We start from the raw sequence: 72,089 nt of genomic DNA, 5'->3' as shown, positions 1-72,089 counted from the left end.
TCTATTCATCCTATTATTCCCCCACAGTATCTAAAGAACTCCCAGAGTAGGGGGCTTGCGTACGTCTCGAGAGACAGATCTTAGGTGACCATAAAAACTCACTCACCTATTTCGGGTGAGCTTAGAGGCGTTTAGGAATGTGCATGTAATGGATGGGTTCACACAGAATAACTCTGAGTCCAAATAACCGAACCAACTCAGGAAGATGGCAAAGTACTGTTTTATTAACAATTATCTAAAACATGGAGTTATAACGAACATCAACGGAAGTATGCTCGATTTCTCTCAGTGATCTTTTCATAAAAACATGGTTATATACCCAAAATACATCAGAGGGGATGTCATACTACGTGGCAAATAATGAAAAACCTACTAGGGATCGGGATAGGATTAAGGGGAACATCTAAGTATACTATCTGTAGGAATTAGGATTGCAATTAGCTGTCCACTGTCAGGTGGACTACACATGCCTACCTTTAAAACATCTTCAAAAACATTAAGTACACAGTTTCCTATTGGTTTCTCACACTATAAGGTCCTTTGTTATATGGACCTCTACAATTGGTTGGTACGGTTCTACCATGTCCGTAACTTTCGGTTCACCTAGAAGCACGTAAGCCCAGACCCAGGTGCAAGGAGGTGGGCCTGACTTTACCTCCCCACCCAAGTAGCCCAGCATCTCTCATCAGTAGCCCAGTAGCTGCACTATTCAACTTATTCTTGCCGTGACATAAATATTCTCTTCCCTCTTCATGGCTCCTGGCTTACTAAAATTCATGATACCGATGTCCAGATTCTATACAACGGCGGCTTTGCCTGCATTCTATTCTCTACATTTAGCCAGCTTCTATAATGACTTAGTCTACTTGCGTTTCAGCTTCTGTACAATTATTGAACGGTTAATTCTCTGCAGCACTTTCTGCACGTGTAATCTTCTTTTTCATATTTAAAAGTTCTCTTGATTCTTTACTTCATCTTTAGTTTCTGTAGGATCCATACGTCCTCTTGAACCAGTATCCTGAGACGCTGTTCATACTCTGTTATGACATCACAGGCTTCCTTCCTTGCTCTGTTTTCATATTCCTACAGGGATTTCCTCCCTCAAATTATCGTCCCTTCGGGGATAAATTCGATAGTATTGTCTCAATGGGTACCTTTTTTCAAACTGTCATGCGCCCGGGTTGGTGGCGCCTATGGTACCAATGTAGGGTGCACCACCATTAAACTGTTCCAACACGTTTCTCCCCGCTCTCTAATTTAGCGGTCTAGATGTCCTCCAACATGGCTGCCGCTGTGAGGTTCTTAAATCCTCCTCTCCCGACGCGTTGCAACCTCAGTGTTTTTTCCCTTGTGCTGTGGTACTCAACGCTAGTTTTTCAATTTTGTTCCACACCGGAACGCCCTGTCCTTTCTCTCTGGCTTTTTGTTTAGCGGCTTCTCTGCACCTCCTGGTGCGGTGCTCTCTCTCTCTCTCTCCTCTCTCGCTCCTCACTGATCCTCCGAGCACTCTGCTCTCCTCCGTTCGACTTCTCTCTCTCTTTATCTTCGCGTCTCATGTGCAGGCGCGGTTTTCTCCCTGGCAGCTCACATGCCTTTTCTCTGGCCCCTGGCTTCCCTCCTGGAACTCTGTACTCCTAACCTACCTCATTCTCTGAGTCCCGTCTCCATTCTGTCCTTCCGACTCCATTTGGGATCACTCTGCCCTCGCGTAGAATCAGTTCTGGTCCGATTTCCTCGGAGCGGAGCTGAGCCTACCTTCCTGTTGGGATACTTTGTTCAGCTACGGACTGCTTTTTGGAGCCCATTGAGGACAGATCTACACAAGAACTGCTCACATCCTGCAAAAACATGACCAAGGTAGGCCCTTCATTATGGAAACAGATGCTTCGGCTGCTGCTGTGGGTGCGGTCTTGCCACAGGAACATGATAAGAAGGAACACCCTATAGCCTATCTGTACTGAACCCTCACAGCCAGTCAATGCAACTATTCTGTTATAGAAAAGGAGCTCCTGGCCATGAACCTGGCCTGCGATGAGTGGCGTCACCACCTCCAAGGGGGTTTATACCCGTTCCTGATTCGAACTGATCACAAGAATCGGCAAGTTCTTCAGTCCATGGAGTGTGTCAATTCACGTCAGGCAAGGTGGGCACATTTTCAGATTACATATCTACTCGGCAGTCAGAACACCCTGGCGGATGCCCTCTCTCATAAATTCCGTTCTGATCACTCGGCATCTCACCAACCCGAAAGGTATTTCCCCAGAAACCGGATAGTAGCACAAGTGTCATCATTCTTACAGAGAGTCAAAGAAGCCACAATCATGGAATAGTCTTCCATCCCATGGGAATCAGCCGCGCTCCTGGAAAACAAAGAGGGTCTGTTGTTTTGTAATCAACAGCTATTCATTCCCACGGTTCCTCTTCACCAGGCAGTCCTTGCCTGGTGCCATGACAACAAGACAGCAGGACACTGCGGTCAGTCTGGGACTCTAGATCTTGTTTGATGCTCTTTCTATTGGCCCAACATGAAGAACGACGTGGAATAATACACGCGGTCATGTCCCACCTGTGCCTGAAGCAAACACACTACCACCAAACCCATCAGCCTGCTACAACGAGAGACCCTGCCGTCTCAACCCTGGAGTCACGTCATGACCAACTTCATAGTGGACCTCCTGGAGTCACAGTCCTGTACTTGCAGTATGGTCACAGTCGACTCGCTGTCCAAGTTGGCACACTTTTCCCCACTACCCGGTATTCCATCTGTGGCAGAAATGGCTGGGATATTCATCAGGGATGTATTTCGCCTGCATGGTTTACCAGACAAGATCATATTGGATAGAGGAAGCCAAGATACCTCAAAGTTTGGTAAAGCCCTGTGTGCACAGTTAGGAATTGAGAGGGCTCTCTCGACTGGCTTCCATCCCCAAACCAAAGGCCAGATGCAGAATCACAACAGCACCCTAAAGCAGTTTCTAAGATGTTATATCAATCAGCAACAAGATAACTGGGTGTCACTGCTACCCACTGCTGAATTTGCATATAACAACTCTTGTCAGTCTGCCACAGGAATCCCCCCATTCTACTGTACCTATGGGCAACATCCCCTCAGCATTTTTCCAACATCCACTAGTCCATCAAACTTACCAGCCATTGAATCAACCCTTTCCAGGATTGTGGAGGCTCACAAGACCGCTAGACTCAGCTTAGAAGAAAGCCAAAAGACATACAAGACTCAAGCTGATCGGCATCATAGCGAGTGTGCTGACTGGAAGGTGGGCTCTCGGTTCTGGCTGTCCACTAAGTTCTTACCCCCCTGGGTTTGTCCCTCTAAATTGTCTCCTCACTACCTAGTTCCCTACTCCATCTTGGCCAAGATCACCCCCGTTGCCTACCGGCTTAAGCTGCCCCCAAGTCTCAATCGTATAGACCCTGTCTTCCATTCTTCCATTAAACCTGCTATTCCAGACTTGACCAACCATCCAATCCCTCGACAAACTCTTGCCAATAGAGGTCCTTCAGCGAAATATGAGGTATCACAAATATGTGATTCCCACTACTGCTGAGGTCGCCTTGAGTATCTGGTTAGTTGGAAAGGCTACCCCCGCTCTGAGGACTCATGGGAACTAGTTTGTTTTGTTCATGTCCGACCTTAGTCAGTAAATTCAGCCGGGCCCATTCCAGGAAACCCGATAGATGCCGGGGTAAGAGGGTGTATACTGTCATGCACCCGGGGCAGTGGCACCTATGCTACCAATGGAGGCTGGGCCGCCATTAAACTGGTCCACCACGTTTCTCCCCCGCTCTCTGATTTAGCGGTATAGATGTCCTCCAACATGGCCGCTGGCGGGAGGTTCTTAATTCCTCCTATCCCGGCCGCCGGCGCATTGCAACCTCCATTTTTTCACCTTATGCTGTTGTACTCAATGCTAGTTTTTTCACCTTTGTTCCACACCGCAACGCCCTATCCTTTTCTCTCTGGATTTTCGTTTATTGGCTTCTCCGTAGCTCCTGGTGCGGTGCTCTCTCTCTCTCTCTCCTCTCTCGCTCTTCGCTGTTCCTCCTAGCACTCTGCTCTTCTCCGTTCAGCTTCTCTTCTCTCTCTCTCTTTCTCTTTGCTTCCCCTGTGCATGCACTGTGTTCTCCCTGGCACCCCGCACTCCCTATCTCTGGCCCCCGGCTTACCTCCTGGCACTCCATACTCCTTACCTACCTTATTCCCGGAGTCTCGTCTCCATTCTGTCCTTCCAGCTCCATTTGGGTTTACTCTGCCCTCGTACAGAATCAGTTCTGGTCCGATTTCCTTGGAGTGGATCTGAGCCTACCTTCCTGTTGGGATACTTTGTTCAGCTATGGTCCTTTGTTTCGAGCCCGTTGAAGACTACGCTACACAATCAGTCCTCTTACTAACTGGGTTTTTATGCCTCTGTGAAGATTTTTCCCCACTTTGCCGATCCCGGGAGAAGGGGCCACAGGTCTGCTATTTAAACAGACAGTCACTGTGGCTTCCTCTCTGGGTAGGCCCTACCTCCATAAAAAAAGAAAGACTATTGATCCAGATGACGCTTGGTGAGGAACAGCTTTGACGCCAGTACTTTAGGTGAGGAGGAAGAGCAGGTCTAGGATTCCGGGGAGGATTCTAAGGGGACTGACATGAACATACTTGTGGTATTGGAACAACTGCTGGTGTCAAACACAGCACAATCTCAGTATTCCAACATATGTGAGGTAGGGGATGGGGTTTTCCTACAGAGGCATGCAGCTGCTCCTCTACATTCCTCGACCACCTACTCAATTGTTTACACATCCTGATATTTTCTTTTGAAAACATTTTTCTTCGGTATCCATATCTTCATCACCCCCCTCAGGATGCCGGATGATTTGACATGTTCATCTTCACTCCAGGTCATGTAGTTACATTGTCCATTCGGGGTACAATAAACCCATCATCCCATGTACTTCTTATGATTCTTTGGATACAAAAACGTTGTTCCTTCAGGTGCTACAATGATGGCCTCTATGTATTTCCTGACAGTTTTATCAGTCAGCTCCTTGACGTTAGGTTCATGGTTTTTTACATCGATCATGATCTTCATTCCTACCACTTTCTTTGCTGTTTTCATAAATTGGGCAATCACTATCCAAACACCACCAGGACCACTATTACTCAAGGAATTTTGAATATATTTGCCAATCACTGTGGGATCCTTCAGCACAGGGAGGCACAACAACTGTCATCTTCAATGTCATCCGTCTCGTCTTCCATCTCGTTATGCAGGTCTGCCACTGTTTGGATCCCAGGCATGAATATTGTTGTCAGTGCGCAAGTAGCATCAGGGTTTGCACACGGAGCTGCTTCGATCCACCTAGAGAAGCGGCACACCACCACTAAAAGATATCTCTATCCATTACATGTCTGCAGCATATCAACATAATCAATATATAAATGCTGAAACGTAACATTCGGTCAAGGTATTACTTCTTTAATCGTTCTCAATTTATGCCCAGCAGTAAACCTTTGAAACACGATTCAATGCACCATAAACAGTGCAACGTGTTCCAACAAATTAGGAATTAACCTGCCTTCTGCAATATTGGCAGCAAGACTTTCTCTAGTTACATGCAGTTGTTCAAGAGCGACTTTCAATAAAGTTATTGGCATCACTGGCTTTCCAGTGCTTTCCTGTCACCATAAAGCTTCTGAGGGGATAAAGAACACCCTCTTCGCTAAGACAGCTCTTGATCTTCCTGTCGTGCTCTTGCATGAATCTCAATTAATTGTGTTATCAACAGCATATTAAACCTCTCCTGTACTAATATGGTTGTAATCAGATTTTCTTTAATATCCTCAGTATTAAAACTCGAAATTTCTGGAGAGTATGCATCCCTTTTGGCTTCTATGTCGGCGGCTTTGTTCCAGCAAGAAATAAAGGGGCTGATTCATGGAATTTGGGCGCTGAAAAACTGGGATTTGTGCGCCATCCTGCCTGCAAATCCCCATTTGTTAAACAGGGATTTGCAGGCAGAATGGCACGCAAATCCCTGTTTTTTGGCGCACAAATTCCATGAATCAGCACCAAAGTCTGTTTGTTTAGTATGCACTGTGCATTTTTTGGAAACAAGCCGACGTGGAGCAAGACAGGTTCGATCCCCGGGTCTGTGCTTAGAAACCTTTTGGGTATAAAGCGCGTTATAAATTGAACTTCGCAATTTCAAACGCGGCAGCCACCAAAGACTGTTTGTAAGGGAAGTGTCTTCTCTAGTAACTGGGTCTAAAATCCCACTGTAATATGCCAAAGGTTTATACCCTAATGTGGTTCTTTGTGTATGCCCCATTTGTTTGTGAGAACAAATAAAATCCCTCGCCATAATTGGGAATCCCTAAAACAGGGGATGTACAAATTGCTTTTTTCAACTCCTCAAATCCTTCCTCCATTTCTTTGGTCCATTCTATTTTTGCATTACCAACTTGTGCTTTCTTTAATGTTTGCAGAGGTGGCTTTGTGTATGTGCTTTAATCAAACACCCAGGCTCCAATATAATTGCACAAACCCAGAAACTGCTGCATTTGTCTCACTGTGTTCAGTTTTGGTGTTTTCATAATTGCCTCACCCCTTTCAGGTGTCACTTTCTTTCCTTCATGTAAAATGAACTGACCTATGTACAACACTTCCTCCTGACAATACGATAATTTCCCCTTGAACACTTTATATCCTTTGCCTGCTAAAATAGTCAACAATTGGACAGAATCTTGTCTACACTCATCCTCTGTTCTACTGCAAATCAATAGGTCATATATGTACTGTATCACCGTACTCTTAAGATTGATATTGCCTAAATCCATCTAAAGATCAATGGGGACTCACAATACCCATGAGGTAAACAAGTGTGTTTTAGTCTTTTTTGGCAAAACGTAAATGAAGTCAAGTCTTGTGAATCCTTGTGCGACGGGATTGAGAAAAGCAAATTTTTTAAATTGTTCCTAAATCTCCGCATTTTTTAAATCCTGCCTAAATCTCCATGACTCCCTCTTTAGATTTTTCAATCGGATACACCACAGTATTCCACGATGGTTCTGATGGCACCAGGATCCCCTGATTCATCATTGTTGAAATAGTCTGAAATACACCTTCATCAGCTTCTCAAGACATGCGGTAGTGTTTTTCTCGGGGTAAAATTGCTCCTGGCTTATGCTTTATTTTAACCTCCGCTATCCCTTTCAAAAAACCTATTTCCTATGGGCCTTTGGTCCATAGGGCACTCAGCACTTTTTCAAGATCCTCCTGAAAAAATGCTGGTGGTTGCTGCATTATGGCCATTCTTTGTGGGACTTCCCTTTTTCTATCCTTATCCAGTATGTAATGTTGATGAAGAACACCACTTCGTCATTGCTTCGGTCTTCCCTAAACATATCATCATCGGTTACTGTTCACCTTGGTCTACCTCATCGTCTGTCCCTTTGAGCATTGCCATCTCTCTTCGTACTATAGCTGCTTCGAACGCTATATGAACAGTCTGTCCACCTTACTCATACATAGGTATTTGTGGTCTAAATAAAAACTCATCAGGCATCCTCACAATTCTTCCTACCAGACCAGGTAGCCATGTCAGCAAAATGCTTACACCATATGGAGAAATCTCTGATATACCGGAACGCCCGCAGAGCCACTTGCCCTTTGAATGCCAGTATGAACTCTCCTACATTTAAATAGTGTATTCCTGGAGTGGAGCACACTATTCCTTGATCAGAAAATGAAATTGTCATATTAGGTTTCATCATTAGATCTCTTCCTAAAATGTTAACTGTGCCTGTCATGAAGTCATGAATATAACAAAGGGACGGACATGTCACATTCTCCTATTGAGACCGGTAATTTATCACTAAAAGGAACTAGATTTGTAGCTACAGAGAACCCTTGAGCATTCATCGCAATTTCTGACATTGGATACTTTCCCTTCTGCATATATGAACAAGTTGCTCCAGTGTCTACAAGAAAAGAAAAAGATTTGTCTCCTATCGTCACATTGCCCCTTGGTTCCTATTGGGGGTCTGGTGTCAAGAATAGTACTGAACACACCAAGTCACCATGTGAGCTGTCCTGTTGCGGGTACAAGCTCATCCCCGTCCCTATGAAAGGATTTCCTCCTACCATAGTGATACCTCCTATTTTAGGTGTTAGCACTTGTCCTGTATTCACATACTGCTGTGTCTGCACAGGGGCCTGTTGTGACTGCCCCAGGGGTGGATTAATTTGTGCTTGTATGTCCTTGCTGTGTCAACTGCTGTACTTGCGGTGCTTGTGCCTGATAAGATGTGTGATCTTGGTCAAAGCCCTTTCTGGTCTGTGTGCTGTATGGTGTTGGATATGGTGCCCTCCTCTGGTAAACTGGCTGTTTTGTACACTCCCTCGGCTCTCGCATACGTGCACAATATGTCCTGCCATTCCACAATTCCAATATACTGGAGGAGCCCTTCCGGTAAACCCTCCTTGGTTATATCCTCCGTGAGCACTCTAGTTCTCGTTCAGTGTGTTTTTTTAACCCACCTTGGTTATTCTGAAATCCGCCTCCTCTTACCCTATAGTCCATAACTCTGCATCGTGGCTTAAACCCATACCCACCTTGATCCATCGGGCGCAAATTATTTGTCTGCGATGTACCTTTTGCTTCCTGCATTCCCAATCCTTCTCCACTTGTCATTACTGCCCCTTCTATGGCAAATTTTCTCACAAGCCAACCACTGCCTAGCACCCACACCAGATGACTCCTCAATATGACGTGGCACCTTCATTATGAAACCAGGGTTCATTGTGTGTTACCATGCAGGCAGTTGTCCATGGCAAATCAATGCAGTGATATGTGTGCAGCAATGATTTGTGCGCTGCCCAAGTCGCCACCCTGTTGGTTAATGGCGTCTATGTGGTGCTCCCGTATTTGTAACAGCACATATACCTGTTGTTGTCTAATGTGCTCAATGTCCATACAATAGCCAGTACAATTGTTTGTGTATGTGGCTCTGACGAGCATGCCATACTGTGCCCACACTTAAACACATAAAACAATCAAAGAAGTTGCCTTTCTACACTGCCACACCATGATTTTCACTAGCTGCAGGCCAGCACTAATAATAGATGCTAGTACCAGCTCTGTTAGAGCATGAGCCTGCTCTTTTTTGCCGAAATAACCCCTGAGGTCTGCATAATAGTGGGGACGTAGTGGCTGAGGAGCTGTGGACCCTTTACCATGCATTAGATGCCTGTTTTGTTTAAAACGCTTTATCAGCTTATTACTGGTCAGGCTAAGGTTTGTAAGAGGTACAATCCTTTCTGTGTAGCCTTTCTGTGCATTGTGTACTGTCTCTTGTGCGGTAGCCTGTCCTGTGTGTAGATATAATTCCCTAGAGATGATTCTGTATTGGGGTTGGGCATGCTCACACTGAGACCCAGCAGTTCCTCATCCAAAATTCTTCAGAAACAAGAAGCAAAAGAGGGGTTGTACCCCATTTGAGTGGCTGATGGGGCAGCCATTTAAATGAGCATGTATGGTTCATTGTTACAAACATTTTAATGTTAGGATGAGTATTGTGAACCGTGATGTGAGCACCAAGCCATGCATCGGTTATGAATTTAGAGATACACACATACAATCGTTTTATCACTGACTTGTTTATGAAATGTAGAGATCTCTGATCACTGTTATAGTCCTGAAATGCTGTTTCATTTAATGCAAAGTATACAGTAATCCTCATTGGTGCTATGTGTCCCCTTTCCAACTCTCAGAGAGGTATTTTGAAAGAGTACAATAAGAGTGTACCAGACTGTCCATCTTGGAATCATAACCTTCTATCAGAAAATAATTCATATAGTTAGACTAGTATGGCCACTTGCGAAATACAAGTGAGGTGGTACGAACAGTCCACCTGAAATACAGGGCAAGTGGTCAGTGGGTCTTCAGACCTCGGTAGGCTGGTCACACTGCAGTGTGTCGGTACAGACAGTTTGAAACTGCTTTCTGGCAAGGCCTTCCCTAAGAGCTGGTGACATAAAAATTATTTATTCATATTGAGCAAGGGTTTTGTCGCACGACAGAGATGTGGTTTGTGAGTGACGTGAACCAGTCGGGGGAGGGAGGCACATTCTGATGTTTCGCCCTGGGCACCAAGTTAATTAGAAACTGCCCTGACATTAGGGCATTAACGTTGGTCAAGACGTGCGGCCGCACAATGCACCAAGTCATCAAACTGGCTCACAAAACCGGCCACACTGGCCTGTGCAACCAACCCTTGAGGAATTGCCCTATGGGTCAGTCTGAGCCGGAGCAACACCGTTTCCGGCACATTCCCTTCAGATTAGCAGCTCTTAGTTTTAAGGGATTTTAGTTCCAGTGATTGGTACACCGCATGGATGGAATGTCAAGAAAGGCCTGAAATGTATTTTCCCTTGCATGTAGGTTTCCTGTATAGCGTCTAAAACTGCCGCAGTGCCTTCCATTTCTAAGCGCTGTGGGGCAGGGGCGGATTGTCTCCATCGTCCCTGGAGAGTGGGGGCCGGTTTCTGGCTATGCCTGGGCCGGTTTGGAAAAAGAAAACTGAAAAAAATATATATATTTTTTCAATTTTCTTTTTTTTTTCAAAACGCCTTTCATCCTTCTTAGGTCGATAAATGAGTACCAACACAGGTTAGGTGATATTGTATGCATATTTGTTCTATAAAAAAGAGCTTAAGCGTAAGTGCTATACAATAACATATTATCATTTGGCCTTGGACGTCTGCTTGGATTCACAGTAATTTAGCGTACTTAGGAACAATGCTATTTGATGCCACTTCCTGTTTTGTCAAGGGGTGAAAGGTCGTGTTTCATCGCTTCCTGGGATGTCACTTTGGGGTGGGGTCAAATGACATCACTTCTGGTGCTGTCATCAGAGGTCAAGGGTCGTGAGGCGAGGGGTGGGACAATTTTTTGAGGCGAGGGGTGGGCCTCTTTTTTTGCGTCACCAGGCCTATGTCTTGTCCCAGTCCGACCCTGCTGTGGAGAGCAGGAGAAAGGGAATGGCACGGAGTCGAAAGAGGTGACGTTGGAGTTGAAAGAGGTGACGTTGGAAGAGCACTTTGGGGTGGTGATAGTGAAAAGGAATAGGGCCTGGCGGGTTAGGGAGCACATTGTGCTAGTGACTACGACAGAGCTGGCAGACATTCAGCTCTCTCAGGCTTAATATAAATTCATGGTTTTAGGCTAGGCTAGGCGGAAATAGCGTGTATGAAAAATATTCACTTACAAGGCATGGAGAATATTTACATGTATTTTGCTCACTCGTAAACCATACAGGATCTTGTGACACGCGCACTACGAGCAAATAACCAAGTCACGCGGACAAAACCGCAGGAAATTCATGAAATGCCCCACGTGTCCGTTGGTGCTTGTAAACAGCTGGGAGCTCTGCGGCAGATTCTGACAGGCGACCATTGCACGGCCGATCCTAGTGATGACTGCAGCCTCCATTGACTACCTTGGCAGGCCCTCTCCCCAGTACCAGGTATTCGGGTTCTCCCGGCAGGCCTGGTACGTGCTTGGTCTGACTTGCCCTGGGCAAGAAGGCGGCCCGAGCGTGCTTTGCAGGACAGTGGAATGCCACCGGATCCAGTGACAACCTTAGCGAGAAAGTTCAGAACAATTCACGCGCTGCCAGCACAGCCACTACCAAGAATAGCCGTGCACACAAAGCATCGTGCCCGAATGTCAGCTTGCCAGGTGAGGGCTTAGTCTGTTGCACCTTTCCTTTCCGCTGCTGATTGCACACCTCTGGGTGTAACTCGAGTTCCATGTAACAATCTTATGCACAACAGGACACAGGACAAAACGCCACACGTCTGTGTATTGTTAATGTTAAAGTATTTATATAGCGCACTGTCACCAACTCAGTTGGTACCCAGGCGCTCTGGCGGATCTGTAAAACAAGAAAGGCAGGCGGTTAGGGTTAGTCGGGTGAACTGGGGAGTAGGAGAGTGGGAGAAGTGGTGTGCTGTTGGCAGCTTCAGTTCAATATACACTGTGTGCTGAGCTTTGGTTTGAGTATCGGATCTCCAGTGTTGTTGGTGCTGTTTATGTGTTGTTCGTTTGTTCTGGATGCGGTGTGGTAAAGTGTGTGTGCTTTGCTGGGCGAGTGATTGTGTGAATTTTCGGGTGGGTTAGGTATGCAGAGATTTGAAATTTGGGTTAGTGGAGTGTATTGATGCTGCAGTCCTGTTTTTTTTCCCTTTGGATTCCAGGGCTTGTCATTCTTTTCCCATTTGGAATTTAGGAAAAGAAAATACGAGTCCCAGAATTCCAAGCAAACGCAGAGCAGGGTGACCATCTTGCGCATTGCCACGGGAAACATGAAAGCTTTGGCTATGACTGGCAAATCCCAAAGAGAAGAATTGTCGATTATCCAAAAAAGCTTGCTGATAATATATCCCGTTTCACAGGGGTTTATCTTGCAGGGGGAATATAGCATACAGATGAATTGTCATAAATTTGATACATTATGAGTTCACAATAAAGATCCAATTCTGCTCGACACTGTCGGCTTAGAAAGAATTTAAAGAGGTGCAGTGAGAGCCAGACTGGCAACCCGGATTAGAAATTGGTGGTGTGATGGAGAATTCTGGAAAATTCGGGCTCAGTTTAGAAATTGGGTGTCTTAGGTCACCTAGGCTGCTGCCGCTACTCTCCAATACATGCCAAAGGAAACATGCATCAAAGTTGTATGTAGTAAGATGATATAGAAATCTACCCTATGTGGATCCCAAACAGAAGTGGAAAGAATGGGAGGTGATTTGGAAAAATAAAGAGTGGACCAAATGCAAATTCATGAACATAGCACACAGAAACCATGAGGCACCGTGCATGATGGGACGTGAAGCCTTAAGGATCAACAACCTAGAGGGTGGACGTGAAGAATTCAACCATCCGCATGATATGATGTGTTATTTATAACGCACTTAATACCAATAGGTTTCTAAGCGCGGACCCGGAAATCGAACCCGTCTTGCTTTCAAGGCGAGCACATTGCTGCTGAGCTATCCTCCCGAGACAACGCATGCCGAGCGTGCGCTGGCCTGGGCTTATTGAAATGTTTAATTAAATGTAATCAGGGTTGACCAACCTCAGGAAAATGTGTGGAGCTAATTCACACACATTTTCCTATGCTCACACTACGACAAACGCACAGACCTGTGTACTCAGGGTGGACACAGCCTACAGGCACAGTCCACCCTGTCATATTCAGTTGGAATGTGAGTGTACTATGTCATCTCCAGGAAGGGGGAGGACAAAGTGTCCCCAACCATGGCCAGCCTGATTAACTAACTAGGGCTCCATGGATCCGTCCTGCTCTTTTGCACCGCCCCTGTGGACTCCTTGCCCATCATGGAGGAAGTGCACCAGCCTTGGAGCGCTCCCATCGCTGCTTTAGTTTAGCTGAGGGAGCGTTGCAGGGCTGGCTTGAACACGGTTTCCCTTTGACAGTTGCTCGCCAGCCGCACACGTCCAATGGACCATATAAGCAGAGGGCGTGTTGCTTCCCCATCCTTGCATAGGCCATTGGGGATGCAGGCTGGATTATGCACATTTGTATGTGTGAGGGGGTGCTCCTGCACCTCGCTGCACATACAAACACACTTCCTGGTTCCTGTTCTTGCTGCAAGGGAGTCTAAGGCTTTATGGAGGCAGTGGTGGAGTCTGTGAGGATCGTGCTGCATGCAGGTAAGATTTAATCTTTTGATGTATTATGTGTGAAATAATAAAGCACACCTTTTACGTGTTAATACTTGCTAGATTTGCATTTCAGGGGAACCAGGCTTATCAATTTCTTACTGTGGCATGGTATTTAGTTTTATTAGCTATCTGTGATATAGTAAGCATGTTAAATGTTGTTACATGGCAAGACTGACATTTTAGGGCAGCCAGTCTAGCCCTTTCTTACCGTGGCATGACTATTATTTTTACTGTATAAAAAAAATAGCATGACCTTTTTTCTGGACATCTATAATGAACCAAGCATTGGTTCATATGAACCAAGTATTGTATGTGTTATTACTTGGATACACTGAAATTGTCTTGGGAGGATAGCCACCCCTTGCACTGGGGTCTGTATCTGTACCCATACAGTCCCCACTCGCTTTTCTTCGGCACTTATCAGACTTACCCTGACAGCACTTGCCACTCGCTGGCTGCACTAACACTGTATATCACCTTTATTTATTTATTTTATTTTATTATTATTTATCTGTTTCTCCTCTGTTCTGCACTTTCCACTTCCCCCCCTTCCATGCACTTTTCCCCCTTCCCCTTTCCCATGCACTTGCGTGTTCTCAATGTCACTGGGCCTAGTAAGGTGTGGTATGCCAGTTTGTACGGGGGATCTTTGATAAAGCAGACATGATAAGTGTTAGTATGTGTCTAGACTGTACTACATTGTGAAGCCAGTTTGAACATGTTTTCTTATTGTGGCATTGCAATTTTGGATGCAAGGCCATCATGAGTATGTTCTTTTGTGGGGATACTGCCATATAATGTTCGTATTTTCTTATAGTATTATTTTCTTATAGTATCTTTTTCACACCATCAAGCAAACATGAGTCTGTTCTTATATAGGAATACTGGCAAATAGTCCAGCAGGAAATGTATGGGCTCAGTCAATGGGAACATGTTTTTATATTGGCATACATTGTGGGCATCATGAAAATGTATTGTAAATTGTTACTGTGCACTGTTGGTGACTTGCATCTATTGCATTCTTGAATTGGAGTTACCCAACAAAACCAATTTCAAACTGTTAGGCCTTTTACCCAGTTTTTCACAGAAGGTGTGCTGTATAATGCTGTCAGCAGACTCCACTGCCAGGGCGTCAATATCCCCGCTTCCCTCCTCCACCTCCTCACCTGTTGAATCAGAGTCTTCTTCGATAGGGCTGAGAGTTGGATGTGCTCTGTAGTCCTTTTCTTTTTTTCTTTGTTGTGTACGTCTCCCAAAAGAAGAAGCCATAATGAGAGCGATAGAAACGCCCTGACCGTGACCCCCTCCCAGGAGGGACCGAAAAGGGGAAAAAAGCCAAGTGTAGGCAAAAAAACACCAGTGAATCACAAAGGCAGGTGGGTATCCTGCTGGAGGTTGGACTAGCAGATATCAGCAATGGGATGCGGAGAGGTTTAACAGAAAAACAGGAAGAGTAGGGAAAATACAAGAGCTCCTACTCCAGGTAAGCGGATAACTGCAGGCAAACAGGACGGAAAAACAAAAGAAAAAGAAAGGTAATAGAGAGAGAGAGAAAAGGGGGGTCCCGTGAAACGGGACCCGAGTGGACGAGGAGGGGAAAGAAGAACGAGAGAGGAAAAGCTCAGCGGAGCAGATAACAGCGTATAGCAAACCGCGGCAGCAAAGGAAAACACAGCTGACCGTGAAAGGTTGCAACGCACAGGACAGAGGATAGGGCGTGGCTAAATAATGTTACGTTCACTTGAACGGAAAAAGACTGGACCGCTAAGTGGACGTAGCGCGGAAAACGTGACAGGAATTAGGAAGTGTGTAATCGCAATCGGGGCCGCAGACGCCAGGTAGGAATGCGTCGCATGACAGTATGCCCCCCTCCAAGACACAGGCCCCCCGGTTTACCAGGATGTAATTGGTGAAACTTTCTGAGAAGGAACGGGGCATGGATATGTAAACGGGGTTCCCAAGAGTCCTCAGTATGGGAAAAACCTTTCCAATGTACCAGCTATTCCAGGCGCCCTTTACGGTACCTAGAATCCAACAACTGGGAAACCTCGTATTCAGATGAATCGGGGGAGTGAGAAAGAATAGGGAAGAATAGGGAAGGGTCGAGCCTTGTGAGACTGTTTGGCACTCTTAAGAAGTGAAGCATGAAACACTGGGTGAATCCGCCTTAATGCATGTGGCAATTTTAGGCGGAATGCCACTGGATTGATTTTCTCAGTGATAGGCTAGGGACCAATGAACCGAGGGGACAGTTTAGATCATGGGTGCACAACATACGGCCCGCCATGCTCTTTTGTCTGGACCGCAAGGCACAAACACTTTCCTAATGGAGGGCGGCCCGCAAGCAGCATTGGCCGCCCTCCATTAGGAAAGTCTTTATTGTCTTCCGGGCCGGACAAAACACTGGCCGTCATTGGCTCAGCACACACGCACCACGTCGCTCCTACGAGCCACGTAGTGCGTGTGTGCTGCACCAATGGAGGGTCAGCACTACGGTTGGCGTGGTCCATAAGGCTTGATGCCGGAAGGCATTTCATCCTTGGACCACGACAGCCGTAGTATGATTCCAGCGACTTCCAGTTTACCTGCCTTCCAGCACGTCTCCGGTAAGTGGTCTGTTTGTGTTTGTGTGTCGGGTCTGTTTTGCTGTATGTTTGTGTGTGTATGTTGAGATGCAGGGGTGGGGGTGGGGTGTCGGATGTGTATGAATGTTTGGATTTTAATGTTTTTTGTGTGTATGTTGAGATGCGGGGGTGGGGGGTGTCGGATGTGTGTGAATGTTTGGATTTTAATGTTTTTTGTTTGTATGTTGAGATGCGGGGGTGGGAGGATGTCGGATGGGTATGAATGTTTGGATTATATTGTTTTTTGTGTGTATTTTGAGATGCGGGGTGGGGGGTGTTGGATGTGTATGAATGTTTGGATTTGAATGTTTTTTGTGTGTATGTTGAGATGCTGGGGTGGGGGGGTGTCGGATGTGTATCAATGTTTGGATGTGAATGTTTTTTGTGTGTGTGTTGAGATGCAGGGGTGGGGGGGTGTCGGATGTGTATGAATGTTTGGATTTGAATGTTTTTGGTGTGTATGTTGAGATGCGGGGATGGGGGTGTGTGGGGGGTGTCAGATGTGTATGAATGTTTGGATTTGAATGTTTTTTGTGTGTATGTTGAGATGCGGGGATGGGGTTGCGTGGGGGGGTGTCGGATGTGTATGAATGTTTGGATTTTAATGTTTTTTGTGTGTATGTTAAGATGCGGGTTGGGGGGTGTCGGATGTGTATGAATGTTTGGATTTGAATGTTTTTTGTGTGTATGTTGAGATGCTGGGGTGGGGGGGTGTCAGATGTGTGGAATGTTTGGATTTTAATGTTTTTTGTGTGTATGTTGAGATGCGGGGGTGGGGGGTGTCGGATGTGTATGAATGTTTGGATTTGAATGTTTTTGGTGTGTATGTTAAGATGCGGGGATGGGGGTGTGTGGGGGGGTGTCAGATGTGTATGAATGTTTGGATTTGAATGTTTTTTGTGTGTATGTTGAGATGCGGGGATGGGGGTTTGTGGGGGGGTGTCGCGTGTGTATGAATGTTTGGATTTTAATGTTTTTTGTGTGTATGTTGAGATGCTGGGGTGGGGGGGTGTCGGATGTGTATCAATGTTTGGATGTGAATGTTTTTTGTGTGTGTGTTGAGATGCAGGGGTGGGGGGGTGTCGGATGTGTATGAATGTTTGGATTTGAATGTTTTTGGTGTGTATGTTGAGATGCGGGGATGGGGGTGTGTGGGGGGTGACAGATGTGTATGAATGTTTGGATTTGAATGTTTTTTGTGTGTATGTTGAGATGCGGGATGGGGATGCGTGGGGGGTGTCGGATGTGTATGAATGTTTGGATTTTAATGTTTTTTGTGTGTATGTTAAGATGCGGGTTGGGGGGTGTCGGATGTGTATGAATGTTTAGATTTGAATGTTTTTTGTGTGTATGTTGAGATGCTGGGGTGGGGGGATGTCGGATGTGTGGAATGTTTGGATTTTAATGTTTTTTGTGTGTATGTTGAGATGCGGGGGTGGGGGGTGTCGGATGTGTATGAATGTTTGGATTTGAATGTTTTTGGTGTGTATGTTAAGATGCGGGGATGGGGGTGTGTGGGGGGGGTGTCAGATGTGTATGAATGTTTGGATTTGAATGTTTTTTGTGTGTATGTTGAGATGCGGGGATGGGGGTTTGTGGGGGGGTGTCGCGTGTGTATGAATGTTTGGATTTTAATGTTTTTTGTGTGTATGTTGAGATGCTGGGGGGGGTGTCGGATGTGTATGAATGTTTGGATTTGAATGTTTATTGTGTGTATGTTGAGATGCGGGGGTGGGGGTATCGGATGTGTATGAATGTTTGGATTTGAATGTTTTTGGTGTGTATGTTGAGCTGCGGGGATGGGGGTGTGTCGGGGGGTGTCAGATGTGTATGAATGTTTGGATTTGAATGTTTTTTGTGTCTATGTTGAGATGCGGGGGTGGGCGGGGTGTCGGGTGTGCATGAATGTTTGTTTTGGAGTGTAAGTGCAGTGTATGTTGAGATGCAGGGTCTGTATGTGTGCATGTTTGCTAGTTTCTTTGCTGATTTGGGGGGTGGGGGTGCTGGTCTGTATGGGTGCATGTTTGTGTGTGTGCTCAGTTGGGGGTGGGGGGTTTGGGTCTGTATGGGTGCATGTTTGTGTGTGTGCTCAGTTGGGGGGTGGGGGTTCGGGTGTGTATGGGTGCATGCTTGAGTGTGTGCTGATTTGGGGGGTGGGGGGTTCGGGTGTGTATGAGTGCATGTTTGAGAGTGTGCTGATTTGGAGGGTGGGGGGTTCGGGGCTGTATGGGTGCATGTTTGTGTGTGCTGAGTTGGGGGTGGGGGTTTGGAGTTGGGGGGTGGTGGGGTTTTCGGGTCTGTATGGGTGCTGGTTTGTGTGTGCTGATTTGGGGGGTGGGGGGTTCGGAGTTGGGGGGTGGGGGGTTCGGGTGTGAATGGGTGCATGCTTGAGGGTGTGCTGAGTTGGGGGGTGGGGGGTTCAGGTCTGTATGGGTGCTTGTTTGAGAGTGTGCTGATTTGTGAGGTTGAGGGAGCCATGGGGCATAGTGTTTGGTTGGGGTTGAGGGAGCCATGGGACATAGTGTTTGGTTGGGGGTGAGGGGGCCATGGGGCATAGTGTTTGGTTGAGGGTGCCATGGGGCATAGTGTTTGGTTGGGGGCGAGGGTGCCATGGGGCATAGTTTTGGTTGGGGTTGAGTGTGCCCTGGGGCATAGTGTTTGGTTGAGGGGTGGGGGCCATGGGGCATAGTGTTTGGTTGTGGGTTGAGGGAGCCATGGTTCATAGTGTTTGGTTGGGGTTGAGGGAGCCATGGGGCATAGTGTTTGGTTGGGGGTTGAGGGAGCCATGGGGCATAATGTTTGGTTGGGGTTGAGGGAGCCATGGGGCATAGTGTTTGGTTGGGGGTGAGGGGGCCATGGGGAATAGTGTTTGGTTGGGGTTGAGGGAGCCATGGGGCATAATGTTTGGTTGGGAGTAAGGGGGCCATGGGGCATAGTTTTTGTTCGAGGGGTCGGGGGCATAGTGTTTGGTTGGGGGTCGAGGGAGCCATGGGGCATAGTGTTTGGTTGGGGGTGGGAGCCATGGGGCATAGTGTTGCACTCCAAGAGTGAACCCAATAATAAAGCTAAAACAGGCACAGTTAGGAGATGGACATCCTTTGCTTTTTGAGGAAACCTGACTCAACGAAGGCCATACTCCTCTTCGGCAACCCAAACAGCAAACTATAGCAGTCCAAAATAACGGAATGTCCAATCCGGGGTCAATAAAATATATATAAGTTAATTAAACAGACGGGATACAATAACTAAATAGAAATAAATTATAACAATGGAAAATGTGTAGTACAAAATGTAAGTTTGAAATGCAAATAAAAATCGTTATCCCTCAAAAACATATTCTTTTTCCATGTGTTTAATACAAATTGGGGGTTTAAAAAGCCTCCAGCCACGCCCTGCCTACCGCCCCGCCCACATTTACTTTTCAGCCCACTATAGTCCTCATGTAAGGTACTTTCGGCCCTCTGTCAAAATCAGTTGTGCACCCCTGGTTTAGATGGTCGAGACCATCTTGGGAGGTATTTAGTGGATAACCACACTTTAGAGCCCACCTTCCAATCAGGTACCACCTGCCGGTGTCGGTCGGCCTGTCTCTTATAGACTTGCACACTGTCTTTCAGGTTTAACTTTGCTTTTTCTTGAGTATCTTTTATCCTCGACAGTGTTCCGGCAACCGCCGGAAGGGTAGGTTGAAAGGGAGAGAGAGGAATGATGGCTCGGGGATGAAAACCATATGAACAGTAGAAGGGAGACATCCAACTTGCTGAATGACTGGCGTTGTTGTATGCGATTCCGCCGTTGGCAACAGGTCCACCCAGTTATCTTGTTCCAGGTTCGTGTAGCTGCGTAAGTACTGCTCCAGGGTGGCATTCAAGCGTTCCGTCTGGCCATTTGTGTGGGGATGATATCCAGACGATAAAGTACGCTGGATGCTAAGGGCAGCGCAAAGTGATTTCCAAAATTTAGAGACGTATTGACTCCCCCGGTCAGATATGATTTTGTCTGGTAGACCATGGAGTCTAAAAACGTCTTTTATGAAAACCAATGCCATGCCGTCAGCAGTCGGGAGACCTGGGAGCGGAGAAAAATGGGCCATCTTGGTGAGAGAATCAATAGTCACCATTATACATGTGTGTCCCTGTGAGGGTGGTAAGTCCACAATGAAATCTGTGGATATATGACTCCACGGGCGATCAGGGATGGTGTCTTGTTGCAACAATCCAATGGGCCTTTAGTACTGTTTTTGCTCTGACAACAAACTCTGCAGGTCTTTACATACCGTTTGACATCCTCAGGCAAACCCTGCCAATAGAAGGCTCTTCTATCAAGTCCAGGGTACTGGCTTGCCCTCTATGACCTGCTGTCTTGTGATCATGGCACCAAGACAAGATGTTTTTCTGGAGAGTTTTGGATGGTACCCATATTTTTTGACCTTTGAAAAACAGGCCATCCCGTTCAGTCATGCCATGAGGCTCTGGTTGAGAGGAGGCGGCTTCTCTGATCTGCTGAAAGAATGAGGTGATGGTAGCCACTATTCGATTCTTTGGGAACAGTCTTTCAGGGTAGGAAGAGGCTATCTGGGAGGTAAGTGTCTTTCTGGATAGAGCATCGGCCAAGGTATTCTGACTTCCAAGGATGTAGGTAATACGGAAATGGTATTGTGAGAAAAAATGTGCCCATCTTGCTTGCCTGGAATTTATGCAATCCATAGACTGTAAAACTTGTACATTTTTGTGATCAGTTCGAATTATGAAGGGGTGGCAACTCCCCTGTAGCAGATGTCTCCAAACTTTGCAAGCCTTTTTCATGGCTAAGAGTTCTCTTTCCATGACAGAATAATTCCGCTGACTTGTTGTAAGGGTTTTGGACAGATAGGCTATCGGATGTTCTGTGTTGTCATATTCTTGTAGTAAAACCGCTCCTATGGCCGCAGCTGAAGCATCGGTCTCGCGGATAAAAGGTTTCCTTTGATCTGACTGGCATAGGATGGGAGCACTACAGAAACTTTTCTTCAAGAGTTGAAAGCTATCTTCAGCCTGAGTGCTCCTGGCAAAAGGCACTGATGACTTCTTTAGTAAACTGGTAATGGGTAGGACAATGTTGGAAAACCCTGGTACAAATCGCTTATAAAAATTGGCCAAGCCCAGGAATCGCTGTACTTCCTTGACAGATGAAGGAGCTGGCCATTGGAGAATAGCATCAACCTTCTTTTGGTCCATTTGAATCCCTTGAGATGAGAGAAGAAATCCCAAGTAGGGTACAGAAGAAGCTCCAAAGACACACTTTTCCTGTTTGACCAATAGTTGATGTCTTTTGAGTCGCTCCAGTACTTCTTTGAGATGTATTAGATGTTCTTGCATGGTCTGAAAAAAAACCCAGTATATTGTTAAGGTAAACGACAACAGACACAAATAACAAATCTGAGAAGATACGGTCGATAAACCTTTGAAAAATGGCGGGTGCATTCACAAGTCCGAAGGGCATCAGAAGTATTCGTATAGGCCAAAAGGTGTTCTGAACGCAGTTTTCCATTCATCACCGGAACGTACTCTGAGTAAATGATAAGCGTTACGCAAATACAGCTTTGAGAAAACCGTTGCCCCTTGTACGGTTTCCAAGATGTCTGGGATGAGCGGCATGGGGTACCTATCCTTAAGAGTTACTTTATTAAGTCCCCTGTAATCAATGCATGGCCGGAGGTCTTTGGAATCCCATTTGGGGATAAAAACAATGTGGTTGTGTGAAGAGTGGTGGGATGGATCTTGACCTCCTGGTAAGGTGTGTCTTGTAAACAATGGGTTTGGCAATAATTGGAATTGAAATACAAACAGTTTGACTTCCAGTCTACGCTGGGATTGTGTTGATGCAACCAGGAGATACCTAAAATCAGAGGAAAATGAGCCACCCTGATAATGTTGAATGTGATGACTTCTGAATGCTGAAAAATGGTGAGTGGCAGAGGTTCAGTTGTCTGTAAATGAGTCCAGAACTCAAAGGCGTTCCATCCACCCCCTCTACCTTTTGGCCGTGTCTGCGATCAATACGCTTTGCTCCAACTTTGTCTACCCACAGTGTATCAGCAAAGTTTCCTGCGGCACCACAACCCAAAAGTGCCAAGTTCTCCACTTGATTACCATGAATGGTAACCTTTACTGTTATTACCATAAGACGCGAGTCTTCTGAGGGATCTGAAGAATCAATTGACATAGTCACATAGGGATTGGAAGATTTCCCTCGATAACCCGTCCCTTTTAGGTACGAGGGTTCGCATTTTCCGCCGGTTTATGAGGCAGTTCTGTGCAATTATGTACTGAATGACGATCCGAAGCACAATAAGCACATAGGCCATGTTCCCTTCTCCTTTTCCTTTCTTCAGGGGTCAGGGACCGACGAGTAGCTCCGATTTGCATGGGTTTGTCATGATGTTTGAGTGTAGCTGAAGGAGGTGAGGAGGTTCTTGTAAAGGAGGGGTGTGTCTTGCGTCTCTCCTGCCACCTTTGTTGCATCCAGAATTCCATTTGAAGCGCAGTAGTCATCAGGTCCTGTAGTGAGGTAGGACGTGGAAAATGAGCCAATTCGTCTTTAAGTTCCTCTCTGAGGCCTCGGCGGAACAATATGAATTGAGATTGCTCCGACCAACCGGTCTCCATTGCCAGTCTTTTGAAGGAGGAAATGTATGACAACACATCGGCTTGGCCCTGGCGAATGTCCATCAGGTCTTCCCCTGCTGCCATAGATACTTCGGGTCTCTCGAAAGTGCGTTTTACTAGGTCCACAAAGGCATTGAAATTTTGGAGAACTGGGTCGGTTCCTGTAACAAGAGGGGTGGCCTAAGCAAGAGCATTCCCTGTTATATTAGATATTAGAAACCCGACTTTGGCATGATCGGATGCATAGGTGCGAGTTCTAAATGAAAAATACACCCTGCAAGCATCAAGGAATTCTTTTAGGGTCTTAGGAGACACATCTTACTTCCCAGAGGACAAAGACATGGGAGGTAGATCTGTTGTGGGTGGATTGCGTGCCGCCACCATTTGTTTCAAAATATTATTCTCTGCTTTCATGTTTTGCATTTCGAGAGAAAGACTTTGAACGGCAGCTATTAACTCCTGCACTTGCTCAGGAGTAGCCATCCTTGAGGATTGGGCACGTTGCAAACTGTCAGCCTACTCCACTGATAGGGCATCAATATCCCCGCTTTCCTCCTCCACCTCCTCACCTGTTGAATCAGAGTCTTCTTCGATAGGGCTGAGAGTTCGATGTGCTCTGTAGTCCTTTTCTTTTTTTCTTTGTTGTGTATGTCTCCCACAAGAAGAAGCCACAGTGAGAGCGATAGAAATGCCCTTACCGTGACCCCCTCCCAGGAGGGACCGGAAAGGGGAAAAAAGCCAAGTGTAGGCAAAAAAAACTCGGTGTATCACAAAGGCAGGTGGGTATCCTGATGGAGGTTGGACTAGCAGATATCAGCAATGGGATGCGGAGAAGGTATAACAGAAAAACAGGAAGAGTAGGGAAAATATAAGAGCTCCTACTTCAGGTAAGCGGATAACTGCAGGCAAACAGGACGGAAAAACAAAAGAAAAAGAAAGGTAATAGAGAGAGAGAGAAAAGGTGGGTCCCAGGAAACGGGACCCGAGTGGATGAGGAGGGGAAAGAAGAAAGAGAGAGGAAAAGCTCAGCGGAGCAGAATAACAGCGTATAGCAAACCGCTGCAGCAAAGGAAAACACAGCTGACCGTGAAGGGTTGCAACGCACAGGACAGAGGATAAGGCGTGGCTAGGTAACGCTACGTTCACTTGAGTGTAAAAAGACTGGACCACTAAGTGGACATAGCGCGGAAAACGTGACAGGAATTAGGAAGTGTGTAATCGGAATCGGGGCCACAGACGCCAGGTAGGAATGCGCCGCATCACAAATGCACCATTTTAACCCAATATTTAAAAAAATTATTGGAGGAACAGCCACTCGCCACCACATCCCCCATGCTTTGCTCGGGCTCCCTCGCTAGACTCGGTCGTTCTGGCATAACTGGAAATAGTTATGCACCACCAATTAAAGAACTTCACCAGTCGCCACTGGTTGTGGCACCAGCTTCATGCTTGTGAGTTAAAGTGAGAACTACTGGCTTAGATAGGTTGTTCTATCTATGCCAGTAATGTTCACTTTAAATCACATGCATGAAGCGCTTCATGCATGCGATTTAAAGTGACTTTTACTGGCATAGATAAGTTGTGTTAGCAGCCTCATGCATGTGATTTAAAGTGACCATTATTTCCATAGATAGGTTGCGGCAGCCACCTCATGAAAATAATAAACAATCATCATATGTAGTGTACTGTTGATGACATGTCATTTAATGGAATATTTCATGTGAACCAACTGTAAAGTGTATAGATTTTTACCTCTTTTTGTCATAGATTGTGCTGCAAAATGTATTATTTCAGCACATTATTTAAAACAAATGTGTGCGCCTAATGATTCTGTGCTCCCTCGCTACACTCGGTCACACGCGCTATTTTGTGGAAATGTTTAGGCCTCTCCACTCAAAATATTCACCAGGCATGACTGCCCATGAATCATTGTAATGTATTGTATTGTTTATTTATATAGATCCTACACACAGGACAGTGTTTCAAAGTGCTCAAGGAGGGTGGGAACAAGGGGATTTACAGGATATTTTAGTTGTTTCCGCAGACAAAAATGATAAATTGTACAGGCTTTTCATCCTGTTGTTCTTAAATAATTCACAGAAAAATGCATAATTTCAGAACATTACTTTAGAAAACTTTCTTGGGGGGATCCCCTATCCGCCAAATCCCACTTAATTGTTTAGGGGTCCCTCGCGAAGCTCGGTTGCATTTATTTGAGGAAATATTGAGGACCCTTCACTGAAAACATTCAACGCCCGTGTGAGGGTTCATCCATGAATCATTTCAAATCTCTGTCCTCCTTCAGGAGCTATCCGCCTCTCCCGCCCCCCTGGGCACCAATGCAGCCTCCGCCACTGGCTGGGCCAAGGGAAAACCAGGAGGCTGAGGTAAGTAGGAGATAGGAGGCTGGTGGGAAAAGTCCATAGGACTATGGAAGAGCAGTCCCGGGATGCTGAGGGAAGGCAGACCACCTAGACTGGTGGACAGAAGACCCAAAGCTGGGCCTGGGGAAAGTAGACCCCGGGGGCTGGTGAAAGGAGAGGTTAATAGTGAACTTACTAAGGCGTAACGAGGAAAAGGGTGAGAAAGAGTTGTGGTGAAGAGAAAATCTACCAGAGTCAGAGAAAAAAAGACAGTGAGAAGACATAACAGAAGGTGGAAAGAGCATGAGAATGGAAGGAAAGTGTTAGTAATGAAATCTGGTAAGTGGACTCCACACAATACGCTAGCTACCAAAAAGCTGTGACTTCAAACTTGCAAAAACCACAGGCTGAGACTTGTTTGAAGAGACCTAGAAAATGCAAGAAGAATCATCAGATACATTTCATTTGGAATGTTTTGTGCTTGTTTGGATTCGGAGGAGTCGTGATCCACATTGCATGTGGAATAATTTGTGTTTTGCTGTGAACACTTGGTTAACCCTCTTCATCTCTTTTTTGTTGCGTTAAGCTACCGGAGTAGCACAGCTCTCGCGCTATACCAGAACTTTGCTTTTGAACTCTTTTGTACTTCCCTGAGACAAACTGGCTTTTGGACTGACCCTGAGAACCAATCGTATTCTGCTAAATAAACACTTTTATGCACATTCCTAGCCCAATGGGAATTGATTTGGTTTCCCATTGTAAGACACCAGAACGAAGAGGTGTTAAGCTAGACAATTCACACACAGTGTTTGTTTGCTCCCACTCCTCTCAGTGGCATCCATCCATTTATCCTGTCTACACCCATGACACCAATTCATAATATGCACTCTAAATAATTGTGTGTGTTTGTTATTAAATATAAGTGTTCTGAAATGAGTCTATTGGCATGTAGTGACCATACAAATCATAAGAAATAAATATGTAAATTAAAAACAATACATAAATGACTAAATTAATTCATTCTATCCATGGTAATTAGACTACATGTTTTAAGCAGTGATAGAAGTGAGTGGGAACGGTCGTGAGTGGTGTTCCAGTGCTTTCATTTTTTTCTGTTTACCATCCCTCTACTTTTTACAACCATATTTACAATTCCGTATTGAGGATTTGTCCATTCATGACCCTGGGCAAGTGTAAAGTTTTAGCAGGAGCCTTAGTTACTAGTCACTTAGACTATTGCAATGCCCCAGCCTCAACATCTTGTTACATTTTGCACTATGCATCCGCCTACACTCTCTCCTGCCGAGGCCACAGTTCCACTACCTTATTTGGTACCCTTTACCGCTGGTGTTAAGGGGGTTGCCTACCAGTTACAGAAGGAGCTGTTTTTTGTATTAGCTCACCCCTAACCCTGGCTCACTTGTCCAGTGGGGTGGCAATGCATTGTGTATGCATGTATGTATGTATCTAAGTATCCATCTATGTATGTTTTGGGTTTTACAGTATACATCCTGCTGAGAAGCAATTGAAAGACCAAAGAAATATCGAGGCTGAGTACCACAAAGGAAATACACCAATCACGGGCTAAAAAGATTCACAGATCTTTTATTACTGTACAGTTTACAAAGCAAAACAGATAGCTATCTGGCTCCCAACACCTCGCAGTGTGTACTAGCCGACAAAGAGAGGTGAGAGAGAGCTGAACATCTAAACACTAGCATATTTATACATTTCCTATAATATTGTCCAGCCTCTCTTCATGTTAATAATTCATGGTCTAGAGTTCGTGCCTAGTTCACATACAGATTTTACAATATTATGCAAAGGATTACATAAATGTGTATATCCATGAAGACACAATAGTGATGTATGTTCTCGGATCCCGCGGTAAGCCATGTTTCAAGTTTCTTTACAAAGCATACGCTCGAGGTTTGTTCTTCATTGTCCCAATGTTAATACAAGGATGAGGCTTGTGAGCGCAGACAACACTTGAATGACAGTTCATATGAAGCACAAGGTCTCTTTGCTCAGTTTAAACAGTTGGCTCTCAGACAACCTAAACATTAACAGAACCCAAAGGTCAGAAGGCTTGGCTACAAGTCAAAAACATAGTCCACCATTTTAGAACATAGAACACATGAGTGAAAATGAAAATGTCAGATGAATCTTAAAATGGCGGCAAAGTTAACCCAAAAATCGGAACTATGAAACGCGGTTGTCCGTTTAGCGCGAATAGGCTGAGGCCAACATAAATACTAAGGAGGCGCTATATAATTACCGTTTAACAAACCCTCCTTTTGGCCTAAGCCAAGAGCCTTACTAAAAATATTTGCTTTACTCGTAATGCCACGTTTCAATGTCCGTACATCCTGGATCACATTCATCAGATATATCGATTGCCATCAAATCCTTGACAGTAATATCCTCCATTACAAAAACGTTAGTCATCTTCTCAGGTGCATGTATTATCGGTCCTAATGTTCCTACAGTTTGCACACAACGCCTTCCTAACATCAAACATATGACAGGAAGACATTGCATGAAACAACAAAAGAACAACAGGATACCAAGGATTACCATTAAGACTGAAAGAGTTTCCATCCCCAAGACCGTAAAAAGCCCCAGAACCAAGTACTAAGATCCCAGTTTCCCTGGGAACATGTACTTCTGTACTTAGGACGTGCAGATTTTGTATAGCCTTGAATATGGTAGAGGAGGAGACAAGTACGAAAATGCAACAAGCAGATCCCACCAATTTACATACTCCACCACGCTCAGTCAGGATGACGTCTAACACCATCCAGTTCTTTAGAGCCACTAATCTAATTGCTTTCTGTTCTAACGTGATGTTGTAGAGTATATCAGTGGTTCAGTTGATGGGTCTCTCCAATACTCTTGCTAGTCTCCTAATATCCTCGGAATTCATGATCTGTCCACAAAATGGCACAAAGGATTTCGCTACATCACCCATGACTTGTGAAGGAGTATCACCATTCTCGTCCCGCCTTGGACAAGCCCGAGAGACCTCAGAGGTGGTAGCTACATATATGTCATGATCTCTGCTTCCAAAAGGTCAGGGTTTTCTCAACTCCCTTGGAAGCAGATCCATAACCCAGGTTCCGAGTGCCAACCAGTCCCAATTGGGACCTTTTGGACCCAGTCCTGGCGCCAGTGGCACCAGGCTCATAAATATGCCCAGTCCCAGCGCTGGAAGCGCCGGGCTCATAATGCTTGGGTGGACTTACCTGCAGCAGACCATGCTGCTTACTTGCCTGCCAGTTGAGCCTCTGATCCTCTTCTGTTTGGAACTACTTTTCCTGTTGGGTGGGGCAGGAGCCACTCCCTAGATTCAGAACACTGGAACTCTTCTGGAAAGCAGGAACTCTTTTCTTACCTAGGCGTGGCTGTGGAAGGAGACACCTAAGCACTACAGGAGTCTATTTAAACCACACCCGATGGATGAATCTTGCTTTGCGTTATTCTGCATCCTCTGCAGCAGAACGCTCATCGTGTCTTCTGCATCTGATCCTGGGCCTAAGGAAAAAGGCTTACCATCCTGAATCCAGTCTTCAGCAACACCTATAAAGACAAGAAAGAACAGGTTAGCATTACGGTCTTCAGTGACAGCTATTCACTTACCTGGTCCATCGGCTGTCACCAACGCCTCGCGCTAATACTCACGTGCCATTACTCCTTTCCACATCTAACCCAGTGGGTATTCCGGCACCCTGCAGCCTCTCCGAACTTGTACCTGCAAAATAAAAAGACAGTTAGAGTGCATCGTGAAGCAGGCAACAAGCGCTTACTTACATGCTTCCAGGCGCTTCTATTCATCACACGGGCTCCATCTTCAACTCACTTCAGCCCGTCATCCGCCATCGCCGGAACCCTGCAAAACAAGAAAAATCATTACTAAAGACTTTAAAGACATTAGAATTACTCGAAACTTACCGTTCGTGCAGTAAACAACGGACAGCAGTCCTCTGAAGTCAAGAGGCCTGCTCCCCTTATCCAGTGAAGAAACTGGTTACAGCACCCTGCCCCGAGGCAGATGGAGAGCACGGCGTTCACTTACCTAAGACATCTTACCCTTCGAGTCAGACATACAGTGCACAGAGGTCCAGCCCAAAGAGCCAGCCGTGTGTTACACATCACCTTTGAAGATACGGTATACGCCCAGTCAAGACCGGCGCCTCTACGGGAATCAGGTGAGCGTTACAGAACGCAAAGCCTACCACAAAACTCCCGTCCAGGCGCTATGGAAACCTCGGACACCGACCAGCTAGCCCAGTTACTTGGGGAACTAAGGGCAGAAGTGCATGCAGCCCGTCAGGAAACTAACGCTCTAAGAAGGGAACTGATTATTTCCAAGGAGCGAACAGATGATCTCGCTAGACAATTGCTACAGTCACAAGCCGGACAGACCCCGTTACCCGCATCTGGGGGAAATCTTCCTTCTACATCCTCTATGAATCCAGTGCAGATCAACCTGCCTGGGAATGTACCTCTGGCTCCGCCCGAACGATTTTCTGGTGACCCAAAGAGGTTTGCAGTATATATCAATCAGTGCCGGTTGCATTTCTTATGCCGGCCAGCAGCCTTTCCAACTGATCAAGCTAAAGTAGCTTTCGTGCTTTCGTACCTTAGTGGCAATGCGGCAGACTGGTCGATCCCTCTAGTAAATCAAGATGATCCGGTCCTCCATGATTTTCAAGCTTTTCAGCTCAGTATGGAAAAACTGTTCTCAAGACATTCACAGGGGCAGGCCTTGGACAATGAGCTTCTTTCGTTGCAACAAGGTAATCAAGACCTTTTGGCTTATATTGCGTCTTTCAACAGACTGATAGTGGAAACTCAATGGCCTGAGGACAAAAGGATTACGCTGTTTTATAGAGGTCTACGTGGAGAGCTCAAAGATGTGTTAGCCCAAGTAGTGAATCCCCCACAAGATTGTTCAGACTATATAGACTTAGTCGTTCAAATAGATCACATACTGCAGAACAGGAAGGCCGATCGTTCCAAGTTTGATGCTCGAGTATTTTCCAAACCGCCAACTCCTTCCAAAGGAGTAGACTCCGGGGAACCCATGCAAATAAGGGGTCTGAAAGGTCCTCTAACACAAAAGGAGCGGGAAAGGAGAAAACAGTTGCAATTATGCCTCTATTGCGGAAACTCAGGGCACTTTCTTCGAGACTGTCCGGTGAAACCTGCCAAGAAGGCAGTAGGAGCTGCAGTTACCAAAGTTACAAACTCTGAGCAGGGAAACGACCTCGCCCGACAAGAATAGAGGTCCTCTTGCCGAGCGTGAAAACCAGTTCCGTGACCTCGCATTTCGTGATACCTATGGTCCTCATTAGCCCTGATAATCCGGATCGATTACATGCAATTGAAGCTTACGTCGACGGCGGTGCCATCGGCAATTATGTGGATCATGAAATGGTTCTGAGGATGAATCTAACTCTTTGTCCCAAGGCTGTAAAGGACGTCATTAATACGGTGGATGGTACGGAGATAGCCTCCGGGCCAGTAACGCATACCACTCAAGAGGTGACGCTAGTAAGTCAAGATGGACACCATGAGAAGATCGTGTTCGATGTGATCAAGGCCCCTCAGTTTCAGATTATTCTAGGAATACCTTGGTTAGAGAAACACAATCCTCTGATCGATTGGCAAGCAAGAACGGTCCAGTTTCCAGAATGTGTCTCTACTTGTCACCCTCCACCTGGTGTTGCACTGGCAGCAATTTCTTCAGAGACTCCCCAGTTACCTTCCGAATACCTAGAATACCAAGAAGTTTTCCGGAAGGATCAGGCTAACTCTCTACCTCCTCATAGGTCTTATGACTGCCAGATAGACCTGATACCTGGATCTACTCCTCCTTGTAGTAGAATTTATGCCCTCACCGAGCCTGAGAACCTTCACCTTCAACAATACCTGGATCAATACCTGGCAAATGGGTTTATTCGTCCTTCCAAGTCCCCTGCTTCTTCAGCTTTGTTCTTCGTTCTAAAAAAGGAAGGAGACCTTAGAACTTGTATAGATTATCGCTCCCTGAACCAGATCACCGTTAAGAATAGATATCCGTTACCTTTGATCCCTGAACTGCTGGACCAAGTCAGAAAAGCATGCATATATACAAAGCTGGATCTTAGAGGAGCTTACCACTTGGTACGAGTAAAAGAGGGCGATGAATGGAAGACGGCCTTCCGCACCAAGTATGGGCTATTTGAATATCAGGTCATGCCCTTCGGACTTTGCAATGCCCCGGCCGCCTTTCAATATTTTATGAACGATGTCCTCAGAGAGCTCATAGAAGTGTGTGTTGTTGTTTACATTGACGACATCCTCGTTTATTCTTCATCGGAATCTGAACATCGGAAACACGTGAAAATGGTCCTCGAAAGATTGCGTCAACACAAACTTTTCGCTAAGTTGGAAAAATGTGTGTTCAACGTGACTGAAGTTGAATTCTTGGGATTCATATTATCACCTGGCGGAGTGCGTATGGATTCAAAGAAGGTTGATGCAGTTCTCAAATGGCCATCACCATCCTCCGTAAAAAGTGTGCAAAGCATGTTAGGCTTCGCTAACTTTTACCGCAGGTTTATCCCCGAATTCTCTCGAATAGTCCAGCCCATAACTGCCTTGTTAAAGAAAAACAAACGTTTTGAATGGTCTACCGAAGCGGAACAAGCCTTCCAGGATTTGAAGACTAAATTTATCTCTGCACCAATCTTAAAACACCCTCGCCCAGAACTCCCCTACATCGTGGAAACTGATGCTTCAAGCCTTGCCATGGGGGCAGTTCTATCACAAAAGGACCCGGTAACCAATCAGTTGCATCCCGTGGCATTTTGGTCCCGCAAATTCTCGCCTCCTGAAATCAATTACACGATTACTGACAAGGAACTTCTGGCTATCAAGTCTGCCTTTAAGGCTTGGCGGCATTATCTGCTGGGGGCCCGACACACCGTTACTGTGATTACGGATCACCGAAACCTGCAATATTTGAAAACCGCAAAAGCCCAATCCTCTAGACAACTCCGTTGGGCATTATTCTTTGCCGAGTTTGACTTCATAATTACCTATCGACCTGGTACAAAGAACGGTAAAGCTGATGCCCTTTCTCGGATGGGAGTGGAAGAACACTTGATCAACCCTAAACCTGTACCAATCATTCCCGAACAAAGAATTCTGGGTGTAATCGCCACAGAATCCATAGAGGAAGTTAAGGATAAAGCCAGGCAACTTGTAACTCCAGCAGACATACAGAATTGGCATCTGCAGGGAAAGGACTTTGCAGTAAAGGACAACTTATTGTATTTCCAAGAACGATTATACCTACCCAGCACAGATTTACAGAAAAAAGTAATCTCTTGTTATCACGATTCTTTAATGGAAGGACATCCCGGTATGGCCAAGACCTCAGAAAAGATCAAGCGCTACTTCTGGTGGTCGTCTTGGAAAAAAGATATCAGAGACTTTATAATGTCCTGTGGAGTATGCGCCCAAAATAAGAGTCAAAAGGAAAGACCAGCAGGCCTCTTACGCCCTATTGACATCCCACCTCGCCCTTGGCATACGCTTTCTATGGACTTCATCACCGATCTACCTCCATGCTCCGGATACAATACGATTCTAGTAATCGTGGACTTATTCTCCAAGATGGCACATTTCATTCCGCTCAAAGGCTTGCCAACAGCAGCAACTCTGGCCCGAGAATTTCTCGAAAACATCGTCCGACTGCACGGTTTTCCTTCGGTTCTAATTTCGGATCGAGGTAGTCAATTTATTTCTCATTTTTGGCGAAGTTGCTGTCGGTCGGCTCAAATTGATGTGAGACTATCGACCAGTCACCACCCTCAGACCGACGGACAAACCGAGAGGACCAATCAAACTCTGGAACAGTATTTACGCTGCATGCTGCAACAAACTGAAAAAACTTGGAAAGACATCCTTTGGATAGCCGAATATGCCTACAATAACTCTGTCCATTCGGGAACTGGGAAAACCCCGTTTTTTCTTTTGTACGGCAGTCACCCTCGAACCTCGGAGTTGGATCCCCTCCAAGATCTTGAAACACCAGCAGTAGACTACCTGCACTCTACAATCACCCAAGCCTTTAAGGGAGCTGTTTCTCACCTTCAAAGGGCTAAAGAACAATACAAGAAAGGAGCAGATCAACATCGGAAGAAAGCCCCTCAATATCAAGTAGGGGATCAAGTCTGGTTATCCACCAAATATCTACCTCTAAAAGGGCCACGCACATTCAACCCAAGATACCTTGGTCCCTATTCCATCACTACCATAGTAAACCCAGTAGCGGTCAAGTTGGACTTGCCCCCGCACATGAAGATACATCCGGTCTTCCACGTCTCTCTATTAAAACCCGTGCAACCTCAAACCCGACTAACTAAATCTCCAAAACCTATCCTAGTTGATGGAGAACTCGAGTTTGAAGTCAAAAGCATTCTGGACTCCAAGATCTCCAAATCTAAACTATTTTACCTAATTGACTGGAAAGGCTACGGCCCCCAAGAGAGATCCTGGGAACCTGCTGAATATGTCCACGCTCCTCGCCTAATCAAAAGATTTCACCGAACATTTCCTGACAAGCCAAAACCCCCGGAGAAGCCCGGTTTGGGAGGGGCCTTGAGGGGGGGTACTGTCATGATCTCTGCTTCCAAAAGGCCAGGGTTTTCCCAACTCCCTTGGAAGCAGATCCATAACCCAGGTTCCGAATGCCAACCAGTCCCAATTGGGACCTTTTGGACCCAGGCCTGGCGCCAGTGGCACCAGGCTCAAAAATATGCCCAGTCCCAGCGCTGGAAGCGCCAGGCTCATAATGCTTGGGTGGACTTACCTGCAGCAGACCATGCTGCTTACTTGCCTGCCAGTTGAGCCTCTGATCCTCTTCTGTTTGGAACTACTTTTCCTGTTGGGTGGGGCAGGAGCCACTCCCTAGATTCAGAACACTGGAACTCTTCTGGAAAGCAGGAACTCTTTTCTTACCTAGGCGTGGCTGTGGAAGGAGACACCTAAGCACTACAGGAGGCTATTTAAACCACACCCGATGGATGAATCTTGCTTTGCGTTATTCTGCATCCTCTGCAGCAGAACGCTCATCGTGTCTTCTGCATCTGATCCTGGGCCTAAGGAAAAAGGCTTACCATCCTGAATCCAGTCTTCAGCAACACCTATGAAGACAAGAAAGAACAGGTTAGCATTACGGTCTTCAGTGACAGCTCTTCACTTACCTGGTCCATCGCTGTCACCAACGCCTCGCGCTGCATTCCGGCATCTGAAAGACAAAGGCTTACCTACTCTTCGTGCGCTCCAGAGGTCTTCACACTGCATTCCGGCATCTGAAAGACAAAAGCTTACCAACTCTTCGCATGCTCCGGAGGCCTTCGGCGCTGCATCTCGCATCTGAAAGACAAAACAAGGTGCGTTTAAAGACATTGGGGAACTTTAATACTCACGTGCCATTACTCCTTTCCACATCTAACCCAGTGGGTATTCCGGCACCCTGCAGCCTCTCCGAACTTGTACCTGCAAAATAAAAAGACAGTTAGAGCGCATCGTGAAGCAGGCAACAAGCGCTTACTTACATGCTTCCAGGCGCTTCTATTCATCACACGGGCTCCATCTTCAACTCACTTCAGCCCGTCATCCGCCATCACCGGAACCCTGCAAAACAAGAAAAATCATTACTAAAGACTTTAAAGACATTAGAATTACTCGAAACTTACCGTTCGTGCATTAAACAACGGACAGCAGTCCTCTGAAGTCAAGAGGCCTGCTCCCCTTATCCAGTGAAGAAACTGGTTACAGCACCCTGCCCCGAGGCAGATGGAGAGCACGGCGTTCACTTACCTAAGACATCTTACCCTTCGAGTCAGACATACAGTGCACAGAGGTCCAGCCCAAAGAGCCAGCCGTGTGTTACACATCACCTTTGAAGATACGGTATACGCCCAGTCAAGACCAGCGCCTCTACGGGAATCAGGTGAGCATTACAATATACCCCTGGTAGCAAGATACCCAAATAACAAGTACCCTGCCAATCCCTAGGTAGACAAGGATAAGCTTCATTGCCAGAAATGTAATAAACAGGATCACCTACATACAAGGGTCTGTCCTCACTAGTCAAATTCGCAATATTGGTACAACCCTCAAAAGTACCCATTGACTGTAAGCCATTCCTTTGTATGCAGAAGGAAACAGAGTTGGGGCTGTGATTGATAGTGTAGGAAGGAGGCGTGGCATCCCGATTGCCTACGGGAGCCATCTTGAATGAAATTAGCGGTTGGAAACGTCTAGAAAGTCTATCGAAAGGCCTAATAGAAGCAACATTAAGCTTGCTCCTATTTGCGAAAAGGGAACATCCCAGGGGTGTCAGGACTCGCCTTTCAAACTCATTTAAATTAGTCCCGTCAAAGTTCCCTGAGATGCTGTCATTCCAACGACCAAAGAATAATGCCCTTAGAGAGGCATAGTATGCAGTAGTTAGAGGCAAAGGATGAATATCTTTTCTATAAGGGATCTCTGCCACTCTGTTTCCACATGCCGGCAAGCCCTCTGTAATGCAGCAAACACATACCTCATTATGCTTTTATCGCACAGTCTGTAGCATATTGCTTAATTGCCGTAGTGGGCACATATATAACAGAATGCACAGTCACTGTATACGTCGTCTCTTGCCTTGTGTAATCAGTTACTGCATATGGAATTACAGACAGATTACCATGCTAGACTCCCAATGCTCCAAATACTCTTGTTTGCTAGCCTAAGCATTGCTCAGACATCCTCTGTACTGCCACTATTGCTCCCTAGCCTATAGTAAGCACCTTGTTCCCCAGCCAGTATTGACTGCACTGCTAGTATTGCTCCTTAGCCTCTAGTGATTGCTCTGCCACTATTGTCTCCAGCGTGCATTTACTGCAATGCTAGTATTGCTCCTTAGCCTCTAGTGATTGCTCTGCCACTATTGTCTCAAACCTGTATTTACTGCACTGCTAGTATTGCTCCTTAGTCTCCAGTGATTGCTCTGTCACTATTGTCTCCAGCCTGTATTTACGGCACTGGGAGTATTGCTCCCTAGTCTCTAGTGATTGCATATTGCCCATATTGCTAACAGCCGCTCCAGGGTATTACTGTCCTAAGGAATTAACGCCAGTTAGACTGATAAGTCTTGATTGCCACCACCTTCCAACATGCACATCCTGCCACTACTCATATGCATGCTAGGCACCTTGCTCACATGCGATCGCAGGCCAGGTCAAGACACCAATGTGTACAACAGCAGCCTTAACTCCAACACCATAGACTTCCTGCCAAGGCCCTCCCAACACACCATGCTCACAACCATGCACCCCGCTACACTGCACTCCAGACTACTCAGACTTGGAACCGCACTCACCCTATGAGCTTTACCACCATACCCTCCTCTATCTCACTCAGAAATATTCACCTAGGATCTAGGACCACCCGCAGTGCTAACGCCAATCACCTCTGCCCAACTAACTCCAGCACTAGCAGCACTAAGGTGCGCCACCTGACTCCCTCCCACAGGAATACTAAAAAATCCTCTTAATCTCTTAAATCAGAAATCAAAGAACCTACTAAATCTAACAACCAACACCTTCGCTACAAATGCGCCCTACTCAATGTTCGCTCGCTCAATGCCCATGCGCTAGAAGTCAATGATCTTATCACCGACCAAGATTTAGACCTAATTGCCATCACAGAAACCTGGCTCCACAAAGCCATCACAATCGCACTTCCCAAAGGTTACTCTATCCTCAGACAGGACAGGCTAGCCATAACAGGAGGAGCAATAGCCCTAATATTCAAAGAGAGCATATCTATCAGACCTATACCCCACCAGGAAGAAGGAAAGGTAGACTCCTATCCGCCAAAATAGCTTTATCACCTAATATTACCATAAATATACATATGGTTTATCGCCGTCCAGGAACTCATCAGACTTCATAGGACAAGTTACCCACCTTCTAGGAAATAATATAAAAAAATCTACCAAAACGCTACTCCTAGGAGACATCAATCTAGGCTTCAACGACGCCAACGACAAAACCGCCACATCTTTCACGAAAGACCTTAGTGACCTTGGCTTCTCTCACTTCTCACACACATGCAAAAGGTCACATCTTAGATTGGATTATAGACCACAACTGCAACACAAACATGGTTTCCAATACTGCCCTCACATGGACAGACCATAACTGGCTACTTTTCACCATCCCCATAACGCCATGCGCCAAGCCCACCATTCCAGCACCGGCTACAGTAGCCAGAAGTGCAAAACAACTCACTGTAGAGAACATCAGTGCCTATCTCAATCACCCATGCCTAGCACCACCATTCTCACCCGACCCTGTCATACTAGCAGAATTATTCAGAGACACGTTGACTAGCGCAATAACACAGTCGCCCGCTAGAAAACAAAAAAGAAAAGAAATCCTTCCACTCCAACTCATGGTTCACAGAAGAGCTCCTTAACCTGCGCAACTCCAGACGACAGGTGCTAAAAACTTGGCAGGCTAACCCCTGTGACACCACTAAAGATATCTTCCGAACCATTGCAAAGAATTACAAAGACACCATATTCAAAGCCAAATCAGAATCCTACAACAATAGAATCACCTCGGCCAATTCACAATCCAAAGCGCTCTGTAACATCTTTAAAGAATTAACAGCACCTCCCACCTGCACTGACAAAATTGTTAAAGATGTAGCCTGGTGCTCCAGCATACAAGCTGCCATGCTAAACAAAATAGATCTCCTCCAGAACAATATCTCTGACCATTACAAAGCATTACCTAAACAGAAGCACCAGAAGCAAACTCACCACAAGCGCACAGGCAACAACCCTCCCAATTTCTCCTTCTCTGAAATATCTGAGATAGATGTCCTATACATCCTAAAACATCTCAAATCATCGCTATGCAAGGGCGATGTTTGCCCCCCAAAAATTATCAAAGAACGCACGGAGCAGCTCGCTCCTCTAATCACCGCCTTCATAAACGCCTCCTTCAAAACAGGTATAGTCCCCAACTGCCTCAAAGAGGCGTGGGTACGTCCACTCCTAAAAAAACCTACATTAGATTCCTCCCAACCTAATAATTATAGACCAATTACAACCGTCCCATTTCTTCTTAAAATATCAGATCAGGCTGCCCACAGGCAAATCCAACTGTACCTCGAAACCAACTCTATCCTTGGTAAGAGACAATCAGGGTTCCGCAAAGGACACGGAACGGAAACCGCATTACTAGATCTGAAAAACCAAATCACTGCCATCCTTGACATGGGTAAACCTGCCTTACTCCTGCTCCTGGACCTCTCAGCAGCGTTTGATCTCGTTGACCATAACACCCTCACCAACCACCTCACGCATGCTGCGCATTTTTCCAATCACGCATCAACATGGATCACGTCCTTCCTACAAGGCAGAGCCATGAAAGTGTTCTCCAATATAGCAAACGCTGAACCCACTCTCATAACTGTGGTGTTCCCCAGGAATCCTGTACTGCCCCAACGCTTTACAATTTATTTACAAAGCCACTATTTGATAAACTGGATGCACTTGGGATCACATACACAAACTATGCTGATGATACCCAGGTGCTCCTTCCCCTCACCGGGAGCTATCTCAAAGACGCTTCTACCCTTCAAAAAATGTACTTCACAATCCAAGTCTGGATGGCCACCAATAGATTATGCCTCAACGGGGATAAAACTGAAATCCTCATTCTCGGCCAAAAATCCACGCTAGCCAAACTGGGTCCGACCTATCAAAACTTCTGCATTGACAACTGTATCTTCCCAGTCCTATCTTCAGTTAAAACGCTCAGAGTCCACATTGATGCTACACTATCTATGGATAAACAAGTTAGCGCCATTGTATCAGCCTCCGCTCTGAGTACCAAACTAATCAATGCCATAAAGCTGTTTCTAACAAAAGACAATTGCCTCTCCATTGCGAGAGCCACCATAGGAGCTAAATTGGATTATTGCAACTCCCTCCTAGCTGGCACATCAAAAAAAAACTTTTCCAGACTCCAAACCGCTCAAAACAACTCTCTCAGAGCAGCTCTCAGTATTCCTAAAAGAAATCACATCTCTCAAGCAAGAAAAAACACTCACTGGCTACCAGTTAAAGACCGAATCTCTTTCAAGATTCTCTCCACCGCACACACATGCATCAACCTAACGGCACCCTCTTACTTATCGGACACTTTAGTCAGAACACAATCCACTAGACCCACTAGACTCGAGTACACCAATCAACTCACAGTGCCACGAATCACCAGGGCCAAGGCAGGAGGACTAGGATTCCCCTATCTGGCACCTAAACTCTGGAACACGCTACCCACAGCCCTCAGAGCTGAAACCTCTCTCCAGGCCTTCTGAAAAAAATTAAAAACTACACTCTTCAGCTAGCTGCTAGCTCACTGTATGCTACTGCGCACTACTATGCTCCCTGCACCTATGCGCTACAAGCCACAATGCCATTTCATGCTGTATGTATTTACGTGACTACTGTAACTAAGATATGAACATTCACTGTAACCAGCGCCACAATGCCCATGGGCTGCTGTGCGCTTAACAAATTTTAATACATAAATAAATAAATAATATACCAGCCCAATCCTTTTTCCCCATGTTGTGGCAGATGTGAACATTTCCAGCAATTAGTTCTGTTCAAAATCGCATGGGTCGCATTCATGATTAACAAAAGCGTATTGTTGTGATAACTCTGTCTGTGTTGGGAATCCCTAGAGGATAGAGTGTGCAGATGCACGAAAGGAGAAGACATAGTGGGAACACTCTCAGTGGGTATAAAAGTTTCAAGTGGACGCACCCCCTGAATGTACCAAAACCGAAGAGCAATTACTACTGTCAGACCAGTTAACTTAATTACAAGAAAACAGTACGTCCTCACGGACCATGTATTTTTCTGTCCAATGTCTTTGTTAGCCACACAATCGATCGGTTGCTCTGTGCGAGTGGAGACAGCGACAGGCATTGTTCCTCAAAGCTCTTTCCCAGAAAGTTTCTGCGATAAACTCCGTAAATTCGTTTGTTGGTGATCTCCTGACCACAAGATTTTTCTTGATTGAAGGTAGCTCTTGCCAATCCTAGCCACTTACTTATGTTTCAGCGAGAGTGTGGCAAAAGACAAGCTCAACAGTTGTTTCCTGTTGGCACAGCTGTGCTGTGCTGTAAGTCTAGTGCCGTGGATGCAGATCGTACCTTAAGACTCCAGGCACTGTATGATCTGCGAACAGTGTGTCGTTACTTCTTGATGGAAGTGGTGAACCAGAGGCAAGGTTGCTCAAGGGTGCAGAAAGATCAGAAGAAGAATTCAGAGACAAAGTAGCAGTCTCCCTAGTCCCCACAGGCTCAGAAAGAGTCTCTGAAATACCCTTGATGTTGTTCAAGACCGATTGATCACCTGAAGCAGAGCAAACAGTTTCCTTCTTTTCTTCTCCGTCGCGTGGCAAAAGGAAAGGTATCCTCTTGATGTTTGTAGCATGTATCCAGTGTTTTCTTCCAGCTACTCGTACAGCAGTCTGTGTGGCTAACAGGACCTGAAACGGTCATCTCCAGTGCGGTGTGAGACTGGATGCTCTCTCAAATGACACCTGTTGATAAATCAAATGCATGTTTTGAGTTAACTGGTCACAGTATTCGGCAAGAAGCACATGCTCCACATCTTTCAACGCTCTGGGTCTTGGCACATTCCAAATATTTGCTAGTGTCCCATTACAATTTCATAGGGGGAGAGTCCAGTACTAGTCTGTAGGGTTATCCACATGGACAGTAGCACTATAGGTAAGGTGTCTGGCCATTTCAAATTACTGCTGGCACAGACCTTGGCAAGCTTATTCTTCAAGATACCACTATGGCATTCTACGAGTCCAGCACTCTGAGCGTGTCTAGCTGAATGGAACCGTTTATCGATCTGTAATCCTGCGCATACTTGCAGGATGACAGCTGTGATAAAATGTGGACCATTATCCGACCAGATGACTCTGGGCAAACCAAACCTAGGAAAATATTCCTTAAGCATGGTTTTCACTGTTGTCATTGCTGTAGCTTCTTTCTCAGGGAACGCTTCAACCCACTTGCTAAAGGCACAAATGACTACCAAGACATATTTTAGTTATAACAGTGCTCCATCTCGATGAAGCCGAAATGAATCACTTTAAAAGGCACAGAGGGGGGACCAAAACTACCACTTGGTGCCGTCGTACTCTTCCCCGCATTAATCTGTAAACAAACCATACAATTCAGGACAAAACACTCAGCAGTTTTTGAGAAGTTGACATTCACCCAGACAGATTCTAGTAATTTACAGATTTTCCTAGCACATATGTGAGTGGGACCATGTGCCATTGTGACCATGGCGATGACATATGCATCCGGTAGCATCCATCTTCCTTTTGAACTGTCTAGCCAACACCCTTCCTCATCCAAACTTGCTAAACCCTCAGCCCAGTGTTTAAGTTCTTCTGGAGTGGCATCAGTTTGAATATTCTTTATCGAATCAATCCCTTTATCTACTGTTCAAGTGTTTATGGCTTACTTCATAATATACATTTCTGAATATAAATCAGTAGCAGTCTGTTTAGCTATCCTGTCAGCAAAAACGTTTCCTCTCCCTACATCATCTACCACCTTCTGATGTGCTGCGCACTTCATGATTACTAGTTGAGTAGGAAGCGTAAGTGCTGAAAGTAGCTGAACTATCAAGGTGCCATGTTGGATTTTTGTTCCGTGTGAGGTCAAGAAACCTTGTTCTGCCCATAGTCTTCCGAAGTTGTGGACCACCCCAAAGGCATACTGGCTGTCGGTAAATATATTCACTCTAAGCCCTTTGGAAAGTTCACAAGCTCGAGTCAGTGCGATAATCTCTGCGGCCTGCGCGGAGTTGCGCGAAATTCTCTTGGTTTCCACGATCGTGCTTAGCATAGTGATGGCACAAGCAGCAGTGGATGTACCGTCCGGAAGTTTGATGCAGGAGCCATCGCAAAACAGCTCCCCTTATGGATCATTCAGAGGTGTATCATTTAAATCAATCTTGCCTTTAGTTTCTTGCTCTGTGGTATAAAGGCAGTCATGTGACATTTCGTCACTGCTAGCAATATCTTGCGGAAGAGGTAACAATTCAGCCGGATTCAATACGCAACACCTCTTAATTTGGATATGTGGTGCAAATAGATCAGTTCATATCTTGTTAATCGTGCGGAAGTAAGGTGTTGCGTTTGCATTCTATTTAATAGAACATCTACAGAGTGAGGTACCATCACGGTTAAAGTGTGACCTAGAACCATGCCCTCACTTTGTTTTACAGACGCAGCAGCAGAAGCAACAGCTCTCAAACATCTCGGCAAAGCGCATGCAACAGGATCAAGTGTGGCGGAAAAATAACCGCATGGTCTATTCGTCGCCCCATGTTCCTGCGTTAACACAGCCAAAGCACATCCATCACGTTCATGCACATACAACTCAAAGGCATTATCATAATTTGGTGTGCCCAAAACCAGTGCTGAACACAGTGCAGTCTTGAGCAGATCAAAAGCTTTCTGGTGTTCCAAGTCATGGTAGTGGCAAAGAAATGCCCTTCTTTGTCAATGCCAACATTGGTTTTATCACTAGTGAAAAGTTTGGGATCCACTGTCTACAGTAAGAAGAAGCCATTCCTATCAAGGCTCTGAGTTCCTTCTGTGTCCTTGGGACAGACATGCTAGAAATGCTTTTAATTTGTTCAGGAGTCAATCTTCTTTCCTCCTTTGACAGGAGATAGCCTAAATAGGTGACCTCCTGTCGACAATGCTGAAACTTTTTCAATCAAGCTTTATGCTGATGCTTTGCTAGATGAACAAGCAATAGCACAGTGACTTCCTTGCAAGCACTTTCTGAGTCTGCAGCTAAGAGAATGTCGTTGAGGTATTGTAGTAATGTACAAGTAGAAGGCAACTCAAGTGTATCGAACTGCTCTTTCAAAGCCCTACTATAAATGCTCGGACTCTCTGTGTACCCTTGTGGTGCACGGGTGAATGTAAACGAGTGTCCCCCTATGGTGAACGCGCACAAATATCTACTATCCACGTCTATGGGAATGCTAAAGAAAGCATTCTTAAGATCCACTACACTGAAATGAGTAGCAGAAGCTGGAATCATTGTTAGTATCATCGTTATATCAGGCACAGTTGGAAATTGTGGAGCAAGAATCTTATTGATAGCGCGCAAATCGATAATGAATCGGAATGGAATTGCATTATCCCCTTTTTTATACACTGGTAAAATTGGGCTATTGCACAAACTTCCTGCAATTCCTTCGATTACTCCACAATGTACAAAGTTGGAAACTATACACTTCAAAGCTTGCTCACCATCAACTGAAATCTTATATTGTGGAATACGTGGCAACTTAACTCCTGGTTTCAAAACAATTTTAACAGGCTCAATTTGCAAAATACCAACATCATTGTCATCAACCACCCATAAACACGCTGGAACTGCACTAAATTCTGACGGCAAAGGTCTAGTCAAAAACTGTGAGGCAGAAGATTTCTGAGGTGAAATCGTCAAACGCACTCCATCCGAAGAACAATGAATTACCACATTTAGTTCCTTCAACAGATTCAACCCCAACAAATTCTCTCCACAGTTCATTGTCAGAAGAAACGGACACTGATCCGTGAATGGATCAGTGAAATCAGTACCGGCAGAGAAAATGGACTAACCAATGGCGTGCCAGAAAACCCTATAGAAATGTTATTCTGCCCTGACAGTGGAATGTCTGGAACCCGTGAATAATCAATGGAACATTTCTGTGCTCCTGTGTCTATCAAAAATAGATGCTTCCTATTCTCCACCATCATCTCAACGTAGGGACCTTTCTGATTAATGGGAATAGGCATCGGTTCCAGACCCTGCTTCGGGCTGTACTAATGAAACAATATATCATCAAAGACAAGATCTGCAGAAAGATAAGCAGTTGAAGGATTATCAAAAATATTTCTGCTATCTACACTAGGTTGCTGATTATCTTGCAAAAATGACTGAGAATTTTGAGTGAACTGGCTTCTACCAAGGCCCTCTACCCCAGGGCGGCCTCTGGATCGTCTACCCATGACACCATATGTATTATTCGACCTTTGCTGGAGGATCGGGCATTGTGCTCACCAACGATCCTCTTGTCTGCAATAAGCACATTGGTTCACGTGTACAGGACCCAACGACGCATTACTTTGTGGAACAAATTGACCTCGAAACTGTGTACTCCACCTCTAGGCCATCTGACCATCTGTTGCAATAATACCTTGGTTTTTAGATCTCCCCTTTTCTTTTCAATCCTTTCTTTTTCATTATTGACTCTATTCTCGTAATACTGAGCCATATGCAATACTTCGGACTGTGATTTAGCTTGCCAAGCACTCTAGGAAGTCATAATTTGTGACTGGATATCAGGCAACAACCACGCACAAACTTATCCACAAACAATCTTTTCCCTGACTCAGTGCTTAAATCCTGTCTGCTAAAATGTGAGAATACTTGTTCGAACCGATTAAAGAATTCGGTAGCACCTTCAGACTTTCCTTGGGTACAAGCAGTGAGTTTGTCCCAAACAATCCTTCTCTCTGGAATCAAAGTCTTTAATTTCGTTACTATTCTATCTGGCAAAGTCAGTATCACTTGTGGTGGTCTTTCACCAGCTTTCCTTTCTCCATCTAACCTAATCAAGTTAACCCACATGTCACCCAACCCTGCTGGATCGTCTACAGTCCTAATATGTTTCCATAAATCAGCAGGTAGGATCACGGGAAACAACAAATCTAGATCACCCAAAGTGAACACTGAAAAATGCAGAACAGATTCTATTTCCTTGTAAAACCCTGTTGGATTTTTCCTTATGTCTGGAATCGACTGTCTAATAGTATTCACTTCCTGTCTTGAGAACGGGACGTGAACAAACTGCAATAAATAGTGAGCTTCAATATCGATGGCTGCTGCACCTGTTGCAACATTAGCCGGAATCTCAACTTTAGGAACGGATGTCAGAGGAAGCTCTCTCATAGGCAGCTGAGAAGTAGGCAACTCCGAAAGTTTACTAAGTAACAGAGCCAAATCTAGCACTAAAGTGATGGAAGCAGTATCAGACGCAAAAGCTCTCTTATAAATATTCAATAATTCTGCGGGACAACAAACCTTTTTCTTTATGTATTCTCCCTGTATGTATTCTACCATTACCTGTAACACTAACCTCTGCATTTCTGGAGTATACTGACTATACGTATCATATATTTCTTTGGGAGATATCGACATATCTGAAATCCATCTGAGTGCATCCCTTGTGCAAATTTGTGTTTCTTCACTCGTTGATTTACAAGGAGGAAGGAACCATTTCTGCACATAAAAAGCGTCCAAACTATCACCATCTATTTCATCATTCTGTAACCGTTCTTACTCCCTTCTGAACTCATAAACCCTCTGGACATGCTCATGTACTTTCTCCGCAGTATCCCGTGAATAAGCTAAAACATTCAAATCCCTCAAGCCTTGTGGGACATATGTGTCTGTCAATCTATTCCACATTACAGCCAAGTTTATCCCCATCCCCTCAATAAAGACGTTTAGATCGGGAATACTTTCTAGATTAGAGTGTAGCTAAGACAGATTTTTCACCTTTCTTTGCTTCGCCCATGCATTCAAATCTCTCCACTTCTCTTTGGAAACTGTGTTCCGCATTACAATTTTGATTCAGCACTCGCCCCTTTATCAACTACAAGCGGAGCAGAACCGCTTGGGAAAGAGAGAGTAGACAAATCCTGTACAACAGGTAGTGGAGACACTACCACTGGAAACAAAGACGGATTTACTGGAACAGTAACAGTTGGTAATGGTGAAGGTACAGGCAGAGGAACAACAACAGGAAGAGGAGCAATAACTGGTGGCGGAGGAGCAACAGGAAGAACAGGAATTGCTACGGCAGGAGGAGTGACAGCGGGAAGAGGTAAGACAGCAGGAAGAGGTATATACGGAGGTGGTGCAGTGGCACCAGACCTACGTTCATTTAAGAGTTTATCAATTAGCTCATCTGAGACATGAAATTTAGACGGATATATTTTCTGTACACCAAGTTGAAAAGCCTATCCATGTTTCTAACAGACTCTGACTGTTTTTGTTGAACATATAAAAATGCCTTTTCTGAATTTGACATATGATGACGTGCATGCTTCTCTTTACTCTTAAGTTGCTGCATAGCTTCCTTTTTCCAATTTTGCATTACATCAAATGCTGCAGGTCTAGCTTTTTTCTTTAACAATATGGATTCTAAATACGCTTTTCGGTCAATCTCAAAACTACCATTGACTGGCCACTGAATTTCGGCAGCATGTCTAGTTTGTCTGTGCCAAATATCGTTGAATACTATACTACCAACGGTGTACTTACAGTACATAGTACATGCCGGCGACCCCTCCTGTGGTGCCGGTTGGCCAAATTCCAAAGATTGTCTGTCTCTGCGGAATAATCCCCTGAAACAGGCAGACAATTTCCCAGGCATGTCAGATTACTGGTGTTACCTGGTGTCGTTTGTGCCCGCGAGTACAAATCTACAACCAAATATCAGGATACTTAGGGATCGGGGCACAACTCACCTGACTCAAAGGACAAAGGGATGTCCGATAGGATTACAAAGGACAAAGGACCCTTGTGGTTGGTGATTTCGGCAAAACTGCCCGCCTCGATATATGGACCCTCGTCAAGGTGCCGTCTCGGACCGCGTGCTCACCGTCCAGGGATCGGATCGTGTAGTACTGTTGAGGTGTCACGTCTCATCCAAAAGGGGCCCCCTTTTTCTCACTGTCCGATCCTGGTGCGATAGCCACGTCTACTCTTCAACAAGGTGGCATCAATCTTGAGGGTCCCTATTCGGGCGCCATCTGAAAGACCAAAGAAATATCGAGGCTGAATACCACAAAGGAAATACACCAATCACGGGCTAAAAAGATTCACAGATCTTTTATTACTGTACAGTTTACAAAGCAAAACAGATAGCTATCTTGCTCCCAACACCTCGCAGTGTGTACCAGTCTACAAAGAGAAGTGCGAGGAGCTGAACATCTAAACACTAGCGTATTTATACATTTCCTATAATATTTTCCAGGCTCTCTTCATGTTAATAATTTGTGGTCAAGAGTTCGTGCCTTGTTCACATACAGATTTTACAATATTATGCGAAGGATTACATAAGTTTGTATTTCCATGAAGACACAATAGTGATGTATGTTCTCGGATCCCGCGGTAAGCCTTGTTTCAAGTTTCTTCACAATGTAGTTTAGCAAAGCATACGCTCAGGGTTTGTTCTTCATTGTCTGAATGTTTATACAAGGATGAGGCTTGTGAACGCAGACAACAATTGAATGAAAGTTCATATGAAGCACAAGGTCTCTTTGCTCAGTTTAAACAGTCGGCTCTCGGACAACCTAAACATTAACAGGACTCAAAGGTCAGAAGGCTTGGCTGCAAGTCGAAAACACAGTCCACCATTTTAGAACATAGAACACACGAGTGAAAATCAAAATGGTGGATGAATCTTAAAATGGCGGCGAAGTTAACCCAAAAATCGGAACTTTGCAACGCGGTTTTACGTGTAGCGCGAATAGGCTTAGGCCAATATAAATACTAAGGAGGCACTATATGATTACCGTTTTAACACAATAAAACATTGTACCATAAAAGAATACACAAATGTGGCTTTAATTAGGCAGATGGTATGTTAAGGGTACAGCTAGAAGGATATGGAGAGAAGGAAAACAGAGGGTTACAGTGAAGGGGTTATGGGTTATGGCTAAAGGTTTCATACAAAATGGGTCAGAGTGGCTATACAGAATGTTGGTCCGGTAGATGTTCTTTGAAGGGATGTGTCTTCACCCCTTTTCCGAATAGCAGGTGTGAAAAGGCAGTTTGATGTCGGATTGGATATTTTTCCTTATTCTACTTGCACAGTTAGGGGAATCTTGCTACCAGGTATTTTCCTACTTTCAGTTCTTGGTTTGCAAACTGGAAATGCCCAGCTTCTTGAGCTTAGGGCCCTTTAGGAGCGTGCATGCAACGGATGGGATCACACAGAATAACTCCAAACCAAATAACACGCATAAATATCTTTCAAACCCTGCCCCTAAATACGTGTCAGACAAATTCTCCAGAAATCTCCCAGCCAGACCCACCAGATCACTCTATTCACACTGCCTTAATATCCTGAGGTACAAACTAAAAACAGCAGGAGGAGCCAGCTTCCCGGCTCGAGCCACCAAATGCTGGAACTCTCTCCCTCTCAAGACCAGAGCTGAACCCTCCTTCTGCTCCTTCAGAGCCAAAGTTAAGATCTGGCTTTCAGACAAGAAACACTACGAGGCACTAGGCTCATCCTGGCCAACCCCCTGCTGTATTTCTAGTACCTCTCACACGTCACTCTGTACTAACATTGTTTACCCGCACTGCCGTCCAAAACTGTAACCATCGGTGACTTCTCTATTCACTTACCTGTATCAATATGCAATCCGACCAACCTGTAACCTATGGTCAGCAAGCATTGTTGTATTTTGTACGTTTATGTATGCATCTGTAACTTTGTCACAAACTCAAGCGCCCAGTTACACCAGGGTTAGGTGCGCATTACAAATAATAAACTAAACTAAACTAATGGAACCAACTCAGGAATATGGCAAAGTACTGTTTTATTAACAATTATCTAAAACAGAGAGTTTACAGCAAACATCAAAGGATGTACGCTCAGCAATCGTCACACAAATCATAGCCTTTATATAAAAAAAACCTCAGACGTTACGTCATACTACGTGGCAATAATGAAAAACCTACCAAGGGTCGGGATTGGCTTAAGGGGAATATCTAAATATACTTTCTATAGGAACTAGGATTGTGATTGGCTGCCCAGTGTTAGGAAAGATTTCCATTTCCTTTGTAATTGTCCCTCCAGTTGTCTACCCCCCAACTTTTTGCTGCTGTTTAACACCATAGTCTGACTTTGTCAGAGGAGAACAGCCTTCAGCTGAAATCCCCTGGGCTTTTCGCTCACTTTAGTATGGGAAAACTGACATGCTCTTATAGACAGTCAGTACTGGGAGACTTAGTTTCCCTTAGTCCTTGTCAATGTTGCAACTTATCTGCACCATGTTGCAAGTGCACACTGTACCTTACAGTACTGTGCACTTGGGTATTCCTGTCATTTCTAGACACTCCTGAAGGATTTTTTAGCAGAAGTGCAGATGTGCCTTGTACAGGGCTGGTGGCAGCTTATCTTTTCATATATGTTTAACCCTTTCATGCCAGGTAAACCGCGTTTACCTCATTTTGCACGAAAAGGTGGTCTGGCTCCAAAATGGCCATGCCATAAGGTTCTTTGTCCTGTCTTTTGGCCATCTTGCCCCTTCCACTTCCCCTGGTCAAGCCACCCTGGTCAATACTTATTTGGGCATGCATTCTCCCGCGAAACGCCAAGTCTTTGCAGGCTTCTGCATGCCTTGTGTGTGTGCTTCCAGGATGTGGGTTGGGCTGCCTGGTTCAAATACACATCCTGAGTGCCAGAGAGTCTTGTGAATGCCTGGGACCACTGTGGTCCATGATTGGTCCACGTATGGTGTGCCTGTATGTGAGCAGATCTCCCATTGGATCCTCTTCACTTTGGCGTGAAGAACATTCTGGATAAGAGAACGCTCCAAACACCCATACCATGTCGATCTCTTGAGTTCTCACTGAACCAAGGATAGGATCCAAGTATCCTGAAACTAAGAAGCCAAGTTGAGGGACTGCTGGTGACTCGCTGGAAGGTTTGGCACCCTGAGTCCTCTGTTGTCCCGCCGGACCCCTCTGCATCTGATCGAACTAGAAGGTCTGTGAAGGCGCTTCAACCCATTGGAATAGTGGGACTAACTATTCTAGGCACCTTCATCAGACCCTGCAAGTCAGCCTTCTTGGTAGTGTCCCTGGGCCAACCAGTGGGATGACCAGCTAGCGCAGATCCTTTGCTCTGATACTGCCGCCCTTTTGAGGAGGCCCTTGAAACTTGGTACATCGCAGGCTCTCTGTTTACGGCACTCTCACACTGAATTTCATACACTTGTGTCCCTGAACCAGAGTACACGCGGAGACCATGTCACCCAGCCATGGTGATGAACTTTGTAGGTGCCTTGCAGCTGCGGCCTTCTGTGCCCTGAAGCCTGCTACAGTGAAACTGGCCTGGTCTATCCACCAGGAGCGGAGAAATTGTCACTGTCCTGTTTGGGAATCAATGCTGTAACTTCATGGCTGAAAGATGCAGAACCGCATAATTGCCGCATTTGAACCTGCAACCGAAGTGAACTTGCCTGCCGAAGTTTGGTCCGGAGTGCACCAGGGGTCAAGGAGTAATTGCAACCCTTACTGGTGGCCCCTAGTACATCCATCCATTTTTACGCACGAGTGGCCCCTGAGGGGGCCTCTCCTTTCCACAGATAGCCTGAGCTATCAAACTATTCCCAACTCCTGGGACCTGTTCTGCCCTCACGGGGAGACCCTCCACGAATAGTGGAACCTATTCTGCATCACCTCACCCACTTTCCTGAGCTACTACAGACCCTACAAGAGACCCCATTTTCGCCCATCTGCACTACTGCGTGCGCCAGCATTGCAAGTACATTTGAGCAATAGGCTTCCCTCTTCTTAGGGACTGGACTGCCTTTCAGTTAGGATTGTGATTACTGCATAGTTGCCTAAAGACTCTTTGCACTACCTGCTTCCTTCCCTTTTCTAGGTTGTGGACCCATTTCGTGCATTAACCCTTTAGACCACTTGGTTTTGTATATATGTATTTTAGTAGGATTGTGTTGGTTTAAAAGTCTTACTGCTAATAATTAATGTGTTGAAACTCAAAGCCCTTGAATACATGTATTTGTATTTTTAATATATATACACCTGACTGGGAGTGATTTGTAAGTGTCCTTTACTCAGTGTGCTCATTGAGGACCTTCAGTCACCCTCACCCCTCCTGAGACCTAGCCTTCACCGCCGCCAATGCTACCTTGATTGGTCTGGCTTGTCCAGAAGGTTACCCTGTTCCAAGAAACTAGGCTGGCCTCCTGAACTTCTGCCCACCAGGACAGAGTTCAGAAATCCATCTTAACAAATTGGTGTACAGTGGTGGGATAGGACCTAAGATATCCAGTGTTGCACACTAGTGAAGGCATTTCAGATTACCCCTACCCAGGAAACATAGTGACCTAGTAGTGATACCTGTAAAGGCCATAGACCTATCTAAAATTATGGAAACAATTACCAACATAACCTTAAATGCTTCTAAATCAGAAACACTTAGAATGATGTGTGCTGAGAGAGGGTTAACTGCCCAAGGCACAAAATTGGAAATGATTCAAAGAATCATGAAATGGCAAGAGTTGCAACTTGATGCCATAACCACTGATGAGTGTGCAGAAGGAGATGGAGCTGCTTCCACTGGCAGAACTGACAGTTCTGTCTCTGCCCTCATTCATGGTGCCTATGGTGACAGGGAGGATGCAATGTCTAATGTTTCCTATGCAAGCTCTGATGCTGAGGCCATGCTGGAAGTCAAGAAACAAGAGCTGCTGTTTAAGCAGAGTGACCTTCATTTCCACATGGCTAGGCTGAAGATAGAGCAGGCAGAAAAACAGACAAACAGGGATCACTAGCTGGAACTGGACAAGCTTCAAGTTGTCAATAGATCCAAGGGTTCTGGACATGGGTCTGGGACCTCCTCTCATCCATGATTTACAAAATATCTACTCAGTGTGTATGATGAGACGCATTACATTATGGACTGGCTGAATGCATTTGAGTATGTATGTGGAGCTCAAGAGGTTGTGAATGCTAATAAAATTGCACGGTTGCTCAGCAGACTACCCTTTCTGGCTGCAGTGCTATTATGGAATTGTCAAAAACTGAAAGAGTAGATTTTGCAATGTTGAAGAAAACTCTCATCTTAAAGTTTTGGAAGACTCCTGCCCAATACTTGAAGAGGTTCAGAGACTACAAAAAGAAAGAAGGTAGTACTTGGGTGTCACATGTAACGTATTGTTTAAAGAACTTGACTGGCTGGGTTGAAGGCTATAAGGTCTCCAGGTTTGACGGCATTACATGTCTTGTCATGCTTGAACATATTTTTGCATCTTGTTCCACTGAGCTTAAGCAGCATTTGGCAGATTCAAAGGAGTTAGATCCTAAGAAGCTTGCCATAGCAGCAGATTTGTGGATGTCACATAACGTGTCCCATAAGGACAAGACTCATTCTGGTAAGCAGGAGGAGAAGAAAAAGTCCAAAGATAAAGAGGGTGCGGGATCTGATAAAACTTCCTCCCAAAAGAGCCACAAAAAGAGATTTAAGGGTACGTCACAAGGGAATACACAGGGTAGTGGAAGTGATCCTCCCAAACAGAACTCTGGTTACAGTAAGCCTCCCTATGTCCTATGATCCAGTGGATGTTGTGTGACTTGTTAAGCAAGTGAACATGTGAAGGGGGACCCCAGATGTAAGGTTATACCTTTGGGGGTCCACTCTGAGAATCTGGCCTTCTCCTCCTATGAGGAAAAAGAGATCACATGGTCATCTTTCTCCTCAGATTCCTTCTCCAGTAGGATAAACTCTGAGGTAGTTTTAGTTTCCCTGGGTTCCTGGGAGCCTAAAGTCTCAGAGGCTTATGCTAGGATTCCTGATAATACCATGCACTATTTTAAAGACAGTGTGTTAGTTAATGGAGTAGACACTCCTGCCCTTATGGGTAGTGGGTGCAGCAGAACTGTTCTGGATTCTACCTTTGTAGACCCAGAGAAAGTTGCCAGAGCTCCTCTGTTGCCCACTAATTTTGCTGATGTCCCACCTCTCAAGTTTCCAGTTATGCCTGTAAATCTTACTATAAATGGAACAGTGGTCAGAATTCTAGTGAGCATTCAGAGATATGTCCCAGGAAAGGTCCTGTTGGGGAATGATCTCAGAGCTCTAGGGCTTGTGGGTGACAAAGCGGAGAGACCATGCACAAGGTCACAAACAAGGGCTGCATTGGCCAAGTCCAATGCCAAGCCTAAGCCAAAGGGGAAACCCAAGGCTAAAGGAGTCAAGAAAGACAAAAGAGGCAAAGAGAATATTCCCTCCAACTCACCTACCACTGAGGTGGAGGAAGTTGTTCAAACACATGAACCTGACAAGGAAGAGGTGTTACCTGAAATCTTTGGTCCCAATGACCATCCTGAACTACAAGGTTTGTAAATAGAAGGTGGTCCTGACAGGGTTGAGTTCAGTAAGGGCCAACGTGAGTGCCCATCTTTGGAAAGCCTAAGGAGACAGGCCTGCTCCCAGCTTGAGGGTGAACCTCCTGGGAAGTATAGATTTATTGGGAAGGTGGGCTCCTCTACAGTGAGCCTACAGAGTCTACAGAAGGAGCCCATAGGAGGTTGGTGGTTCCCCTTGCTGTAAAATGCTTCCTCTTGCAGTTGGCGCTGGTCACCTTGGCATCAAGAGAATCAAGCAAAGGTTATCCATGCACTTCTACTGGCCCAAGATGGGGGTGCAAGTGGAAAGTCACTGCAGGAGTATTGCCACATGCTATTTATCTGGGAAAAGTGGCACAACAATCCATGCTCCAATTGTACCACTCCCAGTGGTGGGGTACCATTCGAGAGGGTAGAGATCGACATTATTGATCCCCTTGGCCCCCAAACATCCTCAGGCAATAGGTTTATCCTTTTGCTGGTCGACCATGCCACCAGGTATCCTGAGGCCATCCCATTGAAGACTGCGACTGCCAAGTCAGTTGAAAAAGCTTTATTTGGCATATTTACTAGGGTTGGCTTCCCTAAAGAAGTTGTGTTTGATAGGGGCAGCAACTTTATTTCAAAGTATATGGAGGCCATGTGGAAGGAATGTGGTGTTACCTATACGTTTTCATCCACATACCACCCACAAACCAATGGTCTCATTGAGCGGTTTAACAGAGCCCTTAAAAGCATGTCCCAAAGAAGAAAATGGGATCTTGTATTACCATGCTTACTGTTTGCCTACAGAGAGGTACCTCAGGAGGGTGTTAACTTCAGACCCTTCGAATGTCTGTTTGGTCACCCTGTGAGGGGACCCTTAGCAATAGTCAAGGAGGGGTGGGAGATGCCCACTCCCCCTGTCACTACCAATATAGTAGAGTAGACTATGTCCTAGGGCTCAGAAAGAGGATGGTTCTCCTGATGGGTCTGGCTAGTGATAAACTGAAGGCAGGGCAAGCACTGGTGAAACATTGGTATGACCAGAAGACTGCCCTCATCAATTTCACACCAGGTCAGCAAGTCCTGATCATGAATCATATAAGGCCTAGAGGTTTAGAGGACAAATAGTCAGGCCCTTAACAGTGGTGGAGTCACTGGGTGAGGTCAACTATTTAGTGGACCTTGGAAGAGCTGGACAAGCTGCAAAAGTGTTCCATATGAATAGACTGAAGGCTTTCATCTCAAGAGTTGAAATCGCTGCACTGCTGCTGGCTTCAGATGTTGAGAAGGAGGAGTCAGAACCTCTCCCTGACCTGTTCCAGGGCAGACCTTCATATAGATCCATTGAGGGTGTCAAAGTGGCCCCTCACCTGATTTCTGATCAACAAGCTGAGGTGACAAGTTTGCTGAGGCAGTTTCCCCCCTTGTTCTCACAAACGCTTGGTTTGACACCTTGTTGCAAACATGACATTGACACAGGAGACAGACAGTGTACCTAATAAAAGTTGGGGTTATAGGATGTCAGACAAAGTAAGGTCTTACATTATGACAGAGGTCAACAAAATGTTGGATCTTGTGGTGATTGAACCCTTGAGTAGTCCTTGGTCCAGCCCTGTGGTTTTGGTTCCAAAGGCAGGCACCTCTGTGTTGATCACCACTGTCCCATTCGGGAATCAACACTGTAAGTACATTTGAGCAATAGACTCCCCTCTTCTTAGAGACTGGACTGCCTTTAAGTTGGGATTGTGATTACTGCAGAACTGCCTAAAGAATCTGCACTATCTGCTGCCTTCTCTTTTCTAGGTTGTCGACCCATTTCGTGCATTAACCCTTTGGGCCACTTGGTTTTGTATATATATATAGTTTAGTAGGATTGTGTTGGTTTAAAAGTGTTACTGTTAATAAATAATGTGTTGAAACTCAAAGGCCTTGAATAAATGTATTTGTATTTTTAATATATATATATATATATATATATATATATATATATATATATATATATATATATATATATATATATATATATATATATATATATACAACTGACTGGGTGTGATTTGTGAGTGTCCCTTACTCTGTGTGCTCATTGAGGTCCTTCAGTCACCCTTACCCCTCCTGAGACCTAGTCTTTACTGCCGCCAATGCTACCTTGATTTGTCTGGCTTGTCCAGAAGGTTAACCTGTTCCAAGAAACTAGGCTAGCTAGGCTCGCCTCCTGAACCTTTGTCCACCAGGTCAGAGTTCAGAAATCCATCTTAACACCCACTATCAGGTGGACAACATATGCCTACCTCTAAAACATGTCATCTTCAGAAACATTAAATACACAGTTTCTCATTGGTTTTCAAACTAGAAGGTCCTTTGTTATATGGACTACTTCAATTGGTGGCACACTTGTGCCAGGTCTGGAACATTCGGTTCATTTTGCAGCACGTAAGCCCAGACCCAGGTGCAGGGAGATGGGGCATGACACTACCTCCACATCCAATCAGCCTTTTATCCCTCATCACCCATGCCTTTTGCTGTGGGCCAGGACCTGCCACTGTGCACCGGAATCTCCTTAAACTTGGAAAGCAGAGCCTGAACAGAACAATCATGTCCCCGGGTTCCTCTGAGCGGGACGCACAGCAGCCGGATGACAAGCCCAGCCGAAGCTCCCTGTTCTGCCATACCAAACCGGTCGTTCCTAGTTCACCACACCTTGAACAGGAGGGAAGACACTGTAACTGGCGTTTGCACTCTTTCACAATCCCGAACTACTGCTTGCACTTCAACCATCCAACAATGCATCGTGCCCTAGCTGAGTCCTTCTCTTGCTAGGCCTGAATCCACTACTCAATGCCTGGACCCGATCTAAACCACTAGAGAGTCACACGGCGACTCTGACAAGGGGCTACAACCATGGCTGGGCCCAGCTAGCCATTAAATGCCCACCTTACCGACTCAGGATCACCACTTCGACGACCGTCACCCACAGACTCAAACCACTGGAGTGTTACGCACTGACCCATCCAAGCGGCTATAAGCCTGACTTGGCTGGCCCATGTGAAGAAATCCTGGGACCAACCAGACCTAAATCACTGAGAACCCTCCTTTGACCGCACGGAGCAACTCCATTCGTCCCTACTCGACCCACGCTTGTTGCCTGTGCCCACATGATCCAACATGCCAAACTGAGCATCATCGGCTCACATCAACGTTTGACACCGGTTTCGACACCCGTCAACCCTCCAAGAACCGTAACCAACTACTGTTGACCACAAACTGCCCCCTCGGCCCACTAAGACCATAGCGACTGGTTAGGTCACGTCAACGCCTTCTTTTATCCAAGACATATTCTTTCATGGTTGGTATTTGCCTATCACCCCTGTACTCACGCTCAGAAGGCTACTTTCTGTAGCCCAAAAATAGCCAAATTGGACACATAATAGCCCAACACTGCGACTTTACAAATCACTGTGCATCTGGAAAATGGAAAGGCTGGTAATCGACTTGCTTCTTACAAAGCTGCTGATTGGAGCAAATATTTTTAGGGAACTCTTCATTGGGTAGCACAGCTGAGTAGTTTAGAAAAAAAACTTTAGTGCTTTGGCATTTTCATGCTGTGGCATTCCTGGTCACTATGCAAACCAGATATTCTCGATTCAGAAACTCCCTTCTCTCTCTTTCTTCTGTAACAATGGTTTTGCCATGTTAGGTACCACAGCAATTCACCACAAATTATACAAAGCCCCTGAGTTTCTCCAGTCATCAAGTGTCACTAAGTAGTAACAAATACTATGGGCCTCATTACGACCCAGGCGGTAAGTTACCGCCTGGGCTGTGACTTTACCACCATGGCGTAAACTACGTTTACGCCATGGTGGTTGGCGGACTTACCGCCCCATTCCGAGGTTGGCGGGGCGGTAAGTCCCCAATCCCCATTTACCCTTCCCCATTCCCATTTTTGCCCCATAGTGCATAATGGGAGTGGGGAAGGCGTTAATTACGCCACCGTAAATTACGGTGGCATAATTAACTCCATGGTCCCTTAGCGCCATGGATTTTAACACCTGCTAAAAGCAGGTGTTAAATCCGCCATGGCGCTAAGGGACCTCGTACTCAGGCGGTAAGGGTCGGCGCTGTTTACGCCGGCGTAAACCCCTTACCCCTGAGTCGTAATGAGGCCCTATGTCCACTAGAGTTTGGCAAGAAGAACCAGCTCAATAGTATGATTTTTACATAATACATGTCACAGAGCCAATGCCTTTCTATAGGCCTCCCAAGATCTGTCTCTTCTTTTAGGCTTATGCAGACAACTACCTACAGTAGCGCTCATGCTGGATGCACACTTAGCCCTCCTCTCTACACACGATCAGAGCCCAAGCAATCATGCTGTCACCATTTTGTGATTGAATCAAACTTCAATAATGTATGTGACACTTCAGGAGCTAGAACTAGTGATTTGTACTCGTGTGTGTGTGTAAACATGCAATGAGTTCCTTGTTCCCTGTGCCAGCATCCTAAATGCTCCTCGACACATAAGAATTACTTGTCTGGCAAGTCTGTAATATCCAGGTGGAAATGTTAGCATAAGCACCAGAAATATGATTACCATAATATGTTGCCTTTCCTTCTGGTAACACTCAGGGATAACCATACAGAACCCCTTCACTGTCCACAAACAATACCTGTCATCTATGCTATACCTCCTGGCAGAAGGTAGCCATTTTACTTTAATATCCCTGCTACGCAGTCAGTGCAAGGCTAATGTGCGTCAATACTGTGGGAGAGGATTGTCTGTTGGGAAGACTGGGAAGGGCGGGAAAGGGCAGCCCTCCAGATGTTTTGGACTACAACTCCCATCATGCCTATTTAGCATAGTCGCCGATGATGGATAAAGGGATTTGTTGGCCAAAATTTCCCAACAATGACATAGGATATCACCCAGTCAACAGAATATGTGAGTAGCAGGAAAGGGGTGCTCAAGAGCCCAAAGAAGAAACCGCCTGAATGAGAGCTCCAGCTTGCCGGGCACTGCCAAATCCTTCTTCAGTCACAACATTGACTGTGCTGTGAGCGAGAAATGACAGACGTGGATGCAGAAGTGTCTCTGGCAAGACGGATACCTCTGTGATAGGAACGCGGGATCACAAGGGACTGGCAGTGATGACCTAGTAGTAAGACAGGTGTTGGACTTTTCCAAGTATTCTTCGCTCATGGGTACTGTTTACTACTTTCTTAGCCTATAGCTTTTGGCCACACAAGAACGTTTGGAGTGCCAGTATACTAGGCAGATTGGTTTATTTATTTGTCAAGCTCCAGGACACAGGCACGTAGGCATACGGGCGCTGGCACAAACTTAAACTATAAACACACCTACACAAATAATACCGAAACATGTAACAACAAAACAGAAAAACAAGAAAAAAGGGAAAAGATCAAATACATTCATTCTGTATAATCCTTAATTTGGAGGCTGGGGATAAGTCATTCATGTCATTGTACTGACTTAACAACAAAGACAGGTGCTCTGGCCACAATCAATAATACTACATTCCCAGAGCACCAGTTATTAATTGGCACCCTACACAGCAATAAAAGATATTGGGCCTCATTACACGGTAGGCGGTGGACCAAGGTGCTTTTAGCACCTTGGTCCATGCCGGTAAAATACCGGCACCGCCTTGGAGGAAAGGGGAATTACTGCCCTATTCCAAGGTTGGCGGGGCGGTAATTCCCCCTTCCCCATTGCCCTTTCCCATTCCCATTTTAGCCCCATGGGGCATAATGGGAATGGGGATGGTGCTAATTACGGTACCACAAATTGCGGTACCGTAATTAGCACCCTGGTCCCTTTGCGGGTTGGATTATAACGTCTGCTAAAAAGCAGGCGTTAAAGTACCAACCCGCAAAGGGACCTCGTAGTAAGGCGGTAAGGGTTAACGGTCACCAGTACCATTACCGGTGACCGTTAACCTTTACCGCCTTCCGTGTAATGAGGCCCATTGTACTCTAGCACAGCCATGGCCAACTTTAGAGCGTAAGCAAAAGAACCTTGTTTCTAAACTCATCTCTGGTTTATTTACATTGGGTATAACAATGTTTTAGCGATCCATCACAAGTCCTCTTTGGGTAAAGTCCGTGACTTCAGGCATGCTGGATGTCTTCACAAGAAAATATCCTTTCCATGAGGGGAGGTAGCCAGACTTTGGCCCTCATTACAAAGCTGCCAATGGGCCGGTGGTAGTACCAGCGGCATACAGACAACCTTGCCTTACTGTTTTTGGGCATTAGGTCATTTTCCATTAGCCTTTGTATGTTAGGTAGGTAAATCCTTGTTAGGCTAGGACTCCACAGGAATGGGAACCCTGAAGCACTGGCACCGATGTTACGTAGTGCATTACTGTTGTGCTCATGCGCGAGCCTTCGTGTCCGTGTATCTCTACATCGAATGCGTGTGAGTGTGTGGGGCGGCCTGGGGCACGGATGAAAGCCAACACTGGCGATGAGGAAGTGCTGCGTGTGTGTGTGTGTGCAAGATCTTCTAAAGTCATTCAAACGTCGGAGGAAGCGTTCCGACACGCTCTACAGCTCCACATCAGATGCAGCAAGTTGGTGGCCATCTTATACCTTCAGCCACGACGGGTGCGGCCCGAAAGGTTGCTTGTGCGTTGTTCGTGTGCTATAAATAAACCATTTTTGGAACTTCCACAGCTGTCGGATTCCCGATGGCCATGTTTCTGACATCTTAAAGGTTTTGTGGACTCCTCACGTGCACCACCCACCCATCAGGCTATCACTCTTCTTGTCAAGGGGAGAGTGCCACAAGGAGCAACTGGGCCAAGCTGATAACCTGGACGCAAGGCATATTACCTCAAGACAGAGGTGGGCAAGGTCAGTGGTGACCCATTCTGTAACTGGAACATCCGAGAACTACTGGGAAGGCAACCCTGCCAAGGAGGAGCATGCCTATTGAAGTGACTGTTCAAGCTACCACAACAAGTGAGTGGGGATGCCTGGCATATTTAGGACTTCACTGTCTTGCGGCCTCATTTAACAACTTGAGGTGCTTGTGCGGTCTGCTGGAATGGGTGAACAGGATGGTGCAGATATTGCCCCTGCGCAAGTACCACACAGACAACAGGGTACTTTGGCGCCCATACCAGAGTTTGACACTTCTGGGCCCTCTTCCTAACTTGGACCCAAACGGTTACTGTGGGTGAAAAAGCTTGAGATGTTCTTTAGAGCCACAGGGGCGACAGAGGACGATGCAAAAGTGGCTACATTATTATACTCAGCCGGGACGGAAGTGCACCGAATTTTCGAGTCATTAAACCTACAGGCGACCCCCTATGCAGCTGTCAAGCTGGCCCTCCAAAACCATTTCATGCCAATGGCAAATGTGGATTACGATAGATTTGTCATGTATGCAGAGAAGCAGCTGGGGGATGAGTCCCTAGACCAGTTCTGTGCGAGACTGAGACATTTGGCCAGCACCTGTAGGTGGGAGAATGAGGAAGCAATGGTGCGGAACCAACTCATTCAAGGGCGCAGCTCTGGTCTGGAAAATTGAGAAGACAGGTCCTCCCAGAGCCCGGCCTCACGCTAGCGCAGATTCTGGACACAGGGCGTGCATACGAGCTAGCTGAGAGCAGGGGAGCCAAGTTGGACACAGCAGTGCGTCCGTGGAGGAGTGAAGAGGCTTTTGCTGTTGGTCAGCCTGCACCTGCGAAGTCACAATAGGGCCAGAAGAGAACTGAGGGCCCTCCTACCTCTGTTAGCCCACAATCCTGCCAATACTGTGGGTATGACCTGCCTCATGTGGGCGAATGACAGGCAAAGGCGAGAGTGTGAGCAGATTCAGCATGCTTGGACATTATGCGGGGGTGTGTAGATCTGCAGCTCCGGTGGCCACATCCAGGGGACCAGCAAGAGTGAGTGGGGGTAACCCCAGGAGTTCAGGAATGTCGCGGCAATCGAACAGGGTGTGCAAGAATTGGACATAGCGGAGGAAGAGGAGGATGAGGAGGAAGTCTTTTTCATCTCCAACATTGCCACTGGAACAAAGAAAAGAAGGACACCCCAACGCCGGTTTTGATTGACACTAGAGCTTCCGTTTGTGTCTGGGCGGCAGATCACTATGAGGCCCTCCCAGACCCTCCAGAACTCGAATCTTCCAAAGCAAGGATCTACTCGTTTGGGGGGAATACACCTCTGCCCTTTCAAGGAGTATTTGTAGCGCCTGTCACCCATGGACAAAATACGATTAAGGCCAGGTTCTTTGTTACCGATGTAAGCCCTCACTCTCTACTGAGCTGTGCTGCATCAGAAGCATTGGACATCGTCCATTTCACTATGTCGATGTACCAAACTGATGTCAACCGCCTCCTGGAATGATATGAAGGCCTCTTCCGTGGAGTAGGTAAGCTGAAGGGAGACCCGATCAGACTATATATCGATGGGTCGGTTAGGCCTACAGCCCTGAAGTACAGGAGGATACCATTCCACCTGAGGGCACAAGTAGAGAAAGAACTGCAGTCGATGATTGATATGGACATCATAGAAAGGGTAGATGGCCCGACTCCATGGGTGTCTCCGATTGTGGTGGCGGCAAAGCCTAAGCAGCCCGGAGCAGTGCACATTTGTGTTGACATGCGTTTGCCCAATGCTGCCATCAAAAGAGAAAGACACCTCACGCCGACTCTGGACGACATCATTGGTGAGCTGCAAGGGGCCAATGTGTTCTCCAAATTGGATCTAAGGTCGGGATATCATCAGCTGGAACTAATCCCGGAGTCCCGCTACATTACCACTTTCACCACACATGAAGGATTGTACCAGTTCAAAATATTGAGCTTCCGAGTCTCATCAGCAGCCGAGGTGTTCCAAAATGTTATTCGTGGAGCACTGGTGGGACAGAAAGGGGTAATCAACATGAGCAATGTTATCCTGGTCTTTGCATCCTCTGAGGAGATTAGATTAGATGAAAAGATTAGAACGAGCACTGGACAGACTAAAAAGCCCGGGCCTCATGCAGCACAAGAAGAAGTGTGAGTCCTTCAAAGACCGCATCAAGTTCTTCGGTTTCGTCTTCCATGCAGGGGGTATATCCCCAGACCCAGAAAAGGTGAAGGACATTCGTTAAGCAGCTCCCACAGAGACACCGTCGGAAATTAGAAGCTTTCTGGACATGGTGAACTATTGCGGCAGGTTCATTCGTGATTTGGCATCTCTATCGGAGCCACCGAGGGCGCTGACGAAAAACGACGTGGAATGGGTATGGACTGCTAGAGAACAGAAAGCATTTACAGACATCAAGACAGCACTGTCAAGCCAAGAGACCATGGATTACTTCAACCCTGAAAGAGAATCGGAGATTGTAGTGGACGCCAGTCTGGTGGGATTGGGCGCTGTACTGCTGCAAGCGGACACACAAGGACATGCTCCCTATCGCATACGCCAGCAAGGCTCTCCCCGATACTGAGAGAAGGTATTCGGAAATTGAAAGGGAGGCACTGGCTATACTGTGGGGGTGTAAACACTTCTGACTGTACATCCTGCGCAAACCGGTGGTAGTCATCACAGACCACTCGCCACTAATACCCATCATGGCCGGGGCATCATCAAAACCTCCTCCCTGAATTGAAAGGTGGATATTGTCACTGATCGAATACGGAGTAAAACTGCAATACCGGCCTGGCAGCCACAATCCAGCAGATTATTTATCCCGGCACCCCAGGGCTGGCCATGATCGAGACAACGTAGAAGTGGTGGAATGTATTGAAATGGTCCACAGCATTGTGGAGTCCGCCATGCCGGTAGCTCTATCACGTCAAGAGATAGTGGAAGCGTCAGAGGGCGATGAGATGTTTCAGGTCATTCAAGCAGCCATGAGCAGCGGAGAGTGAAAGGACATGCTAGCCAACAACCCCAAACGTGAGGCTGTTGCCCAGAAAGACCTGCAGGCAATCTGGAAAGCACGCAATGAACTATCGGTGGCAGAAAATGGACTCTTATTACGGGGTCGGCAGATTGTCATTCTGCGATCCCTGGTAGCCAGGGTGTTGGAGCTAGCACCCAAGGGGCACCAAGGGGCAGTGAAAACGAAAGCACGCCTGAGACCTAAGGTATGGTTCCCCGACCTGGAGGTGCATGAAGACGAGTTTGTGCGCACCTGCATTCCCTGCCAAGCAGCTAGCCCAGCAGAAAGGGGTCCCCCGATACAGTCCATGGAGAGAAGTGAGCAACCATGGGGAACCTTGCATGCTCACTTTGGGTTCACGGGAAGGGGTATATATTTTCTGGATGTGGTGGATCAGTGGTCCAGATACCCAAAGATTGAGTTGGTAGAGTCGACGGCTTGTGATCACACCATTTTGGCACTCGAGAAGATCTTTGCCACACACGGGTTCCCAGTGGAACTGTGCTCGGACAATGGCCTGCCATTTCAGGGACAGTAATTTGCCAAATACTTGGAAGAGAGAGGCATCAAACATCGGAGGGTGACCCCACTCTCGCTGAGAGCGAACGGGGAAGCAGAAAGGTTCATGCGGACCCTCAACAAAGTCTTCAGGATTTCAATGAATGGGGGAGGGGAGCTACGCCAGAACCTCTTTGAGTTCCTAAGAGAACATCAGATGACACCACACCAGTCCACAGGAGTCCCACCAGCGGAGGCCTTGTTTAACCGCTGCCCGAGAAGGCTGATACCGGAGTTGGAAGGAAGAGTAACAGGGGTAATTGACGACGAGCGCTTCCGGCAGGAGCGGCAGGCCAAGAACGAGAAGGAAAGCGAGTGAAGGAATATTCATGAAAAGGACATCGCGGTAGGGGACAGTGTGCTGGTAAGAAATAGATGCCGGAAGGGAAAATGTCCCTCACTTACGAACCGCAGCCCCTCGGGGTGACCCATGTAAAAGGATCCATGGTAACTGCAGCCAACGGACGTGGGACGGTGACAAGAAATGTCTCCTATTTCAAGAAAATAGAAGTCAACCAGCCGGAGGAGACCCCAAGGGAGCCCGAGCCAGCGGACCCAGAGGCCACCCAGCCGACCAAAGTACAAGATGGAGGCGGGGCCTCGCCCCACAAGAAATGCCACTGCCGACACCAGGGGGCAGTCGAAGGTATCTGAGGAGAGAGGGGCAGCAGCATCCCGCTCGATTCCGAGACTATGTTATGGACCCAGAGGCCTAGGGTGTCTCAGTACAGTTTGAGTTAACTCACGTTGAGTTGTTGCATTGTTTATGTTTAGTGTCTTTCTTGTTTAAAGAAAAGGAGGGATGTTACGTAGTGCATTACTGTTGTGCACATGCGCGAGCCTTGTTCCGGCTCGCACATGCGGTTTGGAAATAAACGAGGACCGGACACCGCAGTTGCCGCCGGGACACCAAGCATACCAGACGTGTCTGCGCATCACTACATCGAATGCGTGTGAGTGCCTGGGACACGGATGAAAGCCAACAACCATTACTAACGTGCCGGTGCTTCAGTGAAAAACCTTCCGGTAGGTGTCTGAGCTCACAGCCCATACTGATAGAATCGAAATGAGCCAGTCCGGAAAGGGTGGCGGCAACGTTGTTACTGGCACCTTTATTTCCAGACCGGCTCACTTATAATGAGGCCACATGTATAGAGTTAGCTATATTCATAGTCTTTTGACAGAGTAACAAAGTACCTCCTGAAGAAATTGTGGGTACTAATCCTGGAATGGAACTAGAATCTGGTCAGATGGAAACAGGCTGATGTACACTGGTTTCCTGATGAGCAATTGATACAGTGGTGTTTTCAAGCATAATAGTTGGACAAGCTATATCTAACATATAAGTGGACTTCTGGATATCAGTTAGGTCAGTTTGAGATGCTTTATTAGCCTTGTCAGAGGGCGATTGTGATATAATCTCATCAGAGGATTCAACCCACACCGTAAGCCATCAAGCCGCACTGCAGAAGCAGCCGCTTCCGACAGCAATGGGAGATGGTTCTGTTGGCTGGTCTTGCATATCAGCTGTGCCACCAAGCTCAGACAAGGAGACACCCTGAAGGGGTCATAGGCCTGGGGTGTTGAAGTGTTCAGACCCCGCACATTGTTCCCTGAAGGTATTTATTGTTCATCAAGCACCGTATCTAATTACTGCCACTCTCTCAGTGATTGCACAACAGGAATTTCAGGTGCACCAACATGTTCTGTCAGAATCATAAATGTGGGGTGGTCCCTTAACATAAGCCAGCAGCTCATATCAGGCTAGTCCAGATGCCTTTGTGAAGAAAGAGGAACAGTGGTGGTAGTGGGAAAAAAGACCAAGTGGTGCTAGTCTGATTTCAAAAAGGAGGGAGTAGGATGATGGGAGAGGTATAGGCAGGGGCAGCTGAAGGGCTGTGTATCTTGGGGCTTGTTTTACGTTTGCAATCTGAGTTGGTTGTTGGATTGGGGCTTGACTAGGCATTACCTGGAATAACAGCAAATGGCACTAGATTCATTCCTACAGAAACAATATATTAAGACATAGAAATCTTTGATTGAACTCTGCATGCAGTTTAGTTTTCTCTGCTTTATTCTGTTATTGTCATCATTACATTTATTGTACCAATCTATGAATTTTTGTAAAGCACCTTGATGAAGGCGCTATAGAAGTATAATAGCAAGATACTATTTGACACATCTCTTTACAACATGTTTATAAATATTCTCTTTGAGTCATCATTTACTTTAAAACACACATTTACAAACATAGTTTAATCATATGGTAATTGACATTAAATTAGAACTGCATAGGGATCTAAACCCTGTCAGTAGGTAAACATGACATGTCCCTATCGGCATAGCAAAGGGGGGTCAATCCAGCAAAACAGGTTAAGCTTTAATTTTATCTGCCATGGGTCCTCCCCCAACCCCCCTTACCCCCCAGGTGCCAAGGCCTTTTTTGGGGATTTGGGTATTTCGCCATTCAGTGCCTTCCAACGTTTTCGGTTTCATTAATATTCATTTTATATTATTACTGCATCCCTTTCTCTTAATGATCACTTTTATCACTTTTATTATAAATAAAGGTAATTGAGAAAAATAGATATTCAATACATTGGGCAAATCTTTTTTTGTAAAGGTTTAAACTAACCCAATACAATAAAATAAAATAATTAAAAAATATACATTCGGCAAACCCATACTCTTCCTTAAATTCAATACACTTTGTAGTAATGAGCTGGCTGCATTGATGTCAATTGAATAAAATGGACTGAAGTAAAATGAAGGTAAACGAAAAGTGCAGTAGGGTATCCCTTGTGACTTGGAGTTACCTGACTACCCTGCGCCCTTATGAGATGGTCTTCTGATCTGTTGCGCATTTGGTCCTAAATTCACTGCTCAGTCCCTCTCATCTGGTCCGACGCTGCTCTGGTCTGTCTCCTCTTTGGTCCTTGGAACCCTGTTGATTCGGTCTCCTCTGGTCCATCGCTCCTCTGGTCCTTGGGTCCTTGGTTCCACCATCAAAACCAATGCATGCAAAACGTTTGCTTTTTCTCTGTGTTATTGTTGCCTAACCTGCACTTTGAAAGTCAAAACTTCCCACGCTTGCATGGTGAGTCCATGTATTCAAATTTGGCACTAATCGGAGAATGATATGGAAACAATAGCTACTTCAAAATCATCCTACCTTCCAATCTAACTGACAACACATCAAAAACCACAACTCCTCCACCAAAACACAGGTTACACAATGGAACGCACACCACATGTCTGTACTAAATATCCCTAAATTCAACACAGGTACACCCCAGTACAACAACACAACTTTCCACACTCCTTGCACCCCACGCAGAAAGACATCTAGATAACCGCAAACATAATTTGTTAACAAACTGGATCCCGCTGCAGCTGACAGCTCACAAAGTGAGTACCTAAAGTGTAAACTACACAGAAAACTCTATCTTTTCAGATCTGCACACATCAACATAGTAAAAAAGCAACCTTGCCCTACTCCCCCTGCAACAACGATAGTCCGCTATTCCACCTCTTGCAGAACCTAAAGTTACAAGTAACTATGAAATGGCAGACATGCTATACAAGACAACAATCACACAATTCTAGATGACACACTATCCGGCCACCAACAAGAGTCTGAGGGGACACTATTTTGTCCCTAAATCATTACAGGAATATCAATGCAACCTTATTTTACACATCCTCAATGGAAAACTAGAAGTTACAAAATAGAAAATAATGTTGGCCTGAAAAATCTCCTGTTTTACACGGTTTGGGTGTGTTTGACCAACATTTTTTTGATTGTGGCAAACTGACTGCAATTCATCTGCTTGGGTCCAATTTAAACGCACAATTCTTTTTTGTCCCCCACCTCCAATTTTAAGGAAACCGGGGACAACCCTGCACCCCCAAAATTGCAAAATATCAAACATGGGAGCAGGGGGACACCCGGAAACCCCTCTCTCGAGGGTTGGTATTTTGCAATATATGTGACCAAATTGCCCTGTATGCCAAATCACCCATGCAAAATTCGTTAAAATTGGTTATTAGGTCAATTGTTTTAGGTCATATAGGGTAATACCGTTTTACACCACTGTATTTTCAGTACTTTAAAACAAACTGAAAGAAGTTGTGTAATAAAGTCACTTGGTAATGTATAGAGATTCTTTGTCATAAGCCTCCAGCTAATAGCTGTGCATGATATTAACAGCATTTGACTAGCAACAATAAGCACACTTTTTCAGCATGCAAAGATCGTAGACATCATGGATAAAAACTAATCTTTAAAAAGGAGCTTTATTGTATTACTCAAATAAGCGGACTGGAAGCAGACACAGATTTGCTAGGTAACTGGGGCTGGTTGCTGGTTTATAGTTGTAAATGGCACATTAAAGTGCTAATTGCATCCACAAATAAGAAATGTGCTGTTGATAATAGAAGGGATGTGTCTCACGGTTGTGTGTGTGTGTGTGGGCCAAGTTGTTGCGTTGGTGATGGGCATTGCTTCAAAGGGAATATGTTTGACCAAAAATGTGGAGAGACATTCTCTGTACACTGCTCTTTTTAGAGCTGAGCTGACTTGATGGTAAATTTGCCTCAAAAAGGGAGAAAGCAAATGCACTGAGAACTCTTTTCGGGAGACATTAAACTAAAGACACTGTGGGGTACATTCAAAGCACCCAAACAGAATTTCCTTTCACATGAACAGCAGGATTTTAAATGCTGTACCAAAAATGGCCTACCCTGTGCTTTTTATTTTTTCAAGTAAAATTGAAGAGAACATTTGAAAATACACTTTGTTTTCATGGGAGAATGTCAACCCAAGACAAACCCTTTTGCTAGCTGTGGAAAACTTCACAAGGATATCTCCCACTGCCAGTCTGGATGTTACATCTCCCCTCTAATTACCAACTGCAATAAGGTGTCCTGCTAAAGGTGTTGAAATTCAGTGATCCCCAGACCTTCTGGCTCTGAAGACATTGACTGCAGGAGATGTTCCCCTTGGCTGGAGCGTGACCAATATGTGTGAAAATGGGGGCAACAACTTCAAAGAGCAAACATCCAACACAAAGAGACTGATAAAAAATAAACTCTATGTACAGGCTGACCCAGTGAAAATAAATGGCCTGAAGGCAGGAGAATGGCCATTTGTCCCACATGAATATTCACAATTAATTTAAAAGGACTATTGTCATGTACACCTTTTTCTCAGCAGCCATTGATCCTACTGATTTCATTTATGTACTATTTTGTGTTTAATTTCCAGGTGATTTTAGTGATATAACATTCCTCCACCTGCCACGAATGGCCAGTTAAACTAGGTTTCTGGCTGATCTGAACATGTTCCAAATGTGAGAATTATTGAGTGAGTGGAGTGGAAAATAAAATTAGGGATGTGGGTAATAACGTAAATATTCATAACTTATGCTTTTTATGGAAATGGCAGAAAGGTGCCACATGGCTGTGCTACATGCTAGGGACCTGTAATCAGCTTATCTAATTCCCCCATGATTAGCTGAATCAGAAAACATGTATATTATCACAGTTGCTGGTAACATTATGAAGTTGTGATACTTAACTAGTTTTTGCCAAAAAGTTGAAAAGATAACAAATGGTGATTAGAAATGGGAATTAACATGTGTGCTCCAGGCCCCTAAACCAATCCTGACTTGGGGGCTGGGTTTGGGAGGAGAGTGAATGGTAACTGCCCAATCCTAGTTGTGGGAATTACTGCAGGGTACTTCCCCAGTTTTTTAAATTGGTGGTGCCATCACTGCTGTATAAGGGGGACTGCACTAGGTGGAGGGGACACACAGACAGACCGACAGACAGAGAGAGAGAGACAGAGAGGGAAGGCTTCTGAAACTTACCATCTGACAGCTGTGAGGAAACACCAGAGGAGATTGCTGAGAGTGCATCTGGGTAGAACTGTCTATTTCTAGGAAGGCCACAAAGCTGGCTGGGTCCTATGGTGGAGAGCAGGAAGCCACCTTTGAGAGTGGAGTGACCAGAGCTCTGCCCTATCTTTCCAGAGTGTCCTGACATGCAGCTGGCTTTCCTGAACATTAAACAGAGGCTTTCTATGTAAGTAGAGCTGAGCCCTGGGAAACCAAAAGAGTGTACTTGCCTTGCCTTCATAGTGGGCGGGGACGGGCAAAACTGTGTAGATCCTCAACCTTTTTAACTAAACATATTAATTTAATTAATTCCCCATTTGGCAGATCACTTCGGGGTACCAAAATTAACAACGCTTCAGTGTGCGCTGAAAACTATAGCCTACAATTTAATTGGGTAATACTTTTTGTCCTGTTGGCCCTGACTTCTGTAAGGAAGAGGGGTGCCATTGTTCTTAAATTAGTCCTACCTTTTTATCCAGCTTCCCCAACACAGGCCTTTCAGTGGAGGAGCGCCTGAAATCCAAAATTCCCCAAATCATTCCAATTTGTCTGTCTGAAGTCCCCAACACAGATCAAAGTAGGGGGGTGTCTGAAAAACAAACTGATAAATCACCCAGTGTTTATTTTAAACCAATAGTGTGGAAGAAATCAAAATTGGCATATGTATTTGTACCAATCTTGGAATCCTACTGCTAGCCTTTAAAGCTCGCAGGGAAATCAGAATCGCACAGCACTATATTTATAATAATTTTTTTCGGTCATCCACCTCCAACTCTCTGAGGGTCAGATGCTTCTCCAAGCAAGAGTTGGGGGCAGATCTAACTCCTCGGCTGGGGCCTCCCTCTGGAACAGCCTCCCTGCCTCTTTAAAACTTGAACTGAACAACCTCCTTGTCCAGAAACAACTCAAGACCTTCCTCTCTCCTGCTGATGCTCCTGACTGCTCCGCACACTGTTCAACTGGTCACCCTCTGAATTCGTGCCCAGGCTCCTGCATGTCCAGTTGCCCTCGCACTACCTCCGAGCTCCCCAGCCCTTAAGGGTATGTATCTGCAACCCTACAGTCCCTTCTCTCTGCACTTATGAGCCACCCGCTGGCACTTCTCCCTTACCCTCCCCCTGGCACTTCTCCCCTTTCCTCGCCTCTGCACTTGTGCGATCTGAATGACACAAGGCCTAGTAAGATTGTTATTGTGTCCTCCCTTTGTTTCCCCCTCCTTGTCTTGTCACGCCTCAAAATACTTGTGTACAGGCGCGTTATAAATGCCACATCATATCATATCATGAACGTGCAATTGGTAGAAAGTGAAGAATTGTGATTGTGTTCATTTTTTTAACTTATTGATGCTGAGAGAAGTTGTTTGTATTGTGCCACTGATAAAGTGGTGTTTGACAGTTTCATGCTAATTTCTTTTACTTTTATTGAAATAAATACCAATATATTTCCCATACACCGGCCTGTTTCTTGGCTCATTGTTAGCTTAGGAGGAGGAAACCAAGGGGCATGATATGTGTCTGAAGTATGGCTGACGATAAAAATATGTTAAACAGTTTATTGCGTCACACCTTAAGTAGGGAAGGAAGGAAATCCCTGTCTTGAGGGTGGCTTAAACATAAACTTTTAATATACGCACACAAAAAAAAAAAAACTAATGGTATGGCGTACCAATGATTTCTAACACAAAGGCAGTGCTCTGTGTGCCATTTTGTAAATGTTAAATGTTCCTCCTTTTTTTGACATACATGTTTATGGATATGGTTTTGTTATTTGCACTGCTGGTTTAACTATTGCCTCATACAACTGCCTCTACTTCTAACTAGTGTGTTTAATGTGACACGACTTTATAGGATGCTCTTGTGCCATACACAAACGTTTAGTCATGTATAACTTATTTCAAATGCACAGTAGAGTTGCTATGGAGCAATGCAGCTTCTGTCGATGCTATTGATAACGTGATGTGAAGTGCTTTGCTCCGATCTTGCTCAATATATGTTGCTTCAGCATTGGTAAATCTGGCGCTG

This window comes from Ambystoma mexicanum, chromosome 2p (genome assembly GCF_040938575.1).
Source record: "Ambystoma mexicanum isolate Mex_15411 chromosome 2p, UKY_AmexF1_1, whole genome shotgun sequence".
Lineage (NCBI taxonomy): Eukaryota > Metazoa > Chordata > Amphibia > Caudata > Ambystomatidae > Ambystoma > Ambystoma mexicanum.
This window is presented reverse-complemented; position numbering follows the sequence as displayed.